Source organism: Lepeophtheirus salmonis, chromosome 13 (assembly GCF_016086655.4).
Source record: "Lepeophtheirus salmonis chromosome 13, UVic_Lsal_1.4, whole genome shotgun sequence".
NCBI classification, from domain to species: Eukaryota; Metazoa; Arthropoda; class Copepoda; order Siphonostomatoida; family Caligidae; genus Lepeophtheirus; species Lepeophtheirus salmonis.
Window position 1 is genome coordinate 36,415,830 of NC_052143.2, and position 72,089 is coordinate 36,487,918.

The window sequence follows — 72,089 nt, forward strand, 5'->3', positions numbered from 1 at the left end:
CAACTAGAACTTGTAATTATAACTCTCTGCCATTCATAAACTAATAGTTCATCATTACACTTTATAATTTATACGTATAATATGTTCTCTCCTCAAGAATGAATGAACAATGAAAACGGCTTTAGAAAATAAACATATATTCAGGTAGCAACTACAAAAAGCTTTTATATTATTATTATTATTTTCGTTTATGATAACGATTTTAGTAATATAAACTAAATTTGCCCAGCTAAGTAATTGCTAAATATAATACTATAAGTATCAAGGAACCAATTGATGATTTTTACCATGATATCTTATACCCAGTGCTCAACAGAATCTGTCCTGCCGATATGTAAAAATAAAAGAAACTGAACATCGTTATCCTCACAATTTGAAGAATATTTGGGAGAAGTGTAAGCTGACATAGCGTTTTGTTAGATTAAATGAAAGCAGCTAAGAGATTAACCAAAAAACACAAACCTTACTCCATATCTAGCAACGATTAAAGGTAGGAATAGTGACGTAACTCGTTTAGTATTTTTAAGCTGACCCTTTTTTTTGGAATTTGTAATCTGTACAATGAATTTTATTTTCCTTTGTAGTTGTCATTAGTCTTGTGTTAGTCCTTCTTTATTCGGTCCAGTCCAGTCTTAGGACCGGTCCTATAGATCATAAGGACGGTCAATCATTGGGATCATAGTCCTCAATTAATCAGTTGTTTATCTTTAACATGCCCAAAATATACAAGATTTTAATCACTAAGCAGGAATTACAACGACATCCACTTTCTATTTTACTCTGATTATAATTATATATAGAAGATACATTTATGCAATAATATATGTAAGAGGGTGAAACTTACCGGGGCTAAATTGCACAGGGGGATACTTCCAGTCACCAACTCAGTTCATATGTTGGGAGGATTGGGCCAAATGGAAAAACTAGGGATGACTTTTTGAAACAAGTTCATTGTAAGTATTTGTAGCAGTAGTTCATTTTCCCCCTCAGAACCCTATAACGGGTAGCCAATATTAACAAGGATATTAATTAAGTAGTATCATATGTGAACACAAACTCTACTGTACATTTTTAAAATGTCAGCAACGAGAGCAATCATATAAAAACCTCAACAATATATAATATCGTATTGAAGTTCAGAGCCTATCATTAAGGGAGAGTTCAGAGAGTTATTTTCCTCTGAGAGTATTGACACATCAAATGCAATTTGAAACCTCGTAGACGTTGAGCTTTTCTTTCTGAGGCATGCAAATTAACTTTGGACGTATATGCCAATTTAAATTCTTCAACAGGCACCAATTATCCATCCGATAACGCATTACCCATTACTTGCACATAATCATCTTTGTACCTAGGATTCTTCCTAAATTTATGTTCCAAAGAATTAAACCGTTTTAAGGCAACCTTTCTTGTATTTCCAATGGGTAGTATTATGTGTTTAATTGAAATAGTACAACATTCACCAAATCCTGAGATACGTGAAACAAATTTCCTGCTTGTTTTGGATGGCATTGTATTTTACCACATATGACCCATCCAAATCTAAAATGTCTGGCCAAGGGTTCATTTGATTCGCCAAATATCGCAGGAGCGGAAAAAACAAATTGTGACATCCGCCTCAATGAGAATATCTATCTTTCCGGGTTGATCTATACGGTTGGCATTGTTTAGATTATTAAGACCAAGGTATGTAATTGCAATTAAAGGTATCACGAGTCTATAGTCAGATATCTTATTAACTTCATAATCTTTCATACCTATTAGCGCTCCATCCCATACCATGAAAAACATTTCATATCCATAATAATTTTTAATTTCATTCTCCATATTAGCTACTCCACTAATTGACATCGATATCTTCAATCCATTTAACCCTAATGATCTGACGATTCGAGTAGTTATCAAGCTAATTTGAGACCCAAAATTGAATAAAACACGGTGAGGTGCGTTCCTTCTTTAAAAGACGATCTCAGTGCGTACCGTCATCAATAAAGTTGATCTTGTAGTACCCATGTGTCCCACGTTGATTTCACTTTTGGTAGATACTGAATTATCTTTAAGAAGGAGAGAATTATGCCTTCTATTACAAGCCACACAAGTATCTTTGTATAAGCAGTTTTGTGCGTTATGCCCTCTCCCCAGACAATAAGAACAGACTCAAAATGATCTTACCTGAACTTCTCGATTCGAAATACTTTTATTTAAGAATATTGGGCATTGTTATAATGCATATCTTGTATTATTACAATTTTGGTATACATCTTTCATCTTCACGACTCCATTGGAGAATTTGCCTGTTCCCGTTAGTGTTATACGTAGGAACAAAGTTACAGAATTCAACTACCTTAGCAGTAATCAAAATGTGCCCCAAAAACTCAAAATTATTTACATCTTCTTTTTTATGGACATTAACATGCTTTTCCCAACAATCACGAAGCAGCCTAAAACTTTGTTTACTAAGATAGGCATTATAAACTGACAGGCAAAGATTCATCTACATCAACACCATTACCCCTTAAGGCTCGTTTTAAGTTTAATATATCATCATGAAATTGAAAAAGGTAATTTGCATAATTCTTGACAGATAGTAAACCCGTATTTTAAGGACCTATTTTGAAACTACAGAGCGTCAACTTCAATACGAATCTATTAATGTTTTCATATCTACTTCATGACTTTCTTCAGGGATTGAAAGCGCTGATATCTTGTGCAAAGCCATCGTCCTTTAAACAAGATCTCAAGTAAGTTCACTTAAATATTGGTTTTAATTCTTGGTGATCTATAATAGAACGTTCCAAAAAGAAAACTTAACCAAATCTCTATCAAATTTAGGAAGTTCTAACTACGGAAAATGATGTAAATTACTCTGTTTCAATGTTGCCCCATCGCAATTCAATGTCTTCAATTTGACATCATTATCTTTAATTTTACATAAAGCTAAGTTACATGCAAAATTAACTTCACGAAATTTCCTTGGAATACTTTTTTTGTCCCTCAAATAACGATTTTCATCCATAAACAAATAAACTAAATAAAGCATATATATCCATCAAATTGTCAAATTCTTCTAAAGTATATTTTTGACAATTTTTTAAACCTAAATAATCGACGTTTTCAATATCTATTTCATTGTACAAATCCCCAATGGACGTTTCAAAACTCTGTGTGAACCCTTTTAGAGTTCCTATAGAAATTTTAGTCCTAATTTTCGACGGTATTTTACAAATTAACGATAAATATAATATCCAATGATATTCAGCTCGAAAGACTATATGTAAGACACCAATTCTCCTTTCCAATTAGTTTTTTTTTCACAACGAATGACTTTTTTTTAGAAAACCATTCCTTAAATTGATTGGGTTGGGAAGAGGGGGCTAATTTTTCCCCCATAGAAGTGATTTCTTTAAATTTCTCCATTTTTGGGGGAGGGCTACAGCCCCCCCTGCGGACGCCCTGTAGAATGATTATGAACAATACAACGAATGCCGAACAATAAATAAATAAACAACTCCACACACATTTTTGATGACGCACCAGAAGCTCTGGAAGCTCGGATGGAACGTTCTTATGTATCCACCCTGCAGCTCCGACCTGGTAGCAAGTGATTACCATGCGTTCCTGTTATGGGCAACGCGTTTGTGCTTCAAATGAAACAATTTATTAAATTGTTTTTTGATGCCGGAACAAAGAAGTATAGATACATTTTTATTAGATATATACAAAAAAAAACCTAATTAAACAATATTAATATTTAGGGGGTTTGGCCGTTTTTTCTGTAAAACAAAGCACTGTGTATTGGATCGTTTCCTGTCTCCTCAGATATTAGTAACCATTTTGAGACCTTAAATTCCTCCAACTGAGATTTTATCGATGCCATTACAAGACACACCTTATCCACTGTTTCGTCTTCAATGATCTTTTTGTGGATTTTTTGTAGGTGGATATCTTGAATGTGCATCAGCTGTTTTATTACTTGTGCGAATTCTATAGCAGCATTATTTGTTTCGGGACGAAGTATCTCATATTTGTTTTTTCATATAGAGTCATGTATCCCAGGAGCTTCACCAGGGTCTTTAACCAGGAGTAGGTTGTTGAATCGTGGAGTAAAGTATCTTGTTTACTATAAGGGTCATGCCACACCAAGCATTTCTCCCTTTATAGGTGAGTATCTTTCTTTAGCCCTGGATAAAAATATTTTCCCTGCTAGTGTAATATTCCAGCCATTCACCCATTTGACCAATATGTTCTTAAACAGGTTTTTTTGTTTTAGTCGAAAATGGTTACACCGGCTTTGATTGCTTCAATTATATTTGTTTTTGAGTCATTGAATGCTCTCTCAAACTCTTCGTTCCATTTGAAACCGGCTTGCAGGCTTAACAAGGGCTTAAATGGTGATACCGAATCCCTTAATTGAGTATAATCTGCTTATTGGTTAACAAAGCCAAACCATGATCGTATATATGTGATAATTTTTGGTGTGGAAAAGCATTTGATGGTAATAACATATACTTGTAGTGGCTTAACTGTGTCCTCTGATACTCGGAATCCATCAATTTTAACCCATTTTGTAGCATTTTTCCTCTATTTGATACTATTATAGATTACCCAATCAATTCTATAAGTCTTATCATTCGCCACACCAATGGTTATGCTAGCTCTAGTCATAAAGACGTGTATCATCAACACATCTCACTTTTATTTGTAAGTCAATTTTTATCTCATCTAACATTCCATCTCTGCTGGAAACAAATCTTTGCGGAGCCCGAGTATATCTGAAACGCCTATTGGGTTGATAAAAGCTGTGAGATGTCAGTCTTCCTTTCTTATTGGTATCCCATTGTATTGATTTCATGCATCCACAACGAACCCATGAAAAGGACGGACAATGGTCCCCTGTGATTTTGGAGCCCGTGGCTCACTTATGCAATGCTTATTTAATGGGAAAAGGTCTACTTCTCTTCTTTAGTTACGTAGTATATTTTTATTAAACATTTTGCTAATAAATTCTTTCGTTATACCCTCAAAAATCATATAATAAAATAATATATATAAATAATCATAATACAGCAGGCAGATGATAATCTCATCAGTATTTAAACAATAATACCATATGTCTTTCCCCCCTTCTATTCGCACGCGTTATTCTCTACAATATTATCAACTATACTTATGCAATGCTTATTTAATGGGAAAAGGTCTACTACTCTTCTTTAGTTACCGTTGTGTTTGAAAGTGATTACCATCAGGTGACACCAGTCACTGGTGTCACTGGTGGTCCACAATATTTTTTTAGTGGAGGACCATCGATGCTTGGTAATTCTTTGTGTGGGAACATATTGAATGTTGAAAAAGTATTCCGGTCTAATTTCTATTATTTTGATAATTTCCTGAATGCAATCGAAGGAGAGGTCCCTGAGCATACCTGGAGGTAGTTATCTAATAGGTCACCGCTATTACATAAGATGGATAAATTTTCGGATGCTTTGCGCCTATTTCTTCATAGTCCTCCTTTTTAGTTGATATCTGCACTGTGAGTATGTTAGATTATGTTTGGAAGCTGCGATGATTTTTTCAATAGTATTTAATAATACCAATGCACTCACGTTCATTAGCAAGGCGTTCGTCTCATTGAAAGATCGGCTCGTAATGTTTACCTTTTCTGTCTTTGACAGCCTCCACTCCTTCCGCCAGCATTATAAACATATTTTATATGGCTGTATATTCCGAGCTCTGGCTGTCTCTCGGCATAGGTCAAACGTCTTCCCGCATTTGGGGCATTCTGCTCATTCTTTAGACTATCCCTTCAAAGTATTTCCTTCTTTCCAAACGTTGGACATTGTCATTACTGATCCATTGCCTATGCTTCCTGTAAGAGCGATCTTAGCCATTTATCTACCCTAGATAAATCCGCCAATCTTGGAAGAGGCTGGTTAAGGACAAAGAGTAGCATTTGTCATCTTAATCACTCCAACCATTTACGATTATAATACTTCATCTTGTTGTGTTTGCAATCAATCACTCTTTTTAATAAAATATATGTATATCTTATGTGTTACCTACTAGGATTTTCTCCCTCTTTTATTATTGTCCTCGTCAGTTGAAGCTAGACCCCGTTCCAAAGACTATAAAGATTATCTCCTAGATTCCTTAGTACAGTGTCTATTTACTTTTGGCGACAAGGGTCTAATATAACTACTTCCTCAATCATATCTTTTATCATGTAATACTTATAGGTAAAGTTGATAATATTGTAGAGAAAAACGCGTGCAAGGAGAAGGGGGGGATACATATGGTATCATTGTTTAAAATACTCATGTGATTATCATCTGTCTGCTTTATTATGATTTTTGAGGGTATAACGAAAGTATTTATTATCAAAATGTTTAATGAAGATATACTACGTATAATTGACTGAGACGTTTTTATCCGTTACAGTAGATTTTATAACGTCACACTCCATGAAATTGTAATTCATTATGAACCTTATTCTCAGAATAATAGCTAATGAAACGACAAAGTAGAGTATTTCGAAATATATTTGAAGTTCCAAGTTTAAAAAGAAGGCTTTAATTAAATATAATCTACATAATAAAAAATATACCATCATACACTTATGTTAAATATACAAAATTAAACAATTGGAATCATATAACTAATAACAATAAATTATATATACAGAATATTGAAATAATAGATTGATCCAAATAATATTTTCTTGTTCTGACACCGGAATCCAGTTAAATATGTCATAACTTTAGGTTGCAAAACACAAACGAGACGTGGAGATTAATAAAAAAGATAATCACCCCTCTTCTTCATGTGGAAGTTGCTATATACAATTGTGCACATGATAGATATATCTCTACCGATGAGATCTAATTAATTATTAATAATAAAGTAAATGTCAAAATCATAAAATTAGACAATAAATTTACAAATAAAAAAATGGTATAATTAAATCCATCTTAAAAATTTAGAGCAAAAGCTAATTATGTAGTAATGTCCGGCGATATTACTCCTTATTAAGAGCATCAAAAAATATATTTTCGCCGTTATTTATGCTTATATAACAACATACTATTATCCTGAAGGATATACACAATTGCTAATTATAATACTACACCCAATGTAACTACCCCCGTTGTTGTGACCATTTAAGCAGTTGTTTTTGCCTTTTATGAGTTATCTGAACACCATTTCTTGGAGCCTATCAACCATAGCTAAGCCTTAAGTGATAAAAAAAGTAATATTTATTGACTATGTAATATTGGAAAAACTAATTATCATATCCAAGTCTTTAAGTGAAGAAACTAGTCTCAGACAAACTAGTTGCGAACCATCCAAAGCTACTACCCGCGTTGTTGTGACAATTTAAGCACTTGTTTTTGCTATTTTATGCGTCGTGTATCATAATTCTTGATATATTTAGCTAAAAGGGCTAGATTTAAAAAAAATTGAATACTTACTGTTAGATTGTACAAAATTCAGAGTTCCATTTCAAAATTAGTAAATTTTTTATACTTTTTACTGATAACTTGATCGTCATTTGGTGTGGATCACTCAAAACATTTTTATATGTATTTCTATAAATGACATCAGTACCAACATCTTCCATTAATTTAATGATGGTTCCTCGGGAAGGGATAGGTTTACCCGTGTATTTCTCCATAAATTTTTTGAACATATATGATTAGTAATGGATAAGGTTATATTACATGCAATAAGCATCTTTGTGAGATCAAAGTTAAAGTCTGACTTGATGTATTCATCGCTAACTTGATTTTATAGATGATTATCCATACTCTTGTTATGAGATGAGGATAATGAGTTGCGTGTAATTCTAGACAGGGTACTAAAGGCCCATTTATATCGACAAATCCGACAAACCATCTGTTTCTGCCAGGGATTTTGGAAGAATATTAACATTAACTCCCAAATCCAACAGGAAAAATATAAGATTACCACCCTTGCAGAATGACGATATATTTGTCAAGTTTTTTCTAAAAGCAGGGCAGAGAGAGCGTCAAACGATTGAAGTCCACAGTACCATCATTATCAGCGATTAAGGATTTAATACAGGTGTACGCGTCTAAAACTGAACACTTCTTTAAATTTTACGCCATGCACATATTTGTGATTTTATTGAGTTGAAAATGGTTTATACTTCGAGGCAAGGGTCTTGAGTAGTTATAAACAAAACTCCAGCAAAATCTAAATAGCAACAGGTAAACAACAGCCGATAATATGGAGAGACGTCGAGTCGCAATTTTGGATCTTTCTGCGCGGGGGAAAACTCCTACTGAAATTGCCAAGGTTCTTAACTGCAGCCGCACCACAGTTTACAGCGGATGATGACGTGGTGCATGTGGGTAAGGAACGGCACTTCGTCAGCCTCCAGGTCCTGCCTGTTGTTGCGTCCGACGGTTATAAATGTGATCTCATCTTCTTGGAGGACCACGAGAGGCTTAACTCCGAGACGTACTGCCAATACTTGGAAGGACGAAGTGTTCCCTTGGGCCAGGGCTACTTACGGGGCAGGTGATAGTTGCAGCAGGACGGTGTCAGCTGCCACACTAGCAACTTTACCCAAGAGTTCCTTCAGATCGAGACTCCACCCTTCTTCGATCGGAATTCTTGGCCGCCTCACTCGCCTGATTGTTCGCCGCTTGACTTCGCAGTGTTTGGGTGTTTAAAGGGGATGCTGTCAGGAGTCCAATACAAGTCCAAGGACCAGCTTAAGTCTGCCCTCAAGAGTGCCTGAGCCAACGTCGAACAGTGCTTCATTACCAAGTCATGCAGTAAGTTCCGGTCCAGGCTGGAGTTGGTAGAGGAGAAAATGGAAGGCCATATTGAATAGACATGTGTCTAAGACTCTCATCTTCCATGTTAAATAAATTAATTCGTCGACCACTTTAAAAATTACAGAATTATTTAAATATTTTTAAAAATTTCAGAGTGTTCAGTTTTAGACGCGCACACATGTATCAATAGTAAATACTTTATATCAAACTTCATCACGATACAACATTACATGTTTCTAACACTTATTAAAATAATAAATTTATTTATGTATGATTGAAGATTATATCATATGTTTCCCCCTCAAGATTAGAAAAAATAATGATGCCAACTTCAATTACTTCCATGTAGTATTATATGGATTGCCAATTTCAAAAAGCCACTCCCGCTTTTTAGGACATATAATATGCTAAATACTTTGATAATATGCATGTTTGATTATATACAGTGATAAAAATCCAGTGTATTTTTTAGCTGGCCTGTTTTTTTTGGAATGGGTATCTGAAGAATGAATTTTCTTTTCTAGGACATGTATGACATGGGTGCATAATATATTGAAGGCAAGGATATGAATATTTGAGAGATTAACTTAATACGTTCTAATCCATAGAGAATATGTAAAGGGATATGCATTTTACATAAACAAGGCTATTATATGCAATCAAAAATTAGTCATACTAGGAAGGAGGAACAGATATTAATCCATAAAAAAATATGACTTAAGTTTTGAATTTTTCAAACATAAATACCGAATACGTAGTGTTGTATCCACTTGAGTCGCATCTTAAAGTGTTATTCGGTATACCAAAACTATAGTGGTATTCCAATACTACTGACTCTTTTAAAACCGTTTTTAAATGTCAATGAACAGACAAATTTTACTTTAATAATATAGAAGACAATTATACATCAAATCTTCGGTATTACTCTCTAGTTTTCATAAGCACACTCCCACCTAGCTGTTCAATGCTTACATGTTATTTTCTCAAGAATGAAATAAGCATAACAACAGCTTGAAAAAAAAAACATAGTTAAGGTCTCAACAACAACAAAACTCGTACGCTAAAGAATGCTAGTATTTACAGCCCCAAATATATGTACTCGCATTTCTCTCTTTGTAATGTTTTGAGATAAGCAAAGAGTATTTTATTCACTAGACTAAGTCCCTAACTAAGTTTAGCTAGACAGACTTTTTGCTAACCCTGATTTTAAGTCAAATTCATTATTAAAAGGGTATAGCAGCAAAACGTAGACTCAACAGATGGATTTAGAAATACATCAAAAATTTTATATTTTCAATATAAGTAAAAAAATGTTACCCCGTATAGAAAAATCTAGTGGATTCAAATTTGGTGAGGAAGGGCCCCATATCTCTTTAGACGAGAATCGAGCTGTTATGCTGCCCTACCCTGTATGTACAAGGGACCCCACTTATTGCGGTTCTTGAGAACAAGAAAAGTCCACCTTATATATAATCCGCTTTGTATGGGGACTTTTTTTTGTGCTAAACCTGTAAATGGGAGAAATTATTTTTCAAGGACTCCTTTTTTTTATAGATATTATATAATTATAACAATGTAATATTTGTCGTGGTTGTAATTTTTTCTCAAATTCACGTAGTATTTTCAGCAATTCTTACATTTTGGGATAATATTTGAAATCTTAAAAAATTGTTTTTGAATAAATAATGATGGATTGACTTAATTTATACAACTCAAAACAGAGTAGATAAATGTGAAAGGGTTTACTTACGTAAATGGTCAAAAATTATTGAATTAATTATTTAAATTGATGAATGTGTCCTTTAAAAAAGAAGTATCAACTTCATTCCGTCTCTGTACAAGATCATTATGTAGTAAGTTTCATTCAAATAATTAATTAATATGAAATATTCTTTTTCGATTGATCTTTCAATACTAAGGTGATTAATTCATAAAGTTGGTAGAGTTACAAAATGATTCAAATGAATTTGGAGTTGAATAATTCAAATGGCTGGATTCACAACCAAAATCACAAAATATTATTTCAAACTAAGGATAATTGATTCTTCGATATATGTAGTTTTAATGAAATTGTTTTCGTTGGCTTATTATCCCAGGGACTTTAATTTCTAGAGTATGATTCGTTTAGTTCCTTGAGGTAGGATTTGTAATATTTAGAGCTCCCAGCTCTGAATCTGCAGCTATTTTAAAATTTGTGACTCCAAATCATAGATAAATGTACATATTCTCTGAGTTCCCAACCGACTCCGAGGGTAAATACATGTGACTCTGCTGATTCACGGCCATCACTCATCACCAATCATTATTACTTCATGGGAATTAGATGTACCTAGTTAATAAAAATAAGCTTATTTTGATCTTTTTAAGATCATGGGGATATAGACAATCGATACAGTCTGACTGATGTTTCCAATTTATTCTATTAGTGCACTAAATTTAAGAATCTTGTTCATCCTAATGAATTACTTACATCAATACAACCCTAATGGGTGAATATTTTATATTATTTGAATAAAACTTACTCTAATTCAATATTTATTCAAATCTGTGCATAAATACCTGCGACTTAACAAACTACCGGCTCAATTAAATATAATTACTGAAGAGTTACATTCTTTTGATCCTTCTAAACTCATGAAAAGGGGATATGAGCGATCGATATAGTCTGTATTAAGCTTTCTATCCCTTCCTGTTTGGTATCCAACATATAAGTACATATTGTTATAAATTGATTACATTATTATTCAAAGATCAATGGATATCATATTTTCATATTATAGGAATAAAACTTACTAGATAACCTTTTAAGACACGATATAAAGATGACACTGTATTTTTGATCGGCAATTCCCTAGTTTAATAGTTTTTTAAAATTTTAACACATACTTGAGATAAAATTCTAACTACGACAAATATTATAGTCTTATTATTGTACAAAATTCATATAAGTTTGCCAAGTAGAATTTCTTATCAAAAAGGATGCTTTTCACCTCAAAGAGGGACAGAAATTATACGGAATAATTCGAAATTAAAATGTCATCATATACGGAATTAATTAAGATATCAATATGTTTATTATCATAATGCATAATTAATAGGTTTCAAAGGTACATAATTGATAAGTTTGCTCTTTGATAAGCTTGTGTAGTAATTAATTCCGTTGAACAGGTATATGTGATTATTCATGTTCAACAAAGCCATCGTCATCTGAGAGAAACCTTCGTTTCTTGGCCGTATTCATATAGGGTCGTAATACCCATTCCGAGTTAGCTGCTGAAATTGATTCTAATGTACCTAATTTAATTTCATAGAGTCTGAGTTGGAATCTTGGTCCGACTTCGGAGAGTTCAATATTCTTTCCATCTCCTTTTTTGTAGGTATGATGTCTGAAGGAAATGTAGTCGTCGTGGTTGGCAAAGGTCATGACCCGTTTGGAATCTTCTTTCGGTACAGGGAACAAATATTTGAGAATATTCGTGCACTAAAAAGATATAGAATAATAAATAAGGCACAATAATTAAGGAGTTTAGTCAAGAACTTACTCTTTCTCCTAATTTAGATTTGAAGTTGTGGAATACTAAGTGGGGATATTGCTCTGACATGTTGCCCAATTCAGGTATATCGTGCCTCATGACGATGTCTGAGAGGGTAAAGTATGCAGTAGGGCCAAAGGGCAAATGACATACAATTAGTCCATCAGGATTGCCTCTATGCTCATGAACAATGACCACATCCGTCACTTCGTTGGCTCTGCATGCATCCATGAGTTGTTTAAATTCATAATTACCCCTATTGATCCTCTGAGAATTGGGCACTAGTAATTTAATTTCCTTGACAAACTTTTTGAGTCGCGAAGAGGGATCTCGGGATGTGGTAAGCATGACTTTAGGGTCAGAGACGCCTGCCCATGCGTATTCATCGTCTTGACTGTTCCGGGTATCCACACCGCCGGAACCACTGTTCAGAGTGGTGGCAAGTCGAGGGCCATCATCGTCCCATTTGATGGATTGTTGCAAATCTAGAGCATCTCGTCGTAGGGAGGGATCGATCAATGAATTCGACTCAAGAGCCTTTCGAAGTCGATCTTTTTTACTTTGAATCGCATTTTGTCGTTCTTCCACTCCCTTTCGATAAAGATATTCACGCCTCAATCTCGCTTGTCTGCGAATCTGAAAAAAATTGCATATATAAATAATAACGCCAATTAAGTCCAATGAGAGTACTTACCATTTTGATTTTATAAAAAATCCTTCCAACTAAGAAGAATCTTAAAACAAAAATAGTATACAAATTCCGCAAAATATAGTCCGCTAACTGTACAGAATCCGAGTCCAGTAACTTGACTTAACAGAGTACACGTGGTGTAAGCGGTATTAATAATGATTGATGTTTACATGGGTTCGTGGGTGGAGCTAGGAGAGCTACTAAAACGAGTTATATTACTATATCTGGAGAAGTACTATTTAAGCCACGCAACCTATTGTGAGGAAAATATCGTTTGCTATGAACTATGATAAATTCTAATTGAATCTTGATTTTGAAGTGCAAATTCATCAGTTTATTTAGTACGTACATTAAATGATTATGAAATACACTCTGTGAGACGTACTATATTTGGAGATTTCAAGATATTATATTACTGAAAAATGGAAAGTTTAATTAAAATACCACTGGATTTTGCTATGTATAATCAGTAGCGTCCACAAGGAGGGGGTGGGGTGAAAGGGCTGTTGCCCCCCCCCCTACCATCGAGAATTTTTGGAAAAAATAATTAAAGATAAAAAAATGAGGCCCACCCCAAATCAATTTAAAAAAAAAATTATGATTTATTTTATTTATAAGATTTTCGTATACGATGTTTTATTTTTACAACAGGTTGCGTTATTTAGCTAGCGCTACTCCAGATCTATGCAACTTCTATAACTACGGTTCCCTGTGTAATAATATTATTGATGACGTCATACATATTGACAAAACAAATCCTGTGAACAACAATAACAAACTCTGGGATCGTTCACGTGTGTAGTTATTAGTTAAGTAATATTTTAATAAAAATTAAGATTATATATAATGATAATGAAGGCCGGTACTAAGAAGAAGCGATCCTCGCGAACGATATCCGTTACAAAGCGATCCAATCAGAAAAAGAATAAATTAATAAAGAAGGGAAAGCTTAAGCCAAATACAAATTCCTCGTATAATCCCACGGAGCGAAAAAAAAAGTTCCAGCGCTTTGACCCCTATAAAGCTGATAATGATCGTGTCCGTCAACAAGAGGCTGAAAAGAGGCAGCAAGTAGAAGAAGAAGAGGTACGGGATCAGTTGATTAAGGAACTAGATCCTGAAGAGGTTGATTATATTCTGAAAGCAGAAGAAACTAAATCTCTGGCACGCTATGAGCATGCATCCAGGTTGGTAAAGATTTATTATTTGGCGTATCATCAAGAAATAAAGGTTGACATATCATACTTCTTACCCTAAAAACAAACATTGATGATTTTTTTCAATAGTTAGTCATTTGTATTTGTGAGGAATAAAAATATATTATGTTGTGTAAAAGTTGCGAGTTTGTAAAAGTTACAACCAAAATATTATATTTTAAATGAAGGATTTACAGTACTTGGAATGAGGATTTTGTAATAATTGAATATTTTATGGATGCTCCACATATAAGTGGTCTAATTTATGATTATTTTAATAAAAATTACGCAAATATAAGTATTCTATGGTACAGTATAAAGTTTAAATACCTACAGTTTTATATCTCATAAATACATAATAACCATGTCATTTTAAGTGATCAAAATGAAATGATAGTATCAAGATATAGTCAGTAAATTGTAACTCTAATCCTTACTCTCCATGTTGAACCTTTTATGTTTGTTCAGATTTTGGTTACAGACACTGTATATGTCTAGAGCTTCTTCTTTTATTGAAGTCGATGAAATACCTCTAAACCATGGAGAAACATTATGTTCGTTCATGTTTGTTTCTTCAACTAATAAAGCTATTCAACAAAATTTTCATTGTAGTTATGTCATGTTATGGACATTTTAAACTAAAAAAATTGTTTATGGCGTCTATAAATTGATTTTTAGTATTGTTTTCTTAAAGATTTAAACGTATTTTTCAGTCTGAGTAAAAGAAGTAATTAATGAAAACTGCGTACAAATGAGAATAACAATAACACTTTTCCTTTGATCGAACGTCTTTTTTATAATGATGCGATTATAAATCCGATTTTATATTTTTTTTTTCCTACGAATATACTTAACTCTATTTAAAGGCACTATCAAATTGATATGTGTACTTATCACTTTTTATTCAAATTTTAAATGTTGGTGCATAGTGTAATTAAAAAGTAGGAATATAAGTCGAGAAATTACAAGCCCACCGGATTTTGTCTATGAAATATTGAGACGTTTCTATAATTTATAAAGTAAAATAATAAATTAGGAATTTCCAATATTTTAATTTGTTTCAATATGGGTTTTGTGTTGACGCATCACATATGTAACAAGAAATTAAATTTGATACACTTTTAATATCCAACAACCTTTGTTTTTAAGATCCAATTAATGATGCACTTTTTATTGGATTCTTAATGTTAATATAATTTATTTCTCACCCTTTCAGAGTATCAGTAAAGGACCTTTTACCCATCAAAACGAAGGAAGGGATACTTCAACAAACCCTTTTTATTGACAATGATGATGAGGAAAAAGAGGAAGGAGTAGCAACAGAGCAAGACTCCGAAAAAGATGAAGAAGTCGATGAGGACAAAGCACCGGATAATGTTACCGTCATTGAACTACTTTCACGGAGAAAAGAGATTCTGACACTAAAACGAGTTACGATCGGAAGCTTGGCCACAAATTTTCTTGAATGTCCAGAAGAACGAATTCCTATTTTAGAGAAGCTGATTAAAATGTTGATTGAGGATGTAGATCCAACTGTGTCCACGACCATATTTTGCCTTGTATCAACCTCCATTGTAGAAATATTTAAGGATGTTCTTCCTAGCTATAAGATACGTCAACAACCTGAGGGTGTCAAGCTGAAGAAAGATACTCTGAAATTACAAAAGTATGAGTCTGCTCTTTTAATATGTGTGAAAAACTTTTTAGTACGTTTGGAAAATCGGCTAAAGTGTCGTGATGCATCTTCAGTTCATGCTCTTGACGTAATGGGTCAATTACTTGTTGCTCATCCCCATTTTAATTATTCTCAAAATATGGTTAATGTCCTCTCTGGATATATAAATTCGAAAGATCACCAGTACAGAGAAGTTGTATTTCGTCATTTCAAGTCTGTTTTTAAGGGCGACAAGCGTGGAGAGATTTCCTTGATCATTGTTCGGAAATTAAATGCAATTTCGAAAACCAAAAAGAAGATATTCAAAGAAGTGATTGAAGTCATGGGGTCTCTTCCAATAAAAGATTTGAATATTGATAAAATGAAGGATGATGCCATTGAATCTGAGAAAAAAAGCCAAGCGAAGTAAGAAACTTCTAACTCAAATGTCTAAACGGGAAAAGAAAAATAAGAAAAAGATGGAAAAATTAGAAAAAGAGCTTTTGGAGTCTAAGGGTGAAGAGTCTTCCAATCTACGCTATAGATTATACACTGACGTTACTAAGCTTACATTTGCCATTTATTTCCGTATACTCAAGGCTACTGCGAATGGAGTTCAATCTCCGCTCTTAGTCTATGTACTTAAGGGACTTAGTAAATTCAGTCATTCAATCAACATCGACTTTTTTTCAAGATTTGCTCCAAGTTTTTGCTGCCTTACTTTCGAAAGATCGGAAGAAGCCTCTGACACTACTTGAGAGTTTACATGTTATAAAAACTGTGTTCGTTGTACTTTCGGGACAAGGAGAATTTCTTAATATTGATCCTGTTAGATTTTATAATTGTCTTTATTCCAAACTCTTGGAGTTTAATATTCATTCCGAGGGAATTGAAACTGCGATCTCCTCCCTCATGGATATGATAATCAAACGCAAGAAAAAAGTATCCAAAAATCGCGTCTTTGCTTTTGTTAAACGAATTGCTACGATATCCACGGGAATGGGAGAGTATGCAACCCTGGGATTTATGGCATTTTTACGTGAGGCCTTTGTTGCCAAACCAGAATTAAAGAGTATGTTGGAAATGGATGAATATGGCTCTGGATTATATTCATCTGATGTCGAGGATCCCGAGAATGCAAATGCTACCAATACCGTACTATGGGAATTACACGCATTGAGAAACCATTACAATGAAAGAGTTAGTAGCATCGCTAAGAATATTCTAAATTTCAATTCTTCTTTATCGTCCAACTCTTCCTTACCACGAGAATTGAGAAAGGATCCTCTTGAGATTATGATTTGCGAAAGTAAATATGTGCCAATGGACATTCTCAAGCCTAAAATTGAGTCCAACAAAAGGAGGTACAAGAATGTATTTAAAGAAGATGAGGCAGATCCCTCTAAAAGAGTTAGAACTGAGCGCCTGGATAGGTGGATGAACGTTCTTTATTCTGATGAAATTAAAATTTAAATTTGTGAAAAAATATTCATACATCTATAATTTAAAAATAGAATCCACTTTTTCTTGTTCATTCTTTTTGTTTTATTTGATTTTACACTACATATATACAACAGAATTAGGCAAACTACAGCCATCAAAAGCTTACATCAAATAATGTTAAAAATTATTAAAACTGAAAAAATCACTAATAAATTTATAATCGCGTAAAAAGATGAAGTTCCTACTAAATATACTGAAAAAATTGCAAAATCAAAACATAAATTGTTATGTTTTTCAATATTGCAAATATTCCTTGAGATTTAAAAAAAAGAAATGGGTATAAAATTTTGCAATTGCTATTGACATATTGCAGAATAAATGAATTAAATACAAAACTACAAGGTAAGGGATTGATCATGAAATAAACCGGCCAGTGAAAGCCTTCCCAATTAGGCTTAATCTGTTTGTCAAGTAGTTAAAGTAGCAAAACTTTGTTAATGTCCCACTTAATGAAGACACAAGCTGCTGTCACACAATTACAGTACCAGTTGTTAATATTACATGAGTACTTTATGGAAGGTTTTGTTGGCTTACAAAAAAAATTACCGAGAAAGAAGTTTATATTGAACATTTTTAGAAATCATTTTTTGGGCAAAGGAAATACAATATATATAACGTAAATCTTAGTATAGAATAAAGAAGGAGAGAGATGATCGAAGAAAGGAATGATGATTAATTAATGAACGATATTAATATTATAGTAGACAGTCCCATTTTCAGTTATTCACTGAATATTTTTAATTAATTTTGCTTTATATAATAAAAATACATGTTCAAAAAAGATTTCGATAGCGTGACCAACGAAAGGGAACGCCTTCGATATGAAATCGGTAATGGTGCTATTATGAGGATTATAATCATCATAACACTCAGTCAAAGAACAATCCAGCGGATGAAGCAAGTGAAACCGTAGGTTGAGTGACTGAGCCTTGTTCCACTCCAGAAAGTATTAGAACTACTCGGCAGGGACTAATATAAGAACAGATGACGTCACAAGGTTATAAAGATCAAAATAAACACTGAAATGACATATACTTTGATCGTCATTAATTAAATCAAGTCATTATATTTATTATAATAATGATTTTGAGTATCACATAAAATGACGCTATTGAGATCCCCAAATACAGGAATATAGCGCACGATGAAAAATGAGTAAAAAACCTAAAAACAGCGTTAATAAATAAAGAATGAATGGAAAGAACAAAGATTAAATAAATACTTATTTGCTTTTTATCTGTTAATTTTAGCTAAACAAATGCACCCAATGACGTCACTATACATAGAAAGTGACAGAGTTATACGTAGAAGAACTTCTTGGTTTTCAATTATTTATAAATCTGCTGTGCCTGCGTTAGGATTTCTTGTTGTTCTAAAAACATTGATATCAAGTTCAAATAATAATATTATTACTCTATAAATAATTTAAATTCGTAATAAAAAATGGATTCTGGATTAGTGAACGGAGAAGAGACTTCCTCCACCTCATCCCCTAGTCAAAAACTCTTTAGCCTCAAGAGATGGAATGCTGTGGCTATGTGGTCATGGGATGTGGAGTGCGACACATGCGCCATTTGTCGTGTACAAGTCATGGATGCCTGCCTTCGATGCCAATCCGAGAATAACTCTTCTTCCTCCACGGCCTCCGCTGCAGCGGCTGCTACGAATGGAGGCACTGGAAGTAAAGACTGTGTGGTTGTTTGGGGAGAGTGCAACCACTCCTTCCATCAGTGCTGCATGAGTCTCTGGATTAAACAAAACAATCGATGTCCCCTCTGCCAACAAGAGTGGACGGTTCAAAAGCTGGGGAAATAACTCAGATTTAGACTAGTATTCATTACAACTTTGAACAGAGAGACAAATAACTTTTCAATTCATTTCCATTCCTTTCTTTAAATATACCAATCCATTCAAACATATTTTTTTAAATACATGACTTTTGTATTATATTTCATAGTATCTCATTTTCTGTTACAGGCCCCAACACACTACCAACTATGGCTCAGTGTCAATTCTGTTCCGTCTCAACTCCGAAGTACTCCTGCCCACGCTGTAACGCTCTCTATTGCTCACTTCCCTGCTATCGGAGTCCAGGGCATACGGCATGTTCCGAAGAGTTTTACAAAGAATCCATACAAGAAGAGCTCAAGTCTACTGAATCAAACCTTGACACTCAGACACAGACTAAAAGAATCCTTGAGAGGATTCACAAATTGAACAATATGGAGGATCAATACTCCTCAACAGACTCCGATGATGACGAGGATATTGATGTGCGACTAGGTAACATCGATTTGAATGATACGGAGAAAATATGGAGTGTGTTAACGAAACAAGAGCGAATGGAGTTTGAAAAATCTATTGAGTCTGGGGACATTGAGTCGTACATTCCAACCTTTGAGCCCTGGTGGATAAAAAAGCTGGTTTCCTCTCTTGAAGATTCTAATATACCTCCCATTGCGAAGGATATTCTTCCTCTTCCTCAGAGCAAAGCCATTTCTCGCAATGTTCGCTACACTGTATTGAATGTTTTATATGCCTATGTCTACGCAATGAAGTTTGTCTATGGAGACCATATGGACGATTCTCTCTTGTTTATAACATGTATAATTCATCTCTCTAAAGGATTAGACAATGAAATCTACAGCAACATTGACACTGCTCTAGAAAGTGCTGCTTCACGTGTAGATCCCCAATATTCCGTCTCTAGAAGTTTGACTAAGGAAGCAAAAAAGGATGCAATACTCATAGCTAGAGACTTTCCTTTGGAAGGGCTTTCAGATTTGCGAAGAGCCTTGAGCGCCCAGATCCCTACAATTGATGCTGCATTCAAAAAGAAAATTAAACTCTCTATAAGAAAAGTGGAATTTTTAATTGCTTATACTCTAGCACATTGGGATCCAGACTTTTTGAAAATATGATTAAATTAAAAACTAATATATATATATTGTATTTCATATATTTTATGATACTTAATGATATTATATGTATATCTATTTAGTGATGAAATGGTGGAGTCGAAGGACGTTGTAGTAGTTAAAGCAAATCCCAACCGAAGAGTGATACCTGGAGTCGCAAGGTCTCGTGTTCGCATCCCTGATGTCATTCTCAATGACCCTTCAATTAAATCAGATGCCTCAGTTCTCCCAGCTAATTATAATTTCGAAATTCATAAATCAATTTGGAGACTACGAGAAGCCAATGCAAAAAGAGTCGCACTTCAATTTCCTGAAGGCTTGACCCTTTATGCTACGTCAATATCAGATATATTGGAAAAACATGCTTCAGTAGAAACTGTGATAATGGCTGATGTTACCTATGGAGCTTGTTGTGTAGATGACTTTTCGGCTAAAGCTTTGGGTTGCGACTTCATGATACACTATGGTCACTCATGTCTTATACCCATTGACCGAACAGAATCCAATTCTGTGAAATTACTCTATGTCTTTGTAGACATTCAAATGGATCCTTTGCACTTTTTACAAACCTTGAAAAAACATTTTCCGGCTACAACAAAGCTTGCTCTTGTTTCTACAATTCAGTTTATATCTACTCTTCATCATGTAAAGTCACGATTGATTGAAGATGGATATGAAAATATTTTAGTGCCCCAATCCAAGCCTTTATCTCCTGGAGAGATCCTTGGATGTACATCTCCAAATTTAAAGGAGGCAGAAGCTTTAGTTTATTTAGGTGATGGAAAGTTTCATTTGGAGTCCGCCATGATTGCCAACCCACAAATTCAAGCTTATAGGTATATAACAGTTTTGAATAATTAATAACTAGTTACCATTATCAGGTTATATCGTTCACCTTCCTACTTTTATTTAAAGATATGATCCTTATGATAAAGTATTTACAAGAGAATCCTATGATCATGGTGCAATGAAAAAACTTCGTCGCTCTGCCATTGAAGAGGCACGCTCAGCGCAGAAATGGGGTGTCATTTTAGGAACATTGGGACGTCAAGGAAATCCAAGAGTTCTTGATTATCTTGTGAAAAAAATACAAGATTCTAAGCGTGAAGTTTTTGTTCTCCTTTTATCTGAGATATTTCCATCAAAGTTGGATTTAATGAGTGAGTCTGTTGATGCATGGGTTCAAATTGCTTGCCCAAGATTGTCCATTGATTGGGGAGCTGAGTTTCCTCGTCCTTTACTGAATCCTTATGAGGCTGCTGCGGCGTTGGACAGTTCTTTGTGGAATGAAGACAAACCATACCCCATGGACTTTTATGCAAAGGATTCCTTAGGACCTTGGACTCCAAATCATGATAAAAATAATTGTTCTAATAATACTTGTGAATGTCGTTAACTCATGTGTATATTATGTATTCTATCTTTCATGATATTGCAATAATATAGCGCCGATTCCTTCATTAATTCTTATCTCGACTTATGTATGTATGTGGTGTATTTACTCACGATGAAAAGATATCATTTATTTATTTATAATGATTAAGTAAAAAAATATTTTTACACTCCTTACGAGCAGTAGCCTTTGAGAATAGATAAGTTAAGGATCTTGAAATAAATGGCTCCCAAAATACTTGATATCCGTGTCTCTACCATTGACTCGATCATTAATTTTAAAGTTAATTCCAAAACTAAACCTCAAGACCTTTTCGATCAAATTGTACATACTCTAGGACTCAGAGAGACATGGTACTTTGGACTACGTCACAAGATCTCCAAAACGGGAGAATATCGATGGTAAAAATAAGATGACTGCTCCTTTCTTTCTTACAAACATTTTTAATCTTTTAATTATTCAAGGGTGGATATGGACACAAAATTAATCAAACAGGACATTAAAATTGATGCCCCCAATAAAATGGAATTAGAGCTGAGATTCAAGTACTATCCTGAGGACATCCAAAAGGATTTAATTCAGTATCTAACCATCAAGTTATTTTTTCTTCAATTGAAACAAGATATATTGAACGGCGTTACATATTGTCCGGCAGAAATTGCGATTGTTTTAGCCTCTTATGTCCTTCAATATCAAGTGAGAAACATAATTAATATATCATCAGGTGAATAGGTGATCCAATTTATGTGTTCTGCTTTCTTAGTATGGTGACTACGATCCAGAGATTCATGTTCCAGGAAAATTCTCTACTGGTCGAACTTTACCAGCAGAAGTAATTCAAAAGCATGATATTACAGACGAAGAGTGGGATGCAAAAATATTCGATTTCTATAAGGAACATCAAGGGATGGATAAAGAAGAAGCAATGATTGAATATTGTAAAGGTGCTGAAGGCCTTGACACATATGGAATTACTTATTTTAATATTACTAATTCCAATTCCACAAAAATGCTTTTGGGTGTAAATGCCTTGGGAGTCAATATATATGAGGAAAATAATAAACTAAATCCTAAGTTATCATTTCCATGGTCAGAAATTCATAAATTAAAAAAAAGCTATGGAACTTTCAAGATAAAGTTGGAGAGGATCGACTTTGTGGCAAAGTCGATGGATGCCAATGATATTTATAATCTGTGTGCTGGAACACATGAGATGTAAGTTCACTTCATTTTAATTCATTTCCATGCCTCCGTTTTAATTTATATGTATATAGGTATAAAAGATTCCGTAAACCTGAATCACTGGAAGCACAACAAATGAGGGTAAATATATGTAATTTATTTTTGTAAATGGATGTTTCAACGAATTTATATATATATATATATATTTAAGAATCAAAGAACGATAGAACAAAAGGCGAGACTTTTAGAACGAGAGCAAATTCTTAAAGAAATTAAGCTAAGGAAAAAATCCGAAGAGGAACGCAATAGGCTTTTAATTGAATTAAATCATATGAACGACAGAAATAAAACCATTGAAAGTGAACTCATTGATGCTCGAATCAAAATTGAAGAATTAAATGATTCATTGCTGGAGACCAGGGTGACTATTATTAAGCACATGAATTTTTCTATAGTGAGATTTAATTATTTTCCACTAAGGATGCGAAAAATGCATTAGAAATTGAACTTGAACGATTGAGAGCTATGCTAAATATGAACTCCAATGAAACAGATCCAAAATTAATCTTAGAAATTGAGAAAAAAGAAGAAGAAGTAAATAAATTGAAGGCAATGATTGAAACCAAAGAGGAACAAACTGAACGTTTGAAGGAGGAAATCAATTATTTACAGAATGTACCTAAAAGCAATTTATCATATGACTTTATATTTTTTATAAATAAGATCATTAATTTATTCAGAAGGAAGTTGGTGCATGCATGAGTCAAAGTTCTTCTTCCTCTTCGAGTTCTAGCAGTAGTAGTGATGATGATACCGAGGATAAGGATTCAGCTTTAATGGAAAATAAGACTATAATAAACGTTGAGACGGATGATATGGAGAAAAATTCAATTGAAGTTCAATTTGAAGAAGAATCCGAGCCTTTTTCATTAACTGGTCAAAGTGCAGAAGAAAAAATGATTAATTTAAACAAATCCGTTTTGATGAATGTAAGTAATATTAGGATCATCTGACTCCATTTAACGGAAATAATTAATTAATTATTTATCTATAATTACTTAGGATCTTAAAATTCGACTAAATGATACCAAAAATGTTGAATTTGAAACGGTTGAGGATAAAATCCATCGTAAAAATTTACAACAAGGGCGTCAAAAGTTTGTTACTCTTCGAGAAATCCGCTTCGGAACCATTAAAAGAAAAATTGAAGAATTTGAAGCATTATAAATTATTTTTATTTAACAATGAATATAACAAAATATGAAGTATAGATATACATAATTAAGTAGTTCTATTAAAAACTCACCATGAGGCTTTAATTACAATAAAGATATAACAAAACAACTAAAATATATTGTCAAAATCAAAAAAAAAAAGAGTCACAACTGTTACAACCTACTAAAATATTAATAAGTACAACTTTTTTAAGTAGAAATTTGCAAATCCTGGTATTGTTGAAAAACATGGATCTGAAAAATAAATAATGTTAATAAAGTCGGCATATAGAGGGACGACATTCTTTGTAAAGTCTATAACATTATGATGGAGATTAAAAAATTTGTTTGCATAATCATAAGTTATAATTATAAGTTCATCACATACTTTATCCTTGAGTTGTTGAGCCGTTTGAAGTCCTACTGTTAATAAGAGAAGAACATCATTAATCCACGGAATAACACACTCCGCCTGATAACGATTAAATTTGGATACTCCTTTTTTCGGTAATTATATGATACACAGCAAAGATCAACCTCCAATTTTGAACATAAAAGCTTAATGCTAAATCCGAGGGTACAGGAGGTTGAAATCCTTTCTGAAAATAGGTCATTATTTAATTTCGATGAATAAATTAATCATGAATTGTCTCTTACGACGTTTTTGTTCTTTTGAAGTTCTTCCAATGTTCGTTTTCTAGGGTTAATGAGAGCAGCTCGACTCTTTAACAAAAAAGAGGAGATCCGATTCAAATAACACTCCAATTCCTTTGCCGACCTACAGAATGATAGTAAGTATATCCTACACTATTCATACATCAAATTCTACAAACTTAAAAGCATAGTCATTTTCGACAGCATTAAAAGCATCAATGGCATAAGACAAATGATTGCCAGAGTCTTGTATTTGTTGGAGCCTCCAGGGATGATCCTCTCTTATATTTGTATTTTGGTATAAATCCTTGCTTGAACCCAATTTTGGTAACTTGAGATTGATGTCGGCATGGGTTATTGCATCTCCTGTGACGGTAACTACAACTTTAACTTGATCCGTAGGAGTCGTAGATGGAACAGAGAGTACATATTTCTCAACATCCGGAGGAGATTTATGCTCAAAGACGTTGTTTGGAAGAGCCATTGGATATTTTGATGCGCATTTGTTCAAAATGGACTCCAAGTCTTTGAGGACCTTCATGACTTCCACTTTGAGGAAACAGTCATATTCTTTCTCCTAAGATAGAACATTGAACATATGTACAAAAAAAAGACATCCATTAGTCGTTAGAGTCTTAATACATTCTAATAATTAATGCATTAATTATTAATATTAATACAGGTATTATGCTTGTATAATATTAGTTATTAGTTAGGAGAGCAAACATAGGACATCATCTTATTATATGATAATGATATGACATTATATTAAGATAAGAGGGAGAGCATCAAAGAATATCAAATATCTTGAAATTACTTTTACTAGTCATTATTAGCAAATCAATCCAATAATTACTATTAACTTCTATGGAAGTAATATTTTATTACTAGAGTATTTTCTCAAAGAATTGGATCCAACATTTTCGCCAGAAACATTTATGATTTTTAATTTAAATCAAATCAAAATCGGAAATAGAAGGACAAACAAATATTTTACCAGGGAGTCTATTTCGGCCTTTTCTATAATCTCCGCCGTTGTTGTTGACATTCTCTATTCTGTATGAATTAAATTTAGGGATGGTATTGCATTGGTTTTGTTTACATCACTTTGGTTTTTATATTCAGTCACAAGAGAAAATTTTATTGATCTTATACGAATTTAGTTTCCTCCATTTCTCATAAGAGGGAGCTTTAAATTCCTTATTACGTCATTTCTTCGTTTCTTCTCTCTTTTTCTAGCTCTCTTTCATCAATCTTTCTTTATTACCTGATTTATTAAATATTTCCTATCTAACTAGCAGTAGCCAATGATATACAATCAATGGAGATAAGACTCGTCTAAAACTCGCTCTTTTGACAGAATGATGAACCTTATCTGTTCAGATTACAAAATGTTTTGCTACTAATATTTGATATTGATAAATATTATACATATACTATAGTTAATTCACAGTTCCAAATTCCATTCATTAGTTTATATTACGCACCCCCTCATGACATCGCATATCATTTCCATGTAACATAGTTAATTAATATAATTTTATCTCAATTATATATGTGACCCATCAACACAAAAGCAAACCTGAATTATTTTTCTCAAAATGGAGTGTGGATTACATTTGTATTCTCAGGGGTGTCCGCAGGATAATATTTTGGTTTTTGGGATTTTTTAGAAGAAAAATTTCAAAAATCCACAGCTATTCACAACAAATTAATTATTAATTATTTGAATGCATGTTATTATTTTATGACACATATTAAAATTTTATGAAAAAAATTAGACCAGAATTCATCTTTTAGAGAGAGATGTTAACACCACGGCGATCTATTTAAGAATAAACAAAAAAAAAAGTAGTTGTGTCAGTCCATATTTATTTGGTCCAGTCCAGTGTAGTCTTAGGACCGGCCCTTGATACTGTCGGTCCTTCGAACGGTCAGTACTGGAACTGATTTAAAAAAAAGAAGAAATATAGTTGAATGACATATTCAAGAACCAAACTTTATAATTTTTTAGGACTGAACTTAACCAGACGGAACTATAGTCTTTAGTCCTAAATAAAAACTGATACAACACTAGAAAAAAGAGTACATCTTCAACCGTTTTTCTTTTTTTATCAGTAAACTGTGAGTTTTCTGTACAAAAATCTCGTATCTAGCATAATGTATATTATGAGTCTAAATTTATGACTATTGAGAGACTACTGCTCAGATTAGTATTTGCAAAGTTCTTGATAGAGGAGAAGAATGTTTCTAAGATTTAATCGGTAAACAAATATTTAACTAAATTATAATTATTTAACCTCTTTTCCAACATTTTGGAGCTACAATAGTTTACTTCACATCGATTTATTAAAATAAATCATATGATTTTCAAATTGAATATTTTACCAGAATTGGACTTCTCTTGTTCGATCCACGTCTAGCTTTTTTATCTACTAGCAATCTTAGTTTTTTTTTTATAAAGCCTCAGTTTGTAACAGGCACTTAAAACAAGGGGGTGTTCGCTAGAAAATTCGGGCCCAGGAAAGGATATTTGATACAAAGAGGGCACAAATGCTTCGTAAAAAGAGGGACTCAGCTAAAAATGTATAAAATTTGGGTGGCCTTGTCCATAACGCTTTTCCGACTGATGCTTGACTTCCACCAAACTTCTTAATAGTGACGTCAAAGAGTATATCTGTTACAAAGAGTATCCATATATCGTCTTCCCTGACCACTGTTATACTCTATGGCGTTCAAATCTGTCTGTCTTGCCAGAAGTCGGCGCGGTACATCAAAATTATGGCAAGCCCGATTACATGATGGAATAATCTTGTATTTCTATTAACCTTGTCAACTCTATATATTCATTCAATTTACTATTTAGAATGAGAACAAATGGTGTTTGGAATTTTTGAAAAACAGCGCAAAAAATAAATGCATTAGAATAAAATTTCAAGTATAACATTTTTTGGAAAACAAATCCATAGCTATTCTCAAAAATTAAATTTCCTGGAAAAAAAAATATAAAAAATCCACAGCTGTTAACAAAAAATTAATTTTTTTGAAAAAAAAAATCAATAATTGATAGCTATACCTATAAAATTATTATTTTTGGAATTCTTTTAATAAATTCACAACTGCTCACGAAAAATTAAATATTTGGGAAAAAAAATTCCAAAATGAAATTTCAAATATAAGACTTTATGAAAAAAAATTCAAATATTTTTGTTTTTGGGAGAAAAATTTCAAAATTCCATAGCTATTCATAGAAAATTCAATTTATTGAAAAAATATTTCAAATATTTAGTTTTTTAGTAAAATATTTTTTTTTTTTTTTGGGGGAGTACTACACCCCATTCAGCCAGCCTACCTCCTGCGGTCGCCCCTGCCATGATAGGTTCGAGTAATTGTCTCAACCAAGGAAATTTAATTAATGATTTTTAGTGAGGTCATTCTCCTACGTATCAAGAGGATTAAGAGTTTTTTTTATGCAAACATGGCAAACAGCTTATCATTTATTTAATTATGTTTGAATAGAGAAATCAAAAAAAAAAAAATTAAAGATATTATAATTCGGCGTTACCTCGCTAAAACAAAAATATACTTTGTATTTTGTTCTGAGTAATAAATTTTTATGAACGTTAATTTGTTGAATTCAGATTAGCTCCTTTTACGCTATGAACTGTTCTCAACAATTATTGAATAATAATTTCATAATTGGGTAACTTCTAAGAACAGATTTGGGCCTTTTCCTCTAGTTTCTTTTCGTATAAAAGGTTGTTTGGTACAATGAAAGTGAGGGGGTGATATATACCATCATATTGGATCCGTTCATTCGCTCATTTATTAGGCAAAAAAAGAATTACTAGAGCAAACTGTTGTAGATAATAATCTAACTTACTCTTTAATAATACTTACTTAATAATCTTTTTTACTAAAGTGAGGTTGTGTTATGCTCTAATAATAATTTGTATTTTTTTTAATTATAAATATCGACTTTATATTCAAAGACGACAAATTGTTGGACAAAATAATTTTTGTGCCGGTAATATTCGCGCACCAAAAGACCCCAGCTAAGATTGCCAATGATCTAAGCATTTGTCGGATGGTTGTGTATGACATCCTAAAGTTATTGGCGATGCTAGCCTTTAAGGAGTTAACACTGAGGTAGAAGCGTTTGTAGACCTATTCTTGAAAAATTCGTCACAGAAAATAATCGAGAAGGTCAAAATCTGGATGATGCTAGCCGAGATTTCACCCATCACGAAGAATGGGACTCCCTCAGATTGGAATGACTGAGGAAAAGTCCTGGACAAGTACCAAATTGTTGAGGATAAACCTCTCCTTCATCCAGGTTAGCAATACGTATTTCTGGAACTCCACATACTCTGCTGTGTCGATTTAAAAGTCCAGTCTCGATAAAATGTGTTGGCATGATGAACCATCGCTTACCACAGCTCCAAGAATCATGACATTACCAGGATTCTTGGACTTCACATTGGTGGTACTTTAGTTGTATCACAGGTAATAATTATTACATTTTGGCGATTAGTTTCTGCGTCCACAACAAAAAAATTCTCATCGACGTGCACAATGACTTATGAAGCTCAATTGTGCTTCAAGAAGCTCAAAAGCTTTGGACAGAAATCAGCTCTTATAGCATTGATCATTTCTGTAGAAAAAGTATCATATAAAAGAAATAATTCAGCCAGTCAGACTAAAGCCATTTTTAGCGCGAAATTCAAAGTGGAAGTCGAGATATAGCAATTTGAAAAAAATCCCAATTTATTTTCAAATCCTGTAAAAGTATTATCTATATACCGGCTGGTCCATTCATATCTGAACACTATTAATTAAATAATTAATCAATGTTATGTGATTGAAATTAATTCATATTTCGATTATGTAAGCATAAAAATTAGTCACAGAACAAAAATGAGCCCTCTAGCTTAAGTAAAAGTTAAGAAAATGGCACTCGAATCTGATCAATGAATTTCTATTGGCGCACTCCAATTACGTCTCCAGGACCACCGTCTACGCCGTCAGCAAGTTCAAAACGTTGGAGTTGAAGAAGGAATCTGTCAAAAGGCGAGACTGGATCCGAAGGAGTTAAACAAAACAGCTCAGGCCAATCCCTTCAATGAGGGACCATTCAAGAGATGTCGGGGTTTCACACCAGACTTTCTAGAAAATTGTCAAAAAAGTGGGTGGAAAGAGCCTAAGGCCTGCAGTGTCCGTCATCCAAACACTGAGACCCTTTAAGTCACTGTCAGCAAGCACTGGGGAACCATGACAAAAGACTACATCCGTAGTGGGTGCCATGCCTGTAAGCCATCATTGCCGCTAAGAACGGCTACATTAATTATTAAGAGAGCTCAGAAACACATCTATTTATAATATTAATTTTGTTGAAATTCTATGGTTAATTAATAAATTACATCTTGTCGAAGTTTAAAATTCAAAGTGTTTAGATTTGAATTGACCACTCGGTAATATATCATAATTAAAAATAATATGCTGTTGAATAAATGTATTTCTCTGGAGTACATATTATGTATATTGTAGGTAGAGACCAATGCGAGGATTAATTATAATTTGCAAAAAGGAATATGTCATAAGAATATGAAATTTAGTGGCAGAGAGAATGTTTACAGGTACGTAAACTCAATTCTTTGTCATAAATAATAATATTCAAAGGAATAGTTAATACTCCTACATATGTATAAGAAATATTAATTATTATCATAAAATGTCTTCCTCGTTGGAATGATAACCTATATTTATAGAGTTTATCAAATAAAACAGTAGAAGCATATAACTTGCCAAAGGAGCCGCTAAACACTTTGAGATTGCTAGGTATTAGTAAGCATTTACTAATACGTTAATTACCCAGAAGTAAGTATATTAAAATATAGGGAAACATTTTGTCTCTCCTGGATTATCTTTCAATAAGTCAGTACGTACATATGTACAGGCTAGAGAATTTAAATCGGACCAATTTCAGACCTCAATATCTATGTTTATGAATGTATGCTTATCAGATTCACCTGACAAAACCGTAAAAGAAGAATAAAAATTCTTGAGATACCCTCCGAATACGAACGCCATGCGTCCATTATTGGACGCATCCGTGCAGGGGGCTCACCTAATTGGCGTTAATAACCATAGATAAAGATGCTATAAATTTTTAATTAATGTGAACAGATCTGTTGTCTTGCTAAAATTTTACATTGGTGCAGTTTGTCCAAATCGGGTAATTGGAACCGGATTTGTTCGGCAAAAACCAACATTTTTAAGAGCTTTATGTTTGGGCAAAGAAAATGTGGCCTCTTAGCTACACGGACTGGAACCCCTTGGACTACTATGTGTTGTGCGTCTCGGAGAGAGAGAGTCCAATAAACTTGCGCATAACACTGTTGACTGCTTGCAGGCTTCTTTTCTCGAAGAAGTGACCAACATGGGCAAGGAGTTCCTCCTCAATGAGTGTTCCAGGGTCAGGTTGGAGTCTGTGGTTGAAGCTTGAGATGACTGGTTTGAGTGATTGACTTCACTATGGATCCTTTATGTACGAGGGTGGTCTGAAACGTTTCCCACCTCAACGTGAAGATGGCAGGACTCGTAAATAAAAGCTAATCACATCTATCTAGCATCTGTTGACAGCTACTCATCAAAGTTTAAGCCATTTTTGACGCACAGTTTTTATAAAACCGTTGTTTGAGTGAGTTGATGTGAATGTTTTGATGAAAGTGGACAAAATCGAGTATCCAGCTCTCATTAAATGTATATATTTTTTTAAAGTGTAACCTTTAAAGATATTCAAACAATAGCAGATATATAAAGGATTGTTGTGTTAAAATTTGACGCTTCTAAGCCAATCCAACTCGGAGTAATTGAGCCAAAAACAAAAAGCGTCTCGTGAACAATTATTTTGCTGAGAAAAACACCGAGTTTAAAAACTTTTTTAAATATCAAAGTTTTATTGAGTATAATTTTGATTCCGAGCCATAATTCGAAATGAAAAAACTATAGGAATTAAAATTAAATGTAATGATAATTAACTGAAGCTCATTTTTTTGTTTATCAGTTGCAGTATATAATAAGTGAACCTAAGGAATAAACATTATATTATAACTTAAAAATAATTCCTGTCAAAAAAGTTGGATTTTGATTGATTTTTTCGGTTAGACTTTTAATTTTCTTGTACAATATTAAATAAATAGGTTGTGTGAAAATATTTTGATATCAAATAATATTACGTCAATTATTTGACCAATTCTAAGAAGTAGTGTATACTTAATTGATAAGATTATTTACATTTAATCAATAAATACTAATCAAATACATTGGATAGGAAACATATTTAAGTTGGGGTTCATTTTCCTGCCTCTAAAACATTAATCACTTATTAGAATGAGTCAAATTATTCACTTAATTATATTTACTTTAGAAATATTTTCACACAAACTTACATTTGGACTCGTCTAAATTTAGTGCAAGTCCCGTGTCTGATTGTCTCGTATCGTATTATAAAATTGACTAACAGTACAATGTAAGGAAAAAATATTTTTTCTCTAATAATCCTACTTTCTCATCCATAATCAATCAAGAATTTTGTTTTTTTTTTCAAATTTAGTCATTTTTATTTTTGAATTTAATTCAAATATCAGTGTTCATCACTGACATCAAGTAGTATTCAACCCAAATGTTAAGTCTTTATATATTGATGAGCGTCAAGATTTAGAGGAAATTTGTTCAATTTATTTAGTCAAAATATCAACATTGAGCCCCCGCCATTAGTGTTGTGTCGGTCCTTATATAGAACCGAGGACCGTGGTCAAGTATAGTCCGGTCCACTTTAGTCCAGTCCCACTTGTCCGTCCTTGAATAATGTAAAATGGATCCCTCGGGATGACGGTGTTTTTCCTTTTTTTTAAAGATATTTCGTGATATAATATAATAAAGTCTATAACAAAGTAAAGGTGGCCGGACTTTATGGAGATAACCAATCAAATCACTTTCTCCATAAAGTCCCTGAACATAATTTATGGGGACTATATGGAGGCAGTTTTAGCGATAAGTGTTTGCAAAGTGCCGAACAGCCTCAATACAGGACAGATTATTGTTATAACTATGATGATAATGTGAATTAAAATGCTTTTAAATAAGGTCTTTTAAGCCATCTTTGAACAAAATGTATAGAAATAGTAGTGAAAACTTAAGTAAATGGAAGATTCTTTGCCAAATTGAGTTCATTTTTATACTGATCCTAAAAATTTTGATAAAATTGGTAGTTCGAACCGAAACTTTTTCTAAAAAGGAAGAATCCGGCTAATCTGCGGGAAGAATTAACAAAGAGAAAAGAAACAAAACCAGAAAGGAGGGAGACTGCTCTGAGGGAAAAGAGAGAAGATAATAAAAGCTATGTGCTTATATCATTGTCAAGAAAAAATGGCAGTTGAAAAAATGGCAAGATAAAAAAAAGAAAAAGTGTCTAATGGGAAAAATGGCAAGATTCTTTTAAACTGAATAATATTCTTAAACAAAACGACAGCGGTTGATATATCAATTATAACCAATCTTATATTTTTATTTTGATTGACATAAGATCTAAAAATCTTACGCAACTCTATGTTCAAAGACTTGAGAGCCTTGTGTTCAGGCTTAACTGCATGATATTACACGAAGCAAGTAATATATGTACCCTTAACTTTTTGTGCCCAAGGGACACCAAAAGACAAATAAAAATTTCTGGACACACCTATTTTGATTAAACCAATTATTTGAATTTTTATAACCGATTGCCAATAATGTATGGTTGTCACAAATAGTACGGCACACTTGAACTTTCCTCAAGACACACTCTTTGGGAACCACTGACCATTAGCACTTAATTTATTTTTCATATGATAATGTGGTTAGTCTATCAATTTAATAATTGTTATTAAAAGTTATTTGAATATTTGCCAGAATTGCCGTTAGATTTTATTCATGCACAAATCTGTTACTTTCTCAGTTATACATACATTCATCCGAATTGACTGTTTCTGTTTGACAGTAGACTGTTTTTAAGCTACAAAGTTTGGATATATCAGTATAACTTGCCATTGGATGGAACGGGATTTTTCTCATGATCAAGTTTATTAACTGGAATCAAAAAAGACTTGAACACCTTTTTAAGGATTAGATCCACTTGTAGGCTGCAGCAAGTAATTCAATTATTAAGTTTATAATTATTATTCAAAGATTAAGAATGTTTGTTGATTCTCTAGAATTGCTAGTATATGTGAAAATCTTCTTTGGGGATTAAGTTAGCCTTATCGTCCGAACTAAGAAGTTGTTTGTGGCAATTCTGAGGATTTAGTGGCTATTGAATTAACATCAAGCTTTTTTCCAATTAAGAAAAATTTAATAAGAAATAAAACCCCCGCTGAAATTGTACAAAATTTTATGAATTTAGAAGACAACTCTTTAGATCTTTTAAACGCTTTTCCAAAAATTCAAAAGATATTTCCAGAAAATAATACAATACTTCCGTCCTTTGCTAACGTTGAAAGATTATTTTCTAAAGTTGGTCAATTATTTGAGGATAAATTCTAGAGTTTAAAAGTTGAAAATTTGGAGGAAAAAAAAAAAAAAATAAATAAATAATGAACCAATTATTTTTAAATCTTTTAAGTTTTATATATTCTTAATCCTTCATATTATTCATTTTTTGGAATGAATAGTAAATATAAATTTCATCAATTTAATTTCAATCGTAAAGAGCTGTCACATTCAAATACACCTATACGTTTTATAAAAAATGAGTGCCACTCATTTTTTATTAAAACTGGAACGCGCTCATTTGCTTAAAAAATGAGCAGGAGCGCTCTCAGGATTGCTTGAGTGGACTAATGCTCTGCTAATGAGTAATGACTTACGAATGCTGAAAATATAGTCCACCGTTGTGTTAGTAAAAACGAGGGGGGTCTGAAGAGTTTCCGACCTCACCGTGAAGATGGCAGTGCTCATAAATAAAAAGTAATCACATCTATCTAGCATCTGTTGACAGTTATTCACCAAAGTTTCCGTCATTTTGGACGCTCAGTTGCTTTTTAACAGTGGTTTGACATAATTGAGTATCGAGCTTTCATTTTTCATGATTTTCTCACTTTTTAACTTAAATTCCGTGTATTCTTGTATAGAGAATCCAACTCATCTTTGATTAGCCTAGGTACAGTGCCTTTCAAAAATAAATATTTAGTGACAGTTCGATACACCATTTTGTCAATTCTCAAAAAAAACCTCATATCAACTCACTCAAACGACTCTTATATAATATCTGCAGCTCCAAAATAGCTGAAACTTTGATGATATACTGTCAAAAGATGCTAGATAGATGTGACGAAAGGACTCTAGGCAAAGAGTGAACACTCAAGGCAAGAAAGGTAGGATTTAGTAGTTCTCAACTCTGATTGGCTTAAAATTGGAAGCTGCTACATGTTCCTCCAGACACGCAGCCATTTTAAACTGGCCATCTCCCCCCTAGTGATAAGAGAAGAATAAAGGGCGATAGGAACATAGTCTTCGTTGTCTTTTGATTGAATTGTTTATTTTTACCTTAACCGCTCTTTCCCTGGAGTCCTTTAGATGTGACTAAAACCTTAAACCTTAAAAGAAAGTAGTGCATCCAGGGAGCTAGACTATAAAAATTCAGTCTACCCGCGTAGCCATTTTTTCTTACAAGATGTCGCTTTTGAATCAACATTCTTATGTCACAATTCCATACATTATGTTTAGAATTGTGACGTAAGAATAACATGGCATAACGAAGTTACTCGACCTTTTCATAGATTCAATTCGCCAAGGAGTTATTACTAATTACTAATAACAATACATATGGATTGACTATATTTGACGTTGGATTGGATGATAGAATTGGTGATGACAAGGCTAAAGAGTTAACACAGAATAATCCTTCAATTTCATTTCCCAAATGGATTTAAGTCAAACAGTCTTCTACATAGATTGTATTGTCAGACTTGGAGGAGGACGACTCTGGATTCCCCAATCTTTGAAATGAATGATCATTTTTTTCTTTATCAAAGTCTTTTGTTTTTTAATATAGGTATAGGATAGTTTCAAATAAGATACAATAACTATTTATAATTAATGCCAGAATATAATATGCTTTAAAGTCCAAAATATAGAGAATAAAGAGGAAAATTACCTTTATGATTCTAGAATCATCTTTTACTTGTTTTTGAGTGAGAAAAGAGTCCAGCATCTTTAATTGACTATGTAGACCATACATACCGCACTCTACCTAATAAATGGAATTAATGTAATTGTGATAAAGATAAGTTATTTTTGCGTGATCTACATCAGTGACACTGAAGGAATCTGATGAATGAAGTATTGTTGACTTAAGTAGGAATGGACGCACGGATTTCAATGAAGGAGTTGAGGATGAATGGAAATAGTGAAGAGCATCTGTCCTCAAGGATCCATATCTACAAGGAGATTATATCCCATTCAGAGAGTGAGGAAGGAAGAACCCTTGAAGGGAACCTGACGTTGTAGAGAGTAGATGAATGCGTTTGACTCAGATATCCCAATGTATCCATTAGGCGAATGTAGATCCCTATAGGCTAAATGTAAATACTTGATAGGAAGATCCATTGTATCAAATCTCTCAGAACACACTGTCTTTGGGATCTGGGGAGTTACAAGTAAGTCTCCAGTTTTTTTATCTCTCATCCCTCCTTCTCCTGAGTAATAAGTAATAACTAATAATCACTGTAACTCAAGCCGTAGCTACTGGTGTCTATAAGTTGTGCGAGGGAAAAAGAAGTCGGCATCCCTCCATTATAAAGTCCCAGACTTAGCTATTACTTATTAGTATTACTATTAATAGTCTATCACTCAATTAGCCTATTACTTTTAAACTTGGAAAATTAGCATTTATTATTTACCTACTCAGCTGTTGCTTCATGAATGCACTCCTGACTTCTCCTTGCACTCTCAGAAATCCATACACACGCATATTTTCTCACTTTTTGTTATTATGATTATTGCACTTCACTTCATGGATAAGGATAAAGTTACAACACAAAAGGTTTGTAATTATAAGTGATGTAAATCGTATGAATTTTTGAGTTGGCTCAGTTTTTTTGCAATTGGTAATCTGAAGAATGAATTTTCTTTTCCTTGGTACTTGTCATTATTATTTAACTCCTGAGTAGTGAACTTCCTTTTCTAAATAGATTGAATTATATTCAAAAACCTGATTTTCTGCTCATAAAAGACGGATACCTTGAGGGATTCGAGGGAGTTATCAAGGTAAGTCCTTCTTAGACTCAGAGCATGATTGAAGATCGACTTTGGAGTAATAATTGCCAATGTCCTTGTTTATTCCTTCTCCCGTTCCTCCATTATCAGAGCTAATTGTAGCTGATCTCTTCGAAAACATGTGTCAAATTCTCAGGGTTAACATGTTTATTTTCTTTTAACATGGCTATTACACACACGATTTCCATCACTAATAATAATTACAATAGGCACAGTAGCTCATCAATTAAATGGAGGGGGGGGGGGGAGAAATTCCAATAAGTATTGAGGTCGTAAAGTTATCTCGAATGTCAATATAGCAACTGAATCATCTAGTCCCATACGACTATAAAACTGCTCTACCACAAAACAACAGGGATGTATTTAATTTGTCCTAGAAGATGGGAGCGACTTTTTCTAAATGCTCGTTCTATTGGTAAAAAATGTCCTAAGAACTACCTACAGAAGGAAAAAGCCATATGATGTACAAGAGAGTTTGACTCTTTTAAATCTTCGGCTACTTCCAATGTAAAGTCACCAGTAAAATGGAAGCTAATGTAATTTTTCAGAGGCATTTCCCATCCCTAGGAGACTTCAAGTTTTTTTATTACTTCCCAAGACCTTCACAAAATCCTTTGAGCCTAGCCGAGAATCTGCCCAGTTTTTCAAAGACTTTGGATAGGCTCGACTATGTGTAGTCGGTGTATTTTAATCCTTTTGTAACTAGAAAGTGGTTCAATTGGACGCTCCAAAAGGGCTGTGTGTCCCACAATTTCCTCATCCAATAGGAGTTGAGGCATTTCCAAAATTTAGGAAATGATATCACGCTTAAGCCACCATATTTTATTGTATTGTGAATTCTTCGAGTTGATATATTTTTCTTCTTTAAGATTTTAAGGAAAGAATCTTCAGTTACATTAATCTCAGAAGCTATACTTGGACAGAATGGAGATATTCGCAACAAGTGGGTGATTTTGGGCAGAATGTTCTATGCGCTTATTCTATCCTATGTGCATAAATTTGGGTAAGCGTAGTGGCTTAAAACTATTTTTATTCCTTGAGAGGATTTCTTTATAATTGATCAATATACTATCAGGGCCAACCCATGACCCTAATAATTTTGAGGTTTTTTCCAAAACTATATTGTGGCCACTCTTTGGATATTAGGGGGGCATAAGGATATAAAAGTTTGGTTTTCCCTTCATTCACAAAAAAGACCAGATTTGTTGGAAAAACTTTTAAGTATGAGTATAAATGTTTTAATTGATTTGAATGTTTTGGTAGGACTTCCTGAAAACACCAAAGTTAGGTTCTCTATATAGCACAGATATTTTAAAGTTCTTTCAGATATTTGAAATCCTTTTATCGTGGGTTCTGAGTGAACATCACGAATAATTTGTTGAAGCATATGATGGTAATTGTTGCGGACAGTGAATCTCCCTGGCGTACACCACTTTTATTCTCAAAATAACTGCACTGATTTCCATACCTTATGGTTGTTCTGTTTCTTGTTAAGGTTACGCCGACCATTCGAATGATGTAGTCTCTAAAACCCTTTCTGTACACCGTTTTGATAATATATTCGTGTGATAAAGTAGCATAGGCCTTGGGAAAATCCACAGCCATTAACGTCAGCTCTTGGTCACTTTCTGTAGACGTTTGTAGAGTGAAAGGAATGCAGTCAATTAGCTTACGTTTAAAGAAGCCATACTGAGATTCATGTAAAATTTCACCCGAAACGTTGTTTCTGACATTTAAAATAATGTATGTAAAAATCTTGAAAGATAGTTTTGCATAGTAAGAGGCCTCAATTTTTTTATAAATTTTGCACCATTATTTTTTTTTTAGAAATCTGTATGATAAACGACGACAGCAACTCCAATGGAGGAAGTGCTGATCAATCTTTCATTATCAATTAATTATCATTCGACATGATGAATTACTGATAGATTGACGAACATGCATAATAACTTCTTCCATTGGAGTTGCTGTCCTGTTTGTTTATGATTTAATTTACTTGAAGTACTACAACAGTAAAGATTCGGACTACATTCGAACAACATAATACTTTATTGTGTTTATATAATTATAATTAAAAGTTTTCATTAATTTATAAAATATTTTTCTTCAAAATAACACTATTTAATTAATCTATATCACAAATATAGCATATGGACAATGCAAATTTCATTTTAAATTGAATTAAAATATACAGGTCATATATCAATATATAATAAAAATTATTCTTCGGCCTAATATCCAAAATGGTCTGCGGCGAAATGTTGTTACGGTAAATTATTATTCGGTAAAAATGTACATTGGGCAAATTGTCCTTCGGCGATTTGCACAAAAAAAAAAAAAAAAAAATCAGCCAATTGTCTGAGATTCATATCCGATATATAAATTTTTATTTTTTGCCCAATTGTCCTGGAACTTATCTAGTCTAGGTCTCTTAATTTATAACATTAACTCAATTTTTGAAATCTACATATGTGGGAAATGTCTACGAAGATAGTTTCTAGTTGTAAAACTTGACGGGTCACATCCATACACAATTTAACCATCTTTTATCGAACATCATTTTAATAACGTGGTTAGTGAACTGTCTTCAAATAAACTCCAAAAAAAAAACGTATTTAATTACATGATAACAGTTGACCGATCATTTTATAACTATTTTGCACTCATAAATATCAATTAAAATGTTCAAATACTTGGATGAAGATAAGACAGCAATACAAAATAATTTCTTATTTTAAAATAATTTGAACATGAGCTTAGGATTTTAAAAAGATACAATTTGTTATTCTAATAATAATCGTAGTAGGCCTCATACTGAAAAAAAAAAAAAAAAAAAAAAAAGGATCGAATAAATCAAACAGAAAAATCAAAAAACGACTTGTAAGCAAACAATTATTTAAATTCACCTTGATTAAAAATAGCTAAATATACGAATAATTCCAGAACAAGGCATTATTAAGATAAATTAAGATTTGGATTATTCATTTTCAGGAATATACTGAAAATTAAGGGAGATAAAGTGTATATTCAAAGTAATAAATGCATCTATATACCTCTTGGGGTGTATAATCTCCCAGTTCACTAACGGGGGTGAAAAAATCACAGGATCATAGAATGCCGGATGAGCCAGGGGAAGAAGACCTTCTAAATCAAGCAGCAGGTGTGAAGACTCTGGCAAAAATTCAAATATTATTTCGGGAGTCGGGATGGCAAAAAGCAGTCCAAAATAGAAATGATTTTTGGGTTTTGGCTGACAAAACCCTATTATTGGATAAACCCAAACAAAAGAAAACAAAATGATTTTATTTAAACATTAACACTACAAAGCAGCTAACTCTGAATTATAACTCCGAAATTCTCAAAAAGCCTTACTAACTCTTAGTGGGTATACTATCCATTACAAACGCGTGTCAAAACCAAGAGCATGCATTTGAAATGCTAATCATTTAGTTGCATGGTTTGTTCCAGAATTATCTATTAACAGATGCCCATTGCTCTTATATGAGATATACCAAGCCATAAAAGAAGAGGATTAAGATTTTCATATTCCTAAACTTATGAAATGTACAAAAATAAAACAAATTATGTATAATAACTACAAAATTAAGTTGGTCTTAAGATCAATCTGCTGTAGTAGTACATATACATATATAGCCTTGTAATGTATGCATATCTGTACTATTTCATAATGTGTGTATGTACTTTAGTAAACAGCAATAAATTCTTAATTAACGTAAGTAACTAACTCCTTGGAGAGAAAATTTATTTAAAAATTCCTTTTTGCGGCACTTATATCTTGTAGGTAAGATGTGTCAAAATTTGGCGAGTTTAAATCAAACCAACTCGGAGTAATTAAGCCCTCACCTCAACCCCTACCCCCCTCCCCACCCCACCCTAGAAGTATTTCAACTTTCCTGGTCTACCCTACTAATTAATTATTTATCTATGCTCCTTTCCCATACAATTAAAAGAAATAAGGGATTTATGAATTGGTCTTCATCTTTATAAAATTTATTATTGCAGTGTTAAAATACTCATGCCCTAAAATGGGTATTCAAGGATATTCCGCCAAAGGAATCAATTACTGCTAGGCTATAATTAACGACGCTTCCTTTAGTTTGAGGAAATTGCATCTCAAATTACTACAGATGTGATGTGTCAATATACAAACATTATTTTAAAAAAACTTAAGAATATACGAAATCTGTTCAAAAACTGAGGTGACTTTTCAAATTTCGCGGGAAACGTACATTTGGTAAGGTCAACTTTTTTATTTCTCTAAATTAGTACACGCGCCACGAACATATATTGACTGTTTCAGCTAATATATTTAGTTTGTTTGTTAGAGGCATAACAGTTTGAAGTATTTGACCTGTTTTACTATTGAAAAACATGGATAAAAAAACTTTGCAAAGAATTTTTGTGTAAAAAGTGAAATTAAGTCCTCCAAAACTGATGATCAGCTACGATATCTGTGCATTATTACAAAAAATATCGCTGAATCGAATTATTTAAAAAAAAATTATTTTGGCTACTTTAAGAGTAGAATTTGTGTCACCTCCAAAGGGATAATAAGAATAATTTATGGATAGTTAGAGAGATAATTCGTATAAAAAAAACCAAATGTAGTCATTCTAACTTGCTTTTGTGTTGACGGGCCATAAATACTGTTTAATAATAATTATTATTGTAAGAGTATCAAGATTATACATTGATAATAATTAATATATATGGAAAATGCATTGATATTTTGTCAAAATGTAAAGGAGAAAGAAAAATAATACGTACTCTGAAATTGAATATTTATGCACTTTTCCGCATAAATATGGACATTATATAAAGGTGTGTCCATTAATATTAAATATATTTAAACATATAAAGCCCTTTAATTTACAGAAATGTGCTCGTTCTACAATTACTTTAGCTTTTAAGACAATTGATATTTAAGGTATCTCCCAAACTTTCCTCCTGAAAAAGAAAAATAGAGAAGACCAAAAATTAGTTGGAAGGATGTTACACGCTCTGCGACGATTTCAGACCATATTTAATACAACAAATACTTTGTGCTTATTGTATCACAGAACCTTTCCTCTGAAAATAAAAACAGAAAATAGCCAAAACCAGGTAGTAGTGAGCCAAATACTTAAAAACTTTGGAAAGATTGTTTAATGATAATTGTTGGGAATTAATGACCGCTTAAAAATAGGTCATTTATATGATTTAGTTAGTAGAACTGAATCTTTCTCAAAAATGCTGTATATTGTTGAGATAAGGCCACCACAGTATTTCCATTATAAAACTCCCATTTTAATTTGAAATTTGAATTGAAAAAAAGAGAGGAAAATAAAGGAAAGATTCATAAAGTGCCTAAATAAATCCAGATACCAAATTATAATTAATCTATATATTAAACGTGAATGCTTGTGTGTGTGTATGTTTGTCCTTCAATCACGGCCAAACTTTGATGCTCAGGGAAGCGGCAGTGGAAGAATTTAATCTGCCTCAGGACCAGCAGCCCACAAGCCTTGCGCGGTTGTGTATTCCAGCATATTATAAAAGGGTTGTTGGGGCTTAGAAATGCAGCAGCGGTGGAGTTTAAGCTTACTTGAGGCCCAGTACTTTATCTACACAACCTGACAGCCGGGGTGTATTTTGGGATATTAGGGGGGCTCCTTGATGCTTAGGAATGGGGTGGTGGAGAAATTGACCTTGCCTTGTGCCAGTAGTCCACCTGAACAACCTGTGGGTTGGGTGTATTATAGAATATTAAAAGGCCTCTTTGTTGCTTAAAAATCCAGCGTCGGTAGATTTAAACTGTATTTTGGCCCAGCATTTCACCTGTACAACCTGAGAGCCAAGATGTATTTCGGAATATTAGGTGAGTTTCTTGAGGCTCAGGGAAACAGCGTAGTTGAAATTTAACTTGCCCCGGCCCAGTAGCTCATCTGCACAACCCGTAGGCTGTGGTGTATTATAGCATATTAGAAGGGTTCCTTGATGCCTAGAAACACGGCAGCGATAGAGTTTAAACTGTAGTTTGGCGCCGTACTTCACCTGTACAACCTGACTCGGATACAGCCTTGGATATCAATTTAAGCTTTCCCCGAAACTCTATTGGCACACCACTAGTCAAACTTAGTGATAAGGTTATTTCATATTTGTCTACAGATTAACACTATAGTGTTATGGCTTTATTGGGAAATCAGACATGTTTACCACATCCGCTGGCTCACTACTGCTTACATACTTTTAAGACTCATCCTTCAGTTTATAATTCTTGTGTATTATCCATCTTGGTTCAATACATAGGTGAATTGAATTGCCAAGGCACGTCATATTTTAACTTAATAGTCTCAAGTCCCAGAAAAAATAGGTGCCTGAACTCGTGATATTAACAATGAAAAGATCTGCTCGGTATGCTCACTGTTAATGATCTTACAAACTCTAGTTTGCTTTCATGACTAGAAGGAGATAATCATCGGGGTAGAACGAATCCTGGCTATCAGGGGAAAGAGTGGACCAAACGGAAAGCCGAGTAGCTTATCTGTCAGCATCAGAAAAAGTCTCCTAAAAACAATGGGGATTCTAGCATCATTGACCTGATCAACTGGTCAGAAGGAGTGTCAGAGCCACCTCTTAACTGCTCCTTAACAACTTCCGAGCTGAAGAGCTCTATCCAAACACTAATGGAAGTGTTGAAATGCCCATGCCACTCACAAATTTCAGAGAGGGTTTTTAAAATGGTCACACCAGATTTTCCCAGTATTTCTCACAAGAAAAGAGAGATGAAGTAATTAGGAAACAAAAGGCCAGCAGGAGAGAGATGCCAAAGAATGACTTCAAGCAAGACCAATATAACCTTTAAACATTAAATAAGTTATAAGAACGAAATACTGAAAGAAAAAATTGAAACTCTTTAATGGATTCAAATGTAATTTAAATATTTTCATCATTTAATGAAACAAAATTTTAGTGAATAAATTATTATCTTATTATATTTTTAGAATCAAAATAAACAAAACTAATAAAATATAGCATCAGCAGATGTATGTACATCATAAGATTAATAAATAAAAGTATATGTTTCTAAGTATTCTACAAACAAAATAGAATTGAAATTACTGCTTATTTATCTATTTTAAAGTGCACAAATAACTGGGTTACGTAGGTTTCTATATATATCTGGCCTAGGCTACACTAAGTGTAGCCAGGGGCAATTTGATATTTCCTTTGGTAAGTTTTACATTTTTGTAGCATAATTGTAGATAAAATGTTTTGACGTACGCCCATCATTTGTGTTGTTTAGAGTGACTTGAAAAAATTAATTTGGCAAAAAAAATGGAATTAAGTCGTGAACATTTTTGTGCCATCATTTTTCACAGGTCTGGACATGGATTATCACGACAAGAGTGCATTGATGAACTTAAATCTTTGTGTGGCAATGAAGCACCATCCTATAGCACTGTGAAAAACTGGTTTAATGAATTCAATCGTGGCCGACGCTCGCTCAAAGACGAATTCCGTGAAGTCCGTTCAAAAACGGCTGTTGTGCCAGAGTACATTGATGCTGTACGTGAAGTGATAATGCAAGATTGTCATGTGACATACCGTCAGATAGATGCAATTTTGGGAATTTCTTCCACTAGCATACATTCAATATTGCATGTACACCGGACCGTAAAAAAGGTTTGTTCTCGTTGGATCCCGCACAATTTGACAATCGCTCAAAAGAAGGATCGATTGGTGCAAAGAAATGTTGGAAGAATACGCTTGCTGTGTTTGAAAAGACTATTATAAGATCGTCATAGGTGACGAATCTTAGATCTATGCGTATGAGCTCGAAACAAAACAATAATCGACTGTGTGGTTCTTCTAAGATGAGCCAACTCCAACGAAAGTTGTTCGCGGAAGAAGCACTTCAAAGCAAATGTTTGCCTGTTTCTTCGGCAAGGCTGATCATGTGGCGACTGTTCCACTTGAGCATCGTGGGACGGTCAATACTGAGTGGTACATCACAATTTGTTTGCCAGAAGTCTTATCATGGATTTTACCAATGATTTCTGAAGTAGTAACCTCAAGAGAGCGTCGAGAATGTTCAGCGTCACATGTCCCATATGGCCACTCTGAAAATTTTGAAACCACTTAAAAAATGTTCTAATCGAAGGTGATGAGTCCCCATAATGTTTATCAAGCTTCTTTTCAGTATCCTGAGGCGTTTTGCCTGTTGCTTTTCATCAAGTAATGCTAAATCAACACACGAATGAACTAACTCTTGAATCTGTTTTGTATTTAGCATAAATTGGTATGCTTGTTTTTGTTATTGATAATCAATTACTGATCAGTTATCCCATCATATTAAAAAAATATATATGTATGCATTTAAAAAAAAAGTTAAATATTTAAAATTGTCATTTTTAGTGGTTGCAACATCGAATACCAAGAGACTGGACTATGAAAAGTTTTGATAATATTCAGAGAAAGATCTGGTTTAAGGGTGAATGTATCTAAATCTCAAATGCTTATGAATATGACAACGATTCCTCAAAATCTATGTTCCTTCAATCTAGTGGAAGAAGCAACAACCCTGAGAAATACCATCTCCATCAAGAACGATAATGTAAAAAACCTATGGAAGATAGATAGCATTACTAACAAATCCATTGATGAAATTTTAAAACGTAGACTCACTCTTGTTAAGTGAATGAAATGTTGGAATCAAGTGGTAATTCCAAGAGTAAACCACATCCTGAGATGTACCCCATACGATGAGACATTGCCCCTTACTTTGAGGAAGAAAGGAATTGATTTCGATGGGCTCCCAAAAACGGTTGGGACGAGCCTTTTGTTAGCTCCCAAGATCTGTGGAGGCTTGGGAATGCTTAATTTAAAATTACAGCGGCATTTCCTTTCATTATCTTGAAGGAGGAGGGGCCACATGTAGGGTTCCTGTGAGAGAGGGCGATACTAGAAGCTGATGCTAAAATGAATCCAGATGCTTTGCAGTGGACTCAGATGGGAGAAATGAATAATGTTCAGATTAAATCACGAAAAACATACGGGCTAGCTACAGGCTTAGGGGAGTGAAAAATAATTTGGTCCTAGTCATAGTGGAAGATATGTTAAATGCTAGAGGGATTCATCTTCCATTGGTGATGCTGAAAAATTAACTTAAGCAATACTCATTCAATCCAAAAAGGGACAAGGGCCCTTTCAAAGTCGCTACTTCGACTGCGAGGAAAACAGAAAGAGTACATTAATTATTTTTGGGATCCTATTCTTACACTAAAACAGATGTATTTGAAATATCGTATCTCGTCTCGGATGTTTTTTTACAGAAGGGCTCTTGAAGGACGAACGAACATCTGCAAGGGATGAAATGAAGAAAAAAACAACAACAGTATTGCATAATTTCAGAGACTGCAGCTTTTTTTATAAATAGCTATGGATGTTTGATTTTTTTTCGAAAAAATTTCATTTTTGGACTGTAAAAAACAAAAAAATCCAAAACCAAGAATATATAAAAAAATATATCTTTATACATATAATCCTGCGGACGCCACTGCAATAGTAAATCATATTCAAAAAAAAAAAAAAAAAAAAAAATACAGAGGGCTTCCAACCATTTTTTTTCTTCAAATTTTATCCTTTCTTATTGGTAATCGAGGTTGTGAGGGAATAAGAAAGCTCTTTGTAGCAGGTAAATTTTTGTTCCTTGTTATATTTTTTTATAGGATTTCCAAAAGAAATAGTTGAGTGATTACAACGGTATGGTGCTTAGTGATATATATACATTGGCTTTAGTTACATTCGTTATGGTTAGAATATTAAAAGATAGGGGTCCTTCAATCCCTGTTTTGTCCTTTTTTTTAACGTATTTAACCCTTTATGAAACCATTTTTGTACGTACTATCAAAAAAAAAAAATCCTATTTCCTGATTAGAAAAGAGTATTATTTTTTTTTTTCTGACGAAATATTCATATATTTTTTATGAATGGAGGAAACATGTGATATTTCCATATATTTGAAGTAATAAATCATTCAAATATTGTATCACTTATCGTCTCATTTTATTAAGGAGGAACCAACATTGTTAGGACTGTAAATCGTATGCATTTTTGGTATCAATGTAAAAAAAGGAAACCGAAAATTAACGTTGTCACCCTGACAATTTAAAAATGTTTAGGAAGAGAGCAGCTGTCATGATGTTTTATTAGAGCTGCTGCAAGCAGCTGTGAGAGGAAGAAAATAAACACAAATCCCACTCTGTATGCAACAAATACATAAGGGCTAGAATTACTCCAATATTGGTCTTTGATTCTAAGTTTAGGAAGAACAAACACTAATAACTAGTGTTGTATTGGTCATTATTTAGGAACTGAGGACTGTGGTCTAGTCCAGTCCAGTCTCCCTTGTCGGTTCTTAAAGAAGGTAAAATCAATCCCTTGTGACGTCATATATTTTTATACTATTGCAATCCACCTGAAATTTCCTTCAAAATGAGTATCACTTCTTTTTACATGGTCACCATTTGCGGCAACTACAGCTTTCAGACACTTCGGAACTGCTTTACATGCTGTACGGATGGTCTCCGTCGACAAGTTGACCCATGCGGACACCATAGCAGCCTGCAAGTCGTCAACGCTGCGGTAGGAAGTTAAACTAATCTCCCTCTCCCAAATTGACTATATGTTGAAGTCCATTACGTTTAGAAAAAGGGTGCCACATGCCCTTACTCCAAAAGTGTTCAAAAGTGTTTTGGAACCATTCTTGCACAGATATTGCAGTATGTGAAGGTGCTCCGTCCTGCTGGAAGCAGTAATAACCTTCCCAGTGTTGTTCCTGGATCCAAAGAAGTACTTGAGACTGTAACATGTCAAGAAAGACATGTCAATTGGCCTTCACACCCTCAGTAATGAAGATCAAGGGTGTCTTCCTCCCACTCGTGGTTCTGAGGGTTTAGGCACGAGAGAAATCTCCTTGCTGCCACCAATCTTAGTGACTCCCTCGATATCTCCTATATTTATCTCCAACATTACTGAACTTTATAATTCCCTCGTTTCCTGGCTCTCCGAATCTTTTCTAGTTTATCTCGCCACAGCCAACCACCTCATCTTCTGACACATCCGGGATCATAACAAAGTGCAAATAACTGTTCTTCCCTAATATTGTGCTTGTTCCTTAATCCATGAGTCTTGTCCAATATGAATAATCCATCATGTCTAATAACATTATAACTGATAACGGATAATTAAGTAATTTGCACTTACTCCATTCAAAGCGCTGTCTTGTTTGTTTAGTTTTCTTTTATCTTTTCATTTCTTTTGAATAAGAACTGAACTGTCTATTCTACTCTTTCTCGTCGGTTCTAAGTTTACCATAAATTTTCTTGCATCTTCAAAAGATATTTGATCTTCAGACATTAATTAAGATCACATAGATATCAGCACGAATATCACGGACTGCTAAAGCTTTAGTTATAGAGTTGTTCCCGTCGACCTTAGTCACAACCTTGAATATATGTTTTGTCTTTATTACTCTCAACTAAATCAGTAGTTGAAATATTAATGGAAGCTGTCTTTTGTGATATTCTCCGTATTAGTAAAATCTCCTAATTCAGTAATTTCGTTACATAGATATCTATAATCCTGACTTAATGACAAACATCCCACCCTTTTGTCGATAGAGCGCTTATAAAATTGTATGAGCCTTGAATACTGTTTCCAAATATCAGTATTCTCGTCATGCATCTCGGCTGCTTGTTTCATGGACTAATACAGAAGTTTTGTCTTCGGTATATTTTATAATAGACTTTTCACATATTTAAAGAAGAGCTCCCAATTTCCGGGATCGTCCCTTCCCTATGAATTTCCTGACTTACTCGAATATTGTTCCGAATCCGATTGTAAATTGCTTTTAGGCCTCTTTTGAAGGTCTTGAGTTTTTCAATTTGTTCACGGGGATCAGGGATCCATTTATGAAGAGAGTATTTTATAATCAAATAGACAAATAAATTATACGAATGTAGTTGTCTTCAGTCTTCAAAGAGAAAATCCTGTTAAGACTTAAGCCTATTAAATTAAATCGTCTATAATCATATGAGTCCTTGATATGGAAATGATCCCGTCAGACTGAATAATTCGAGGGGATATTCAAGGGTATTCGTTTACACTTCACAGATAAAGTTCGTTGCAGACTTACTATGCAATGTCGTATGTGTGAATAAATAAAGGCCAATGTATTTTAATATAAACTATTATATAATGTCTTACTATCTTGTATGACAAATAGAGTAAGACTGTATAAGAAGAGGAACTGAAGGAGGCACTACTCAATTATTCCAGTATCTGGCAACAATTTATGAAGAAATTACTGCAATGTCGATACTCAATTCTACTCTGAATACAACGAAAACGGACATTAAATACTTCACAACAAATCCTCAGAGTGACTATTCATCTTTCACGCACAAGTAATTATCTTATACTAGTGCTCTTTAGTGTCCTTATTTAGGACCAAGGACTGCAGTTCAGTCCGGTTCCATCCAGTCCAGTATCACTTGTCGGTCCTTAAATAATGTAAAATTAATACCTCGTGACGTCAATCAAATTGTTTTCCCTTTTATACTACTAAGTAACAGTATAATATGTTCGTAGGATAATGAAAAAAATAATATGTTTTGCAAGATATGTGCAATAATCTTAATACATATTTAATATATCTTATTTGGCTTATTAAACCATCGATATTTTTATGGGAAATTCCGAGGACGTGTCCTAATGATGGACAGTCCTAAGGATAAAATCCAGATGGATCGACACAACATTAGTTGTCTCGTTATCATAACAGCTTTAGTAAATAAAAAAACCTTTTATTGTGTCAAATAAAAGAATATGTTGCGTATTAACAAGCTGTTTTTCTACAAAAATACCATCCCTATTACAGGCTTATACAAGTTGGAGGGGTACCAATTTTTTTGTTTTTTTAATTAACAAAGTAAATAAATATAGTTAGACGTATATTCCCACGATATATGTGGTAACCCGTCCTAATAGTTAAAATGGTGTCCCCTAAAATGATTGTGATAAAAAGGTAGTGGACAAAAACGTTGGGGTAATATCGTTGCGTTATAATTTTGTTATGTACATTATCATTGTGGGACAAAAACGTTGTGGGTAATATCGTCGTGAAGCAATATGATTGTAAGTAATTTTATTGCAAGACAATAATATCGTATACAATTTCGTTGCAATTTATATTATATTTGGAAGATAAAACTATTGAATGATGAAGAAACAACCCAGGATAGAATCCTTCTAATCTATAAAACACCCTGGGCCACAGGTTGTGTAGGTGAACTGCTGAGCCCCCAGAAAAAAGATCCTTCGCCAATTCCCGGGGCATCCCAAAATGCACCCCAACCCACAGGTTGTACAGGTGAAGTGCTGGGCTCCTTAGTAGTTTAAACTCCACCACCCCGTTTTTTCTAAGCACCAAGGAACACTTCTTAGATAAATGATAAAATGACCTAGAAATGAAATTTGTATTAAATGAAGGGATGAATCAAGGTTAATAGAAATACAAGGTTATACCATAATGCGTGTACGACTGATATTTTACTTCCACCACGCTTTTTAATATTGACGTTATAATGTATGAGGGGTTGCGTGTTTTGTCAAAGTCTGTCTTTCTTGTCCAGCAGCCAGTACTATACATCAAATTGAAAATTCGAACAATAGTGACGTCATAGACTATGATTGGTTCCATGTTTGGTCAAAATCTGCCTGTATTGCCTTCTAGTTGGTAGGATACCTCAAATTGAAAATCCTAGCAAGCCCGATTACATGATGGTCTAACCTTCTATTTCTATTAACCTTGGGATGAAAGAAGAAAATGCTAACAGGAAGTATAAAAGGATGTTTCGGGCCAGATGAATCAAAAGCTTGATATCCTCACACAAATCCTATTCTCCATGTCAACATTCTCGATTTGGTCTATAATAAGAATAGACCACATCAAAACATCCAACCACGAAGCATCACTCGAGGAACAATAGATGATTGGCAAAAAGCCATACCTCCACAAGATCCCTGAGAGTTGAGACAAAGAGTGGCACGGTCAAGAAGGTATTTGGACGTTTTTGGAGACGTTGTGAACGTGTGGTCCGAGCTAACGGCAATTTTATTGATTGAAAACCAAATTAATGTTATAATGTTAATTTTTGAGAAAATTTTGATAAAACCGGTTAAAAAATAAAGTCATAACTGGTCTTGCCAACGATTAGAAGAACCACCCTTTAGACTTGGTGAATATTTGGAAATTGTTGATGAGGGAAAATCAACAATTTCCAAATATTCTCCAAGTCTCATTCTTCCTTTGTGTGAAAAAGGACACCTTAAGAATCAATCCTTACACACCCTGCAATTGCTTGTAATGTACTTTTTCACATATGTGTAGCGACAACATAAAAGCAAGCTGGGATTTTCTTGATGAATCGGAGAAAAACGCATTATAAGTTTTTACTTCTATGAAAAACCTAACATGATTTTGTCAATGAGTCAAATACAATATTAAACCCCTAAAAAGCTGTCCAACAAGTTATTAATAATGAAGATATTTGTTTCAATTTTTATATGAGCATATTTTATACAAGTTCAGTCAATTTGATCGTGCAGTATTTGAAGTTTATATCAAACTTTGATATAATCAATATTATCAACTTCAGTTGGTGAGGTTAGTTCTTAACCAGTTAATCCCTTTTTTCTTTTCGTTATTCTCGCAACGTTAATACTTTTATCAAGCTACTGTATTTAATAAAGATGTGTCGCTCACGACTTTTACAATTTGACAGAAGTAAGCATCCCATTTTAATGACGTCACATATGTGTGGAAAACACTAGCCCGTACTTGTATTTTGCTCTAAGATTACAAGGAATCTAACTCAAGATGTAAGATTTTCTACTTGCAAACTGGGGCACTGGCAGTATATAAAGGGGGAATTACATTTTATTTTCAACTATACCCTTGTAGGTATGACAAATAAAAAAATAGTGAACACTTATCTACGTTTATGAATATAATACGGTAGACAACTATTACTATTACTTGCTTTGTAGTTGTAAATTTGAACAACTGCATCTAATCATTTGTGAATATTTTTCAATTTTCTTTGGATAGGGGATATACACCATTATCATAATATTAGGTATAGTTTTATAATAAAAAAAACAATCATTATATCGTAGAATATTATTTTTTCTTAACATGAAACCCTCATGTGAAAAAAATAAAGTTACAAACAGATATTAATTTGTTATTTATGTTGATATAGTTGTTTTTTTTGCGAACAGAACTGAAGATGATGCTTTGTTGACATGTGACTTTTATTTATCTCTCCAGAAAGAGATATATATTATAATAAAAAGTTTGAGGGAAATCAAATTTTCTATAAATTTCCCACTTTTATATTGCCTGCAATAGTTTGTAATACAGACCAATAATAGTTCTAGAACTAATAATAATAAGGATTTTGAAATTTTTACTCGCCTGACAACAATCACGATAACAAAATAGCATTTTCATGTCCAAAAAAAAAACAAATTAGTCAATAAGATAAAAAAATAAAATAATGGAGAACTCATAAATAGGGAATGTAAATTTTGAAGAATATCATATATACTTTATTATTTTTTCAATCAATACTAAAACAATCGCATTATATTGTTACATTTTAACTATTGTTTTCAGTAAAACAACTTATAATTATCTATTATAGCAAACATTTCATAATTAATTTATTCGTGTTGAGATCCTAGATCTTTGCAAGAGTAACATTTCAATATGGTGACCAGCAATTTGGCTGTATAGAGAAGGATTCCCGACTCAAACAGTTTGGGAATTTCAATGAAATTCAGGTATTTTAACATAAGTCAACATAAGTTTAGAGGTTTCTTTTATATTTTGTAAAACACATAATCACTTAACAGCTCCGAATAACTATTTATATTTAATAGCAGAGTAGAATATGCTTAGCAGACCAAAATATCGAGAAAAGAAAAGCATATTAGCCTTACCAGTCTAGATTCATATTCACTTATTTCCCAATGTCAAGTGTCTCAGTAGTAATAAAGCAATCTGGCTTGAGATCAGAGGACTTTGAATGTTTTTTTTTTAAATCACCATGGCACTTTAGTTAATCCCCCAGCTGAACACTATTTACTTGAATATTAATACATTCATAAATTTTCCATGGTTTTACAAAATTTTGTTTTAAACTTAAAGAAAATAGCTGTAGTAAAGATAAATCCATTATTTTTCCAATAGATAGCTCTAATAATGTGTATCCCGCGTTGTATAAGTGCGATTGAAATACGCTATATGGTATTAGATTTTGTACTTTAAAAATTTTTAAAAGAATTTTGTGATTATGTGACTCTGTATTGCTTGAGCAATGTCAAAGATGGACACCAGAAAAGACAAAAGTAAACTATATTTTACAGTTTTTCTTCGAGCAAGGGAAAAATTCAAGCCAGGTGGCTAAAAATCGTGTTAGTGTTTCCGGCTTTGATACTGTAATAGCCAATTACGTGCAATTTTAATTCTATCTATTATGTTTGGGTAATGTTGATGTCAAAGATGCTAGGGTAATTGTCGAAAATGTTGATAAAATCATGGAAATCGTCGTTTCCGACGAAAAAAATACAAAAATCTATCAAAAATAATGAACTATTTTTTCCACACCTAATAAATTTTTTGGTCATAGTTAGTTTGATTTCATATATGATCAATGCCGCATCTATATGTGAACAAGTCCTGTAAAATCTGCTAAATTCAGGAATATGAAGAAGAAAAAATAATTTATAATGATATTTAAAAGTAAAAAAATATTTATGAACAAAGAAAATACAAAAACCAAAAGATCGGAATTTATCATATTCGATCCAGGAATGGGTATTTCCTATTTTAAATAATTGAATTGAATTTTTTTTTAATGATAAAGCAAAGTATGTCAGTCTGTATGAATTTCTGTAAATATAAAAACGAGTCACCGGGTGTACTGTATAGAGTGGTACATGATTTTATATTATAAACATATTTTCATCTAAGAAATAACAATGTAAACTTATGTGTGAAATATTGCAGACGAGTGTATATAGCAGCGTACGTGTATGCAGAATGCATTGTATATAATGCTCCCTGATTTATATCATATACATATATTTGATGTAAAAAATAATAAATTAGTTGTACGAATGAAATATTGCAGGCATGTACATGAGAAATAGAATTGTCTCTGTTTGTTTTTGTTATTGGTCTCTTATGTGTATTATGTTTAAAGTTGATAATATTGTAGAGAAAAACGTGTGCAAGGAGAAGGGGAAAAAATACATATGGTGTCATTGTTTAAAATACTGATGTGATTATCATGTGCCTGCTTTATTATGATTTTTGAGGGTATAACGAAAGTATTTATTAGCAAAATGTTTAATGAAGATATACTACATATAATTGACTTCGACGTTTTTTATCCGTTGCAGTAGATTTGAAAACGTCACACTCCATGAAATTGTAATTCATTATGAACCTTATTCTCAGAATAATAGCTAATGAAACGACAAAGTAGAGTATTTCGAAATATATTTGAAGTTCCAAGTTTAAAAAAGAAGGATTTAAATAAATATAATTTACATAATAAAAAATATACCATCATACATTTATGTTATATATACAAAATTAAACAATTGGAATCATATAACTAATAACAATAAATTATAAATACATAATATTGAAATAATAGATTGATCCGAATAATATTTTCTTGTTATGACACCGGAATCCAGTTAAATATGTCATAACTTTAGGTTGCAAAACACAAGCGAGACATGGAGTTTAATCAAAAATATAATCACCCCTCTTCTTCATGTGGAAGTTGCTATATACAATTGTGCATACGATAGATATATCTCTACCGATGAAATCTAACTAATTATTAATAATAAAGTAAATGTCAAAATCATAAAATTAGACAATAAATATACGAATAAAAAAAATGTTACAAATAAATCCATTTGAAAGATTTGGAGCAAAAGCTAATTATGTAGTAATGTCCGGCGATATTACCCCTTATTAAGAGCATCAAAAAAGATATTTTTCCTGTTATTTATGCTTATATAACAACATACTATTATCATGAAGGATATACACAATTGCTAATTATAATGCTACACCCAATGTAACTACCCCCGTTGTTGTGACCATTTAAGCAGTTGTTTTTGCCTTTTATGAGTTTTCTGAACACCATTTCTTGGAGCCTATCAACCATAGCTAAGCCTTAAGGGATAAAAAAAGTAATGTTTATTAACTATATAATATTGGAAAACCTAATTATCATACCCAAGTCTTTAAGTGAGGAACTCTCAGACAAACTAGTTGCGAACCATCCAAAGCTACTACCTTCGTTGTTGTGACCATTTAAGCAGTTGTTTTTGCTATTTAATGAGTTGTGTATCATAATTCTTGATATGTTTAGCTAAAATATAATCATATTTTAGGGTTAGATTTAAAAAAAAAAATTGAATACTTACTCTTAGACAGTACAAAATTCAGAGTTCCATTTCGAAATAAGTAAATATTTTATTTGATCGTCATTTGGTGTGGATGACTCAAAACATTTTTATATGTATTTTTATAAATGACATCAGTACCAACATCCTCCATTAATTTAATGATGGTTCCTCGAGAAGGGATATGTTTACCCTTGTATTTCTCCATAAATTTTTTTTTTTGAATGTGGGATAATTAGCAATGGATAAGTGTATATTAAATGCAATAAGCATCTTTATGAGATCAGAGTTAAAGTCTGACTTGATGTATTCATCATTAACTTGATTTTTTAGATGAATATCTATGCTCTTGATATGAGATGAGGATAATAAGTGGCGTGTAATTCTAGACAGGGGACTAAAGGCACATTTATATCGACAAATCCGACAAACCATCTGTTTCTCGTCCGATAAGTATTTTCTAAATTCCTGGGCCTCCATTTTCATAAATCCAGACAGAAGGCGACGTTATTTTAGGCATTTTATTCAGTTCTCCATCGACTATCACCATCTAATATTATATTAATATTGAATAATAAAGGCGGGAATGATAACGTTCGTGATTGATAGAAGAAGATGTATATTATTTAATCAATGATGCCATAAGTATTTCTTCTCTTCTCCTCGCACGCTTTTCTATTCTTACCAAAATTATCACCCTTAATTATGTTAAAAGGAATTTTGTTGGTTTTTATTAGTGAGCGCTCTAAAGAGTAAAGTACTCAAACTCTTATTATTATTCTTTCATTACTGAAGAGAAAACACGTCATATGAATTGATATAATTAGTATTAAATATTTTTGTGTGAGCCTTCTCAGAAAAACAGAGAGTAGCATTGAGGATTTCAGGGGGATTTATCTTCTATATTTGTCTTTTAACCGAAGCCTAATTACTCCGTATAATGCCTGGCACAACTGCTAGTAATTAATAAATGCGTTTGTTAATCATTATTTATCCATTCCAATTTTTTTTTAACTTGATAACATTTTGAGGACTATTGTTTTCCTAAAACTCTTACATCTTTAAAATAATAGGACACACTTTAACCATAAACTGCTAGAGAGCATGTACGGACACTTTGCCGAAAGCCACTTTGCAGAATGATCATTTAGCCGAACGACCACTTTGCCGAAAAAAGTAATAAATATATTTGATGATGTTATGACTCCCATTCCTGTTACACCAATTTTAACAGATCCAATATTCAATTAATTGCCACGAATGACAAGGTTCATTTGAAAAGTCATTGCAAAGTCCGAGAGATGACACTACTAGCGCGTATCGAGATTATGTTTAGTTAATAGCTTCCCTTGAAAGATCAAACACCAACTTTCAGCCAGATCAGTCCATTTATTTCTATTTGGCATTCGCTTAAATCGTGGAAGTGGAATGATGTTCAAAAACTGGACTAAAAATAATTTCGTGTGTTGATTAAACATTACTTTATTAATGGCAAAAGGCCTCAGGAGACTAAAAAGAATTTTTATAAACATTATGGGACTCTGTACCTTCGATTAGAACAGTTTATAAGTGGTTTCCAAAGTTTTGAAGTGGCCATGTGAGCACAAGTGATGCCTAACATTAGGGAAGCCCTGTTGAGGTTACTACTACTGAAATCATTGATTAAATCTATCATATGGTGATGGATGACAGAAAAATGAATGTACGTGAGGTTGCTAGTGCATCTCGAGTAGGAACCCTATTTCTATTAATTTTGCGACCACAACTGCTGAGGGGTGAGCTGGTGTATTGTAGTGATGGAAAATGACTTTTTTTGTGGGCTAATCGTGTGCATTTTTCTTGTAGCTAGGCTTTCAAACGGCCCAATATCGATGAATAATATACACTTGTAAAAGTCTATCCTTTTCCAGATAGTTGATGAGGATTATTCTTTTCGAATCCTAAAAGACAGCCGCCATTATCTTTCCGCCCGATTCCTCGGTTCAAGCGAGTGCCAAACAGAAAGAAATAGACCGATCCGGCTGAAAGTTGGTGTTTGCTCTTCTATGTTACTAACCAAGCATAACCCCGTTACCCACCAGAAGTGCCATCTGTCGGACTTTTGAAACCACCCCCGTTCCATGATTACGTGTTCATCAATTAATAGTTGATTCATACTGTTATAAGGATTTTTACTGTCTAATAATTAATTAAACAAATAAATTAGAAAGACGAAAAATGTTTAAAGAAGAGAAGAAGTCAATTAATCAATCAGTGATTAAAATTCAGTGGGAATGAATCAATCGCTTATATCGAATCTGTTGGAGCTCCTATGTATCCTGTCAAGTCCTGATTGACAGTCCTCTATCTTGAGGTTACCTCTTACCTTATAATTCTCAAGATATTTTTGCCATTGGAGCAATCTAATAACATAGTATCGCAACATATCTCATCATTAAATTATTTTTTCAGTAAACTGGCTTTCGGCAATAAGGTTTTTTTGCTCAAGTGTCCTAGAACTGCTAGAGAGATGCAAGCCTCTTCTTATGGGAAGATTAATCAAAATCTGAGAATCGGATATTTTTAATGAATAGGAATCACGTCGGGAAAATGGTGTAATTTCCGATTATCCTATTCCGACTCTTATGTGTTATTATATATTACTGGTATTTAACTATTTAATATTTTTCTTAGGTTTGAAAAATAAAATATTAAAAATGTCCGTCAAGATACAGGAAGCAACCATGGGGATTGATGCAAGGTGACTATATATAAGGTGTGTCTATAAGAAACTTACAACACAGTCTGGTTGACATTAATTGATAACTTTTTTGATAATGTCACAACGGACAGAAGTTATGTGTTACTCACTATAAATAAGTGTTAATGAATAACTGGGTCATTCCACGTCAAGTGTACCCACTTTTTTGTAATTTACGGCATGATCATCACCTTTGCTACATGAAAGAAGAAAATGTATGAAATATTAGGGTTCTGTGACTCACATAGACTGTTCTAGGCCCGCTCAAAGTTGGGCCTAATGCGGTGGACTGATGCTGTTGAGAAGGCCATAATTTTCTAATAGTGGCTCGATTTTAAGAAAAATTACGTCAAAAGATGCACAATAACACAAACTATAATTTGTATTATATAATAATCTTATTTGAATCAAAAAATAAAAATTTGGGTCTCTCTTGCAGGGCCTTCTAAATGGTGCCCTTGCCAGGAAGCAAAACCGACTTTGTTTTAATTTTGGTAAAACATGTCTCTATATATATTTTCAAACATATCCAAAATTCATAGTGGGATCTTAATGGGATCACTTCCAATGAGAGCATTAACTAAAGCATAAAGAGCCACTTTTATAGTATAATAGAAGTTTCTGTTGATTAATAAAATTAATAAGGATTCTTATTTAGGTAAGTATAATATAATTGAAAATTTAGAAATTTTAATTGATAAAAAGTTTTCTAAACCATTCCCACATTATGTAGCATGGAATAGTTAGTAATACAAACCAATAATAATTATTTTACTAATCATGTTGAAGGCTCTACTCGCCTGACAAGAATCTCAATAACGAAATGGCATTTCCAAGTCCAAAATAAAACCGAATGAATCAAATAGTCGTAATATAATTTTGATACATTTTAAATATTGTCTTCAATCAAACAACTTATAATTAACTCGTATGGCACACACTTAGTAATTTTTTTTTGTAAATCCCAGATTTTCCATTGAGTAATATCCCAATATGCTAACAAGCAATTTAGCTGCTTAGAAGATGATTCCTGAGTCCATAAGTTTGGTAATGTCAACGACATTCAAATATTCCAATAAAATCTACAGAAGTTAAGAAGTCACTTATATTTTTTTAACACATAATCACTTAATAGTTCCTAATAACTTGATTTATCTTGTATTATTAAAATATACATATATGTATATATATGTCCCTCTCTGGAGAAAATAGTCAAAATTACAAGGAGAAAGAGGCTTGTTCAAGGTTTGATATTCGGCTATGTTAGCAAGATGATTACATTGGACTCTATATTTATCATATTCAAGATAAATGGCAAATTAAGATCGTATTGTTAGTTAAAGTTTTTTCAAATGAGCATTTCATATTTAGTACATAATATCCACTTATTCTTATTATATTATTGAACTCTTTATTTAATTGAAACTATATGTTCTGAACTTTTTTTTTATTTATTCAAAACAACTTTCAATCTATTTTTTCTATTAATTTTAGTACCTTAATCGTCGGAGGGTAAAAATTTACACTAATATAATTGATAGGAAAATAAAATACTATTATATGGTGTTTTGTAAATACAATTAGTTATATAAATTTGAATATCATCCTTAATTGACTCTACTGTGACGTCATCGAAATAGCCAATACAATTGTAAACAAAAGCAAATAAATCTCATATCAACACACCTTATATATATAGTCATCTTGGCTTTGATATGACTTTGGTCTTATACTTTTGTAAAATATCGTAATAACAATTTATCATACAAAAATGCTCGAAAACGGAAAATAAACAACTTGAACACAAACTGACCATAAACTGAGCTTTCCCTCCACAACAATCAATTTTATTTTAGTTCTACGTAATTTTAGCGCGAACATTTTCGGCCCTTGGAGATTCCGCATGACATATATTTTAGATTTGCCTTTAGTCTTTAGTATTGAAACATTCATTTCGTTTTATCGATGAAGTTGCATACATTTCTTCAAGCATCATCTAAGATCATTACTATGAGTGAGGTGCCTTTAGACTATTAATCCTTTTGTAATGGACTCATGATCCGGGAAAAAATCCAACTTAAACAAACCCCCTCCCCCCTAAATTACTTTTTACCCCTGAATACCTACTTTTTTAATCTATTTTCAAAGTAATAAGAAGAAGCTCGCAAATATCGTTATCATTAAAGTCTTTTAATTCTTAAATGAGTATTCATATAACATTTTAAGTTTATAAACTACAGTTTTAAGGTCATATAAAAGGTCAAAGGTCACAAAAAGCTCAAGTTCTTCTAAACTTTTAATTTAGCGTGTGTAATAAGGTGTTCAATTTTTAGGGTGATCTGTCATTTTGATCTTGTGTAGTATTATAACGAAAAAATTATGTTAGTAAAGTTTCAGTCTTCAAATGGCGTTTTTTGACCTCTATAGCTATTTAAAAAAGACTTTTTTAACGAAATTCTATGTTTGTAAAGGGATTTAGAAGTTTGAGTTTGAAAGTTATGTTGCTGAATTTCAGAAGTTTATAGTTTTTTTGTTGAATTTGAAAAGTTTCATTTCAAGAAAGTTCATTTTCTCAAGTGATATATCAGAATATAATTCTTATTTTTCATTTTGAAGAAAAACAAATTGTAGTCCAATGAAATACTTCAGACCACCCTCCTAGCGTTCATAAGTTATACCTCCTACGGGGATGGTCTGAAAAGTTACCTACCTAACAAAGATAAAATATATATCTTTCTGAATTTTATTTTGCAACATAGCCTCCTTGACACTCTAAAGACTCTTCCCAGCGATGCTACATCTCCATAACCAGTCCCAATAGTACTCGGTGTTTTTAGCTGGAAAATAATTGTTCATAAGACACTTTTTGTTTTTGGCTCAATTACTCCGTCTTGGATTGACTTCAATGACCTTTTATATGACTGCTATTGTTTAAATCTATTTAGAGGTCATATTTTCAAAAAAAAAAAAAAATTAATTACAGCTCGATTATCGATTTTGTACATTTTTACAAAAAAAAAAAAAAAAAAAATCAGATAAGCTCACTCAAACGACTGTTTCATGACAACTACCCCTCCAAAATGGCTGAAACTTTGGTAAGAAACTGTCAAAAGATGTGACTAGTTTTTATTTACGAGTGCTGTCATCTTCCTGTTGAGATCTCAAACTTTGCAGACCACCCTCGTGTACATACTTTAATTTCTCAATATTTTTTTTTTCTTCAGAACTACATATAGCTGAGTGACCGCTTATTTATTCGGTCCAGTCCATTCATCCTTAGGACCGTCATATCAGTCCTTGGAACTAGTCCTTTGGACTTTCAATACCAGAACTGATTTATTTTTTTAAAGAATGAAAAAAGTTGGCCGTCGTCATCAAGGACCAAACTTTATGTATATGTTCTAGGGCTGAACTGGATAGTAATGCAGTCTTCAGTCCTAAATAAGGACCAACACAACATTAGATACATCCGTAAAAACTCAAGGTAATTATTTTTTACTGGTATTTAACTAGTTATTATTTTTCAAAGTTATAAAAAATTTATGTCTAGATACAGGAAACTACCATGTGAGTTTATTTCTTCAGTCTTATAATTTTATGAAATATCGTGCTAAAATAATTTTTCAGTTTTTTTTATAGGTCCGTTGTTTTTTACAGTTCAACAATCCTAAGGACCGATATATCCTATTCAGTCGTAGCTGTCTATTTACTTTCTTCACCCCTGTCTAGGATTGAATAATAAAATAACAAAGAAAACAATTAATTTTAGCTAAAACCCATAACTATAAGTTCTAGCCACAAATTTCACACTTTAAACTTCAGGTAGCTTGTCTCTTTGAAAGAGGTTATGTTGAACAGCTGAAAGGGCTTAGTAAATACTGCATTTCAGCTGTTGTTAGTGTTGTGTCGATCTATTATCTGTCTGAGTCGATCATGTGATCGACTCACTCGGTTGGTCCGAAAATAAAAGAGTAGTCATGTGACTCGGTCCTGCATCGGTCTGCGGACTGAAGACGTAGACCAACAAAAAAAAAGCTTTTAAAACCGGTATGTAATACTCTACAGGAATGTCCTATTTGGAAAAAGCAACGAAATGAATTATCGTAATTCCTATATACTATTTTTATGAAGTACGTGACGTCATGTGTTTTCTTTTTCTAATTTTTATCGGTTCAGACAGTGGTTCATCGACTCACTCAGTTTAGACTGATGGATAGCCGGTCCGGTTCATTCAGTCCGAACCAACCCAACACTAGCTGTTGTAGTTTGCATCAAAAACCAATAAGGACCTGTCGTAGGGTTGATAAATTGTATCAGGACCAAACTGCAGTCTTTTTAGTTTTTTAAGACCCATCCAATGCTAATTAATAGGTTGAATAAAGAGTTAATTTTCTCCAAGTGAATTAAGTAAACTCATTCCTTATGACAGACACAAGCTTGAGACTCGACTTGATCACATATTAAAAAAATCACAACTCGACTTATACTGGAAAGTATTTCAATTTTTCATTGGATATTAGATACTTTCCAAATTTCCTATTATCTCCTATTTTCTGAGGACTTGAATTGGATTGAAACTATTGAAGGAATCAATCAGAATATTCAAGGAATTGGACATGCAGTATACGAAATTTTCACCACATCTGATCTATGGACTATGGAGAACCTATTTGTGACATACATAAAATTTCATAATTATTTACGGAAGTAACAAAAAAACATTTTTACATATTGACTCTCGACATTTCAATATACTCTTTATCACATTCATTTAAAAAGAAATACAAATGTAAATCAACTTCAGGTCTATTGGAGATATCTTGTGAAAATATCTTAGGATCCATTGTTACACGTACACAAATTCAAAAATGTTTGCAATTGATACCTATGTACGTAAATACACCATCAAAGTCAACAAGGACACGAATGATTTTCCCCATATAATTTTTTAAATACATCCATAAGTTTTCAAAAGACAGAAATTGTGCCGAAGGCAATTTTCGTACGTAATAAATACTCAGGATTAATGCGTGGATAAGTAATGTATTTTCCGTGTTTCCAACATTTAAAAAAAAAAATTACGCGCAAAGATATGCAATATAAGATATGTATAAATAGCAAATATGTTCCGACATTAAATGGTAGTAGTTTGTCGTTCCTAGTCAAAGAATCTTTCAACCTTCTCTTCCCATATATCCTTCGAATACGATCCAGCAAAAGGTACATGTTATATATATGTATATTATTCGATGTTTGTAACGAGTCCCATTTCTTTTAGATGATGCTAAAACTGCATTTAACAGCTGTTTTAGCTCTCCTCCTCCTTGCTCATTCCTGTGAGTCCATATTTTTCCCCGCAGCAGTAGGTACTGGAGCAACTGCAATAGCTACAACGATTTCTCCAAATTTGTTAAGTCTCGCTGCAGCGGTAGGTGCAGCCAAACTCCTTGGTCTTGGAGCATTAGCCCTGGCAAGTAAAAGTAAGAAACCAAAACAGGAGCAATATTACTATCATCAAAATGACTATCACCACTATCACCGAAGGCGGCGTGATGCCTCTGAAGAAGAACAAAAGTCTCTTTTGAAAGTCATTCGAGAACTTGAGCCGGAGGATTGTATGAAGAAAATGATTTGCAGTCTTGCTGTTATGGATCTAAAGGATAATCCCATTCTTTTTCCATTTGATGCTCAAAGTGTAAGTAGAATTATATTTAGTAGAGAGGACATCAATTTAGATCCCTCCCCCTTCCCCCACCATGACGTCACTGTATCAATTTCCCTTATGCTGTATGCAGCCTTTTCTTCCCCTCACAGGGTTTACCTTGTTCATTCAGTTAAAGGGTGAATTTATGGTGGCAGGGTAGCTAGTTATAGAGTAATATTCAACCCTCCTAGCGACCAACAAGGTTGTTGCTACGACCACAACTATGTACAAATATTAACCACGTGATTTTTTGTTTAACTACATTTCTTTGAAGCTTTAGATAACACTCGCTAATATACAAATATAAGTATATTTTGCCGTCGACAGTCGATGCCTCTGCTTCTGAACGTTAATTGGTACAATAAAAATTAATTCCTTTTAATCTATTTACAATTCTCAACAAACTACTGAATAATAATTCAAATATTTGTGAAGAATTGCCTAAATACCAACACTGATTATAGGGTTTTTTTCTGTTTCTTTTTACGTTATACCGAGTGGTTCACTTAAATCTGAACACATAATTTTAAAGTTCAACAAAATATAATTTATTAATTAACAATATGGCTTCAACAAAATTAATACTGTGAATAGATGTGTGTCTGAGCTCTCATAATCACAAATGTACCCCCCTTAGCGGCATGATGGCTTCCGGGCGGCATTGGGCCTAGTACCCTCTGCATATGTTGTCCTTTATCATAGTGTCCCAGTGCTACCTAAAAGTGTCTTTGAGGACCTTGGTGTTCGGATGAAGGACACTGTAAGTCTTCAGAGTTGGCATCAAGGCAGTATAAAAACTGTCAAAAAAAAAAAGTTCAAAATTATCATTCAATGGAGTCTTTTAACGGCGGAGAAGGATTTCTTTTATTCAAAAGTGGTCTCTCCACCCTTACAAGGCTCTTTCCACCCACTTTTGTCATATCTCTCTGGAAAGTCTTGTGTGAAACCCCGATATCTCTTGCATAGTCCCTCATGGACTTGAGGGGATTAGGCTGGGCTTCTTTCTTTAGCTCCTCCGGGTGGTCCAGTTTGCCCTTTTTTAGAGAGCCCTTCTTCGTCTCCAACGTTTCAGACTTGCTAACGGCGTAGATGGTGGTCATGGAGACGCCCAACTACTTGTAGTGTACGAATGGAAATTTGTAGATCACTTTCAAGGGTCGTTTTGTTGACTTGTACGTAAGTTAGAGAGCTCAACTTTGTTTTGGTTTTGTAATTAATTATTTATGCTTTAATATATTGAAAAATGAATTAATTTTGATGGCTCAACCTTCATTAATTATTGAATTAGTAAGTGCTCAGATTTCAATGAACCACCCGGTACAATAAAGGTAAAGTCGTGAGCTAGATAGGAGATATTATATATATTCCCCAACATGAAATCTCAATTGCAGTTCCCTCCCTCCCTTCTTCCCATTAGGACTCATGGTCGTATGGTCCATTAATATCTAAATGTCAATAGACATCATTCAGTAAATATAATTATTAATATATCCGTAATTACCATGACTAAAACAATGCAATTGCTTCCTACATGATTGAAATTTAACACATTTATACGACTAATTTTCTCACTTTCTATATAATTAATAGGCTGAGAATAATTTAAAAAGTGAAAATGACTTGGCGTTTGAATACAGAGTTGCAGCTAAAATTGGAAAATCTCTCAAGAGCGTTAATAACTGTGACTCCTTTTATAAATGCTCTATTAGTTCGGAACAACTCCTCAAGCTTGCTTCCATTTAAAGCTCTCCTCCTAGATATCCATCATTATCAAAAAAACTAAAATAATATTCGACTTGTTATCTATGGAATAATTTATCCAGCATTAATTGAATTTATAGAGCAATTATGGGCTACATAAATTATAAGTGCATCATCTACAAAGTACTGTTTTTTCTATTATATTACTGTCCTATAATTAATTATTATTAATCCACCTTATTTATTAATTAATATAAATATAATTAATGTTATTGTAATTTACAAATGAGGGTCAAATTGTATACCAATTGCCCATAAACCGTTTGTAATCCTATTTTAAATATAGAACTCCATAAATAATTCGTCAAAGTATTTCATTATTCACAATTTGGCCGAAATTGTGATAAGATTTATATCATTTTAAGATTCTTATTGGCTTTAATAGATAAATCGGTTTTCCATAGAATGGAACAGGTGGTAGTCACTTGATGACAGGTCTGGGCGGTAAGGTAGATGCATAAGAACTGCCCTTCCGAGCCCCGGAACTTCTGGCGCGTCATCAAAGATGTGTGCGTCCTGGTATTGTATTGATGATGTCTTGTCTCTTTTTCATTAATTCTGTCCGCTTTGTTCGATTACCATTTTCAAACAGTGGATTTATTCACAGTAAAGGGCATAATTGAGCAAAAAATACTGCTGTGCAACACGTATGGAAAGAGTATACTTCTCATAGACATTGCAAATTTTCTTGGTCGCTTTCGATGTCTTTTTTCCTTTCAGGTAGTAAAATATGACAAATTTCTTCATTTCAGATCTCCATACACGACACTCGATAACTCACTACTGAGCCCGCCAAGCGTAATACTGTAGAAGAAGCATCTGTAGTATTCACTCAAACCTTTACAACACATTACCCTATGATACAATGTGACCAATAATGAACAAGATACACGTATTTAATAAAAGAGCGGGAAATACGAAATTACTTTTTCCCCCAGCCTAATATTAAGGTCATTTTTTACGAAACGCCCTATGATTTTATTCGATATACTCGTACGTGTCATAATTATCTTTCATACTAATGACTCTGATAAAATTCAAGGAGACTGAATCTCTAGAGTTAAATCAAGGACTTTAGGAGACAGGAGTTTTGTATCATCTGTTGACTGCAGACTGGAAATTCCTTCAATCATCAACAGAATGATGACGTAAAAAAATTAAATAATATTATCAAGTAAGAACTTCATTTCAGATAAGCCGGTTAAGAACCTAATCAATTTTTATTATCTCTTATAATAAAAATGTCATCCTTTGTCATCTTTAAGAGGCATATCAACTTCTCCAATGCCTTAACCTTTATTAAATATCCTTTTAAATTAAACTAAAGATTCTAAGCAATAATAACATGTCCTGTTTTTGTGAAAAAGGTGGTAAAATTTATGGTCACATTCTATTTTTTTAGCATTATCCTTCTTTGTTTTCATCTCAGAGAATTGCACGTTAAAATTTTGATATTTTGAATAGCCAATCTAAGTACGGGTATAAATTCGAGTTGAAGTAGAGACAATATTCAAAAAGTTCAATTTAATTAATTCCTTTTGGGTGACCCACTGTGCCATTAGGCTGTCATGTATTCCCTAAGTCATCTTGTAGAATTGATAAATTATGGTGAGATAAATATACAATACATTTTTATACATTACTAATGGGAAGATGTTTTTGAATTTTTCTCCAAAATATTTAATTTTCAAAATTTAATTTCATTACATAAATTACCAAAAGATCCATTTTTAGAGTGAAGTGGATAAATAATATTTCTAGAAAAAAATTAAACGCCATCCCCATATTCAGTTCTCTGTTGTAAGCAATTTGATTTCCACGACTATCAGCAGTATTATCAAAATCAAAATGAATTAAGCTCAAACAATAATAAATTCTCGAATAAGCTAAATTCCATCTAAGTTTCCTAATTTACAGATTTATCAACAAAATTTTACTACATTGAGATAAAAAAAAGCAACTTCCTCAAGCAAGACATCGCAGACAAATAGAGAAATAATAATACTCAGATAATTGAGATTATTTGAAGAAGACAAAAATCAAAGTCTAGAAAATCATGAAAAAAAATCTTCATTATGGAACTCTACCTAATAAAATATCCATCGTTAATCAAGAAGGTAGACTCTATCTCATGAGGATTTCTGAATTGGGCACCCTATAGCTTTTTTATAAGCTTCAGATTATTGAAGATTTATCATTTATTGCATGATAAATTATATTAATTATATTCTTATGTATTAGTTTCAAATAATAATAACTAATCATGAAAATCCAGTGTAGAATGGGCATGTTAAAAATAAAAGGAAATCGAAAATCAACATGGTAACCCTAACAATTTGAAGAATGTTTTAGAAGAGAGAAGGAATAATGCTCATTAGACCAGCTACAATTTGCTGTGACAAGGGAAGAACTAGAGAAGGAAATAAACAAGGACATTTGCCTGAATTACTCTAATGTTGATCCCTAATTCTACTCTGAGTCCAACAAGGACTTATAATTATAACTCCGTAACAAATCTTCAGTCTCCGTCTTTTATGAGCCCACACGAATGTTCAATCTCGTTTTCAATATAATTGAATCTATTTAGAAAAGGATGTTCACTACTCAGGAATTATATAATAATGACAACTGCTAAGGAAAAGTAAATTCATTCTTCCGATTACCAATTCCAAAAAAAAAAAAAAAAAAAAAAAACGGTCCAGCTAAAATATACATCGGATTTAGATGATTAATAAAAGTTTTGACATGGTACGTCCACAGGATATACGTTTCAAAGTATCTTCAACTTGCTCAGAATCGTATTCCTTATGTCTTCTCCCAAAATTTAATCTCTTCTTTACTGGATCTAGCCGCTCGAGAGGAGTCCTTACCCTTATTTCCAAATCTATTGACAATACAGTAGCCGTTAGGGAATACCTTGATAAAAGTGATTGGGATAAAATTATCAATTGATACCTCTCAATTTTTCGTTATCAATGGATATGGGCCAAATGATAAATCCTCTCTGTTCTTTCAATCGATCATTAATAGCTGTAAATTTAACTCACTCCCCCTGATTTTAATAGGTGATCTGAATATTGATTTAGATAAAGTTAGAAAATCACACTCAAACTATGAAATCCTCGTCAAGATCATCAATGTTTTGTACTTAGAAAATATAAAGGATTCGGTGTGAACTTTGGAAATGAATTTTTTGGTTAGATTTATACGCAGATAACCTTACAAAAAAGGTGAAAAGAAACTTATAAAAAGAATCGAATGCATTTTAAATGTCTTTAAAAAAATAAGAAATACATAAGGCCTAATTATGAACAATGAAAAAATAACCATACTTCCTATGGGCATGTGGAAATTGGGGATTTTAACCGTGGAGGAATGTTTTATAAAGGATGTTGTCAATATTTTAGGAATTAAATAGACAAATAACTGCCCTTTATTACTCAAAATGGACATCGTTAAACTCTCTTGCCAACATGGGGTGTCGCGAATGGCAAAAATTCAATCTTCAAAAGAGGTTTAAATCTTTATAATACAAAATTATGTCAAAAATTATTTATACTGTTACAACTATTCCATCTGTGGCAGAAAGTGCGTTGAAGGAAGAAGACACTTGGCTGGGGCATCTTTTTTAACATAGTTACATTCCAGTTCTAAAGAGACCACGTTTGCAATTGGGGGGGGGAGGGGTTAAACTTTACTGGCAAATAATTTTAATTTTGGGATCAGATCTATCTAATTAAGCCAATAGGGGACATCTCAAGCAAATGGTCGACAGCTCACAGAGTCATGTGGAGTAAGTCAGATAACTACGACTCAAACAGTACTGTGGATATTAATATAAAAAAACTCCCTTCTTCAAAAATATTCTAGCACCTGAAGAGTTAGAACAAAAATTGCATTGAGGGATGAAGTCATGACACTACATTGCATAAATCCAGAAAACATTTTTTTTACTGCAAGGTTTATTTTTCCTTAGCAAAGAAAGGCAGCCTTACATCTGCCCCTTGTCTCTTGACATTTAAAATTTAATTTTAAGCCACTAGGACCACTGTTGATGCAACGATTTGCGACTATTATAGCTCCAAACTATGCGTACTACAAAAATGGAAGATAAGAATATTAAGGTCATTACGTGATGATGGAGGGAAGTTCACCTCACAATTCCAGATTTCAACGAGAAGAATCAAATTTTTTCATCCCAGTTAAGATTGCGTCAAATTATTTAACGACGATGTGTGTACTTTTTGTTGAGTGCCCTGCATTGGAAATTTTGAGGGAACTGATATGGTTAAACATAAAGATTACTGACAAACTTAAAGGCCACGGCATTGTTTGATTTTCCCTTCATTCGTAGGCTTTGCTTCAATGAGAAGGAGGCATCAAAAGCGGCGCTAAGTAATTGCAAGGCTCTCATAGCTAAGGTTGATATTTTTGGCAAGGATACAAAAGCGTACGAGGAGAAGGGAATAAATACTTATGGGATCATTGATTAAATAATATACATATTCTATCAAGAATGTTATCAACTCCCGCCTTTAGTATTCAATATTAATATAATATTAGATGCTGATAGTCGATAGAGAACTGAATAAAATGCCTAAAATAACGTCGCCTTCTGTCTGGATTTCTGGAAATGGAGGCCCAGGAATTTGGAAAATACTTACCGGATAAGAAACAGATGGCTTGTCGGATTTATCGATATAAATGTGCCTTCAGTCCCCTGTATAGAATTACACGCCACTCATTATCCTCATCTCATATCAAGAGCATGGATATTCATCTATAAAATCAAGTTAATGATGAATACATCAAGTCAGACTTTAACTCTGATCTCATAAAGATGCTTATTGCATGTAATATACACTTATCCATTGCTAATTATCCCACATTAAAAAAAAATTATGGAGAAATACACGGGTAAACCCGTCCCTTCTCGAGGAACCATCATTAAATTAATGGAGGATGTTGGTAATGATGTCATTTATAGAAATACCACCATTGTAAATTGTGAAGTTGAGATAATTTTCAGCATGTTTTGAGTAATCCACACCAAATTACGATCAAAGTTATCTGTAAAAAGTATAAAATATTTACTAATTTCGAAATGGAACTCTAAATTTTATATCATCTAACACAAAGTATTCATTTCTTTTAAATCTAACCATAAAATAAGATTCTATTTTAGCTCAAAATATAATCAATTATGATACACAACTCATCAAATGGCAAAAACAAGTGCTTAAATGGTCACAACTAGTTTGTCTGACGCTAGTTTCTTCACTTAAAGACTTGGGTATGATCATTAGGTTCTCCAATATTACACAGTCAATAAATATTACTACAGGATTAGCTATGGTGGATAGGCTCCAAGAAATGGTGTTCAGAAAACTCATAGAAGGCAAAAACAACTGCTTAAATGGTCACATCAATGGGGGTAGTTGCATTGGGTATAACATTATAATTAGCAATTGTGTGTATCCTTCATGATATGCTGTCATATAAACATAAATAAAGGGAACTTATTTTTTTTTTATGCTCTTAATAAGGAGTAATATCGACGGATATTACTACAAAATTAGCTTTTGCACTAAATCTTTACGATGGACTTAATTCTAACATTTTTTTTATTAGTATATTTATTGTCTAATTTTATGATATTGATATTTACTTTATTATTAATAATTATTTAGATCTCATCTGTAGATATATATTTATCCTGTGCACAATTGTATATAACAACTTACTCACGAAGAAAAAGGGGGGATTATCTTTTTGATTAAACTCCACGTCTGGTTTGTCTTTTGCATCAATCTATTATTTCAATATTCTGTATTTATAATTTATTATTATTATTAGTTATATGAATCTAATTGTTTAATTTTGTATATTTAACATAAATATATGATGGTTTATTTTTTAGTATGTAGATTATATTTAATTTAAGCCTTTTTTTTCAAACTTCGAACTTCAAATATATTTCCAAATACTCTACTTTGTCGTTTCATTAGTAATTATTCTGAGAATATGGTTTATAATGAATTAAGATTTCATGGAGTGTGACGTTTTCCAATCTACTATAACGGATAAAAAACGTCTAAGTCAATTATACGTAGTATATCTTCATTAAAATTTTTGGTAATAAATACTTTCGTTATACCCTACCCTCAAAAATCATGATAAAGCAGGCAGCTGATAATCACATCAATATATTAAACAATGATACCATAAGTTCTTCTCTGCCCCCCCCCCCTCCTTTTCCTTGCAGGCGTTTT

At 33.0% G+C, this 72,089-nt stretch overlaps 8 protein-coding genes across 8 annotated transcripts; 6 read left to right on the forward strand and 2 right to left on the reverse strand.

Moving 5' to 3' along the window:
* Nucleotides 1-11,852: 11,852 nt before the first annotated feature.
* On the reverse strand, nucleotides 11,853-13,186 carry LOC121127997 (U3 small nucleolar ribonucleoprotein protein IMP4). The gene is made up of 3 exons (XM_040723573.2): nucleotides 13,029-13,186; nucleotides 12,344-12,970; nucleotides 11,853-12,282 (listed from the first exon to the last, which is right to left on the reverse strand). Exons 1-3 carry the CDS (start codon nucleotides 13,029-13,031, stop codon nucleotides 11,980-11,982), a joined length of 933 nt encoding a protein of 310 aa, XP_040579507.1. The 5' UTR covers nucleotides 13,032-13,186; the 3' UTR covers nucleotides 11,853-11,979.
* A 599-nt stretch (nucleotides 13,187-13,785) lies between these two features.
* Nucleotides 13,786-17,409, forward strand: Noc3 (Nucleolar complex protein 3). Its single transcript, XM_040723444.2, is given in 4 exon segments — nucleotides 13,786-14,212; nucleotides 15,438-16,302; nucleotides 16,304-16,558; nucleotides 16,560-17,409. Coding segments are annotated over 4 exon segments (2,250 nt in total). The 5' UTR covers nucleotides 13,786-13,871; the 3' UTR covers nucleotides 17,349-17,409.
* Nucleotides 17,410-18,821: 1,412 nt separating this feature from the next.
* LOC121127882 (RING-box protein 2-like) lies at nucleotides 18,822-19,193 on the forward strand. The gene has a single exon (XM_040723449.2). It carries the CDS (start codon nucleotides 18,822-18,824, stop codon nucleotides 19,191-19,193), a length of 372 nt encoding a protein of 123 aa, XP_040579383.1.
* Nucleotides 19,194-19,375: 182 nt separating this feature from the next.
* Nucleotides 19,376-20,379, forward strand: LOC121127880 (zinc finger HIT domain-containing protein 2). Its single transcript, XM_040723447.2, has one exon. It carries the CDS (start codon nucleotides 19,376-19,378, stop codon nucleotides 20,297-20,299), a length of 924 nt encoding a protein of 307 aa, XP_040579381.1. The 3' UTR covers nucleotides 20,300-20,379.
* Dph1 (diphthamide biosynthesis 1) lies at nucleotides 20,354-21,760 on the forward strand. The gene is made up of 2 exons (XM_040723446.2): nucleotides 20,354-21,132; nucleotides 21,212-21,760. The coding sequence occupies exons 1-2, from the start codon at nucleotides 20,354-20,356 to the stop codon at nucleotides 21,690-21,692; spliced, it is 1,260 nt and encodes a 419-aa protein (XP_040579380.1). The 3' UTR covers nucleotides 21,693-21,760.
* LOC121127878 (moesin/ezrin/radixin homolog 1) lies at nucleotides 21,231-24,221 on the forward strand. Its single transcript, XM_040723445.2, has 8 exons — nucleotides 21,231-22,090; nucleotides 22,154-22,385; nucleotides 22,453-22,904; nucleotides 22,964-23,012; nucleotides 23,083-23,292; nucleotides 23,352-23,546; nucleotides 23,612-23,860; nucleotides 23,934-24,221. The coding sequence occupies exons 1-8, from the start codon at nucleotides 21,912-21,914 to the stop codon at nucleotides 24,096-24,098; spliced, it is 1,731 nt and encodes a 576-aa protein (XP_040579379.1). The 5' UTR covers nucleotides 21,231-21,911; the 3' UTR covers nucleotides 24,099-24,221.
* rogdi (rogdi atypical leucine zipper) lies at nucleotides 24,084-26,143 on the reverse strand. Its single transcript, XM_040723448.2, is given in 6 exon segments — nucleotides 24,084-24,340; nucleotides 24,474-24,587; nucleotides 24,589-24,684; nucleotides 24,743-24,863; nucleotides 24,919-25,316; nucleotides 25,737-26,143. Coding segments are annotated over 6 exon segments (825 nt in total). The 5' UTR covers nucleotides 25,788-26,143; the 3' UTR covers nucleotides 24,084-24,295.
* Nucleotides 26,144-63,468: 37,325 nt separating this feature from the next.
* Nucleotides 63,469-66,117, forward strand: LOC121128457 (uncharacterized). The gene is made up of 3 exons (XM_040724042.2): nucleotides 63,469-63,572; nucleotides 63,631-64,047; nucleotides 65,647-66,117. Exons 2-3 carry the CDS (start codon nucleotides 63,631-63,633, stop codon nucleotides 65,797-65,799), a joined length of 570 nt encoding a protein of 189 aa, XP_040579976.1. The 5' UTR covers nucleotides 63,469-63,572; the 3' UTR covers nucleotides 65,800-66,117.
* The last annotated feature ends 5,972 nt before the right edge of the window (nucleotides 66,118-72,089 follow it).

Bases quoted from the DNA above. Each gene is read 5' to 3' on its own strand.
- LOC121127997 (XM_040723573.2), bottom strand. The intron at 12,283-12,343 runs GTAAGTTCTTGA...ATATCTTTTTAG, and splicing joins AATCTAAATTAGGAGAAAGA to TGCACGAATATTCTCAAATA.
- LOC121127880 (XM_040723447.2), top strand. From the start codon at position 19,376: ATGGCTCAGTGTCAATTCTGTTCCGTCTCAACTCCGAAGTACTCCTGC.
- LOC121127878 (XM_040723445.2), top strand. From the start codon at position 21,912: ATGGCTCCCAAAATACTTGATATCCGTGTCTCTACCATTGACTCGATC. The intron at 22,905-22,963 runs GTAAGTTCACTT...ATATGTATATAG, and splicing joins TGTGCTGGAACACATGAGAT to GTATAAAAGATTCCGTAAAC. The intron at 23,293-23,351 runs GTGACTATTATT...TTTTCCACTAAG, and splicing joins ATTCATTGCTGGAGACCAGG to GATGCGAAAAATGCATTAGA.
- Dph1 (XM_040723446.2), top strand. From the start codon at position 20,354: ATGATATTATATGTATATCTATTTAGTGATGAAATGGTGGAGTCGAAG. The intron at 21,133-21,211 runs GTATATAACAGT...TTTTATTTAAAG, and splicing joins CCACAAATTCAAGCTTATAG to ATATGATCCTTATGATAAAG.
- LOC121127882 (XM_040723449.2), top strand. From the start codon at position 18,822: ATGGATTCTGGATTAGTGAACGGAGAAGAGACTTCCTCCACCTCATCC.
- LOC121128457 (XM_040724042.2), top strand. From the start codon at position 63,631: ATGATGCTAAAACTGCATTTAACAGCTGTTTTAGCTCTCCTCCTCCTT. The intron at 64,048-65,646 runs GTAAGTAGAATT...TATAATTAATAG, and splicing joins TTCCATTTGATGCTCAAAGT to GCTGAGAATAATTTAAAAAG.